At 38.2% G+C, this 72089-nt stretch overlaps 4 protein-coding genes across 5 annotated transcripts; 1 reads left to right on the top strand and 3 right to left on the bottom strand.

Annotated features, from left to right (window-relative positions):
- Positions 1–2952: 2952 nt before the first annotated feature.
- On the bottom strand, positions 2953–3713 carry LOC137713920 (late embryogenesis abundant protein At1g64065-like). The gene has a single exon (XM_068453277.1). It carries the CDS (start codon positions 3654–3656, stop codon positions 3084–3086), a length of 573 nt encoding a protein of 190 aa, XP_068309378.1. The 5' UTR covers positions 3657–3713; the 3' UTR covers positions 2953–3083.
- A 23360-nt stretch (positions 3714–27073) lies between these two features.
- Positions 27074–27541, top strand: LOC137712242 (secreted RxLR effector protein 161-like). Its single transcript, XM_068451353.1, has 2 exons — positions 27074–27162; positions 27244–27541. The coding sequence occupies exons 1-2, from the start codon at positions 27074–27076 to the stop codon at positions 27539–27541; spliced, it is 387 nt and encodes a 128-aa protein (XP_068307454.1).
- Positions 27542–31409: 3868 nt separating this feature from the next.
- Positions 31410–32313, bottom strand: LOC137713299 (late embryogenesis abundant protein At1g64065-like). Its single transcript, XM_068452583.1, has one exon. It carries the CDS (start codon positions 32145–32147, stop codon positions 31599–31601), a length of 549 nt encoding a protein of 182 aa, XP_068308684.1. The 5' UTR covers positions 32148–32313; the 3' UTR covers positions 31410–31598.
- Positions 32314–45242: 12929 nt separating this feature from the next.
- On the bottom strand, positions 45243–55248 carry LOC137712741 (respiratory burst oxidase homolog protein A-like). Of its 2 annotated transcripts, XM_068451891.1 has the most exons (15): positions 54245–55248; positions 53880–54039; positions 53641–53689; positions 52834–52947; positions 51251–51673; positions 48331–48717; positions 48127–48222; positions 47885–48000; positions 47589–47756; positions 47354–47513; positions 47011–47208; positions 46785–46913; positions 46323–46401; positions 46155–46226; positions 45243–45772 (listed from the first exon to the last, which is right to left on the bottom strand). In XM_068451891.1, the coding sequence occupies exons 1-15, from the start codon at positions 54933–54935 to the stop codon at positions 45738–45740; spliced, it is 2877 nt and encodes a 958-aa protein (XP_068307992.1). In that variant the 5' UTR covers positions 54936–55248; the 3' UTR covers positions 45243–45737. The 2 variants fall into 2 exon arrangements, with proteins under 2 accessions (XP_068307992.1, XP_068307991.1); XM_068451890.1 differs by having other exon boundaries at positions 45243–46226.
- Positions 55249–72089: the final 16841 nt, after the last annotated feature.

The following is a 72089-nucleotide window of genomic DNA, read 5'->3' as shown; positions in this document are numbered from 1 at the left end:
CTAATTGCTCTCTAATGCAAGAAGGTAAACTAATTCCTCGACACCCATGGATCTGTTCTCTAGTGCGAGAGGATAAACTAATTGCCCTTTAGTGTGAGAGGGTAAACTGATTCATCTACACCCATCCGAGTATGCTCTCCACTACGAGAGGATACACTAATTGCTTTTTAGTTTAAGTGAGTAAACTAATTCCCCGACACCCATCTGGGTATACTCTCCAATACGAGAGGGTAAACTTATTCGCCGACATCCATTTGGGTCTGTTTTCCAGTGTGAGAGGATAAACTAATTGCTCTCCAGTGCGACAATAGGATAAACTAATTCCTTGACACCTATCTGGGTCTGCTCATGAGTGCGAGATGATAAACTAATTGCTCTTTGGTATAAGAAGGTAAACTAATTCCCCGACACCCATCTAGATCTGCTTTCCAGTGCGAGAGTATAAACTATTTGCTCTCTAGTGCGAGACAGTAAACTAATTCCTCGACACCTATCTAGATTTCTTTAATGCGAAAGGATAAACTAATTGCTCTCCAATACGAGAGGGTAAACTTCCGACACCCATTTGGGTAAGCTCTTCAGTGTGAAAAGATAAACTAATACTCCGACATCCATCTGGGTCTACTCTTCAACGGAAAGGGGCAAACTGCCAAAGAATTTCCACACAACTACTCATTTTGATGTGATTAGTTAATGATTTTCATATTCCATATATCTTTATCATGTTGTGATGCAGGCCATACAGATCAATAGATCAAATACTTGAAGACCAGCTAAGCAGCAAATGGTCAGGGGTAGTAGCAACTCGCACTCAACAATTCGCTTATCCGACACTTCATCTTTAGCAGCTCCGATCTTGGCATCTCCATCCTTGATTGCTCCATCTACGGCATATGAGAAATCAAAACTTAAGCAATTTCCTCATTCTTAGCAAGCAGCCCTGATGTGGCAACCCAAACCGTGGCCCATGCCACACCACTTCCTCGACCCATGCCGAGCCAGCCCTTGGCTCTAGTTAAGCTGAGCAGCACAAACTGTAGCCCCTGCCATACCACCTCATCGGCCCATGCCAAGTCGACTTCTGGCCCTTGCCAGCCGATGTGATGCACTACCTCGATGGCTGCATCATGGCAACATAACCTAGGAAGAGGACAAAGAAAATTAAATTTTTCTTACATTGGTGTGGCGCGGAGAAGATAAAGAAATCAACGAAAGACAGTTCTTTGCACAGGCAAGCTAAGAAGAGTACTAAGGGAGGGAGAACAAATATCCTCTAGCTTTCTCTCTTTCTTCTAGGGATAAATAATTGCCCTCCGAAGTTGATTTAATCCCTTACTTAAGGTAGGCTTAAATAAGCTTTAGAGGCAATTTATATCCCTTTCCTAGAAGAATCTAATTCCAAGTCCAAGTGGGAATCTGCATCAAAGTTGGAGATCTCTACACCTGCTGCCCTTTCCTGTGAGCAGCCCAGCAGGTGTGGGGGCATTTGTGGAGTAAAAAATAATCAAGAAAATTATGGAGGTGACATGAGGACTTTTGGGTTAAAAGGACAAAATTACCCTCGAGGCACACTGGGATTCCCACGTGCATGCAACGGACAATAACGGCTCAATCAAGGAAGAGTCAAAAGTGATCAAAATGGTATTTAGTCAAATCCCTCTCATCACTCCTCATCAAATCCTTGTTCAAAATGTAACTCCCAAAACTTCCTATTTAATTTGGGATTAATTACCATGTTAATTGCAAGATATTATTTCACATAATATCTTGCAATTATTCTCCAAGTACACCATATATAGCCAACCATTATTCTCCAAATAGGGCCGGCCACTCCCCTATAAATAGCCCTATTATCCCACTAAAAAGCTAAGTCATTTGCTACCCACAAACTCCTAAACACATTATTTTTAGAATCATAAATTTGACATCGGAAATTCTTCAGCCAAAGGCCCCCCCCCGCCCCCCATTCATCGTAGGCGCGTGAGGCTTTTGGCCTTCATCTTCAGAGTTATTATTTTGCAAGAGTATTTTCATCAAAGAAGAAGATGGCGAAAATTTGCATTCATACTTTCCTCACGCGTGAATCTCTCCTTTGCTTCTCTTCATTCTCCATCTTCCAGACACCACCATCCACCAAAGAAAGCCTTGGCGGGATATGGAGAAGAATACTTAAAGGCTTAGCCTTGCAAATTGTTTTTTCTTTGTAATAAGTTTTATTTTTTAATTTAAAATTAAGGAAAGAAAAAGAATTCGAAACTATTACAATAATTTAAGGGTGAGCAAAGTTTTTTTTTGTTGTTGTTATAAGTACTCATTGTATACTTAACTTTATGGTTTCAATAGATTATAGTACTTTATCCAAAATCTAGTTTTATATAAATTCGATGTACAATATTTTTGTAGCATCAATAACTTTTCTCATCCCTAAAAAATGATCATCACAAACTCCACATAATTAAAAACAAAATGAAAATTTAATATAACGAATAATGCAGGGTAACATTTTTGAAGGGGTTAATAACAGCACCTAACAAGATTTGTTATTTTATATTTTGGGGAAATTACCTTTATAACCAAAGCCTATAAAAGGAAATAATATTCTAAATTTAGACAAATATTCTCCTTCTACAACTCTCTCTTTATTTTCATCGTGTAATCGAATAATCAAAGGAAAATAACGCATATAATTTAATAGAGATGATGTATGGATCATGTTTATCATTTCCTTAAGAAGTATGTATTTGATGAGGGCATGTTTGTAGGATCAATATTTAGTGACAGGATGTTTGTAGCATTAAGACCATCTCACCTTTTTAGTCTTAGTAACACTTTTCTTCCAAATGTTGGAATAAACGCATATTTCCCAAAACACTGTACTCACATGTTTTCCAAGCATAAATTTTAACTTTGTAGAATCGATTAATTAATGATACTCCGGAACTCAATAACAAATGATAATGTGCCACGTCTCTTATTAAATTTATAACGATCATGGAATAAAAAAATAGGCTACAATGAACTACGTATAACATATTCAAACGCAGCCTGAGAAGAAAAAAGAAAGAACAAAGATAAAATCACGCTCATTTACAAGCCAAATCGTAAACAAGCTGGTTTGGCAAATTAACAATCATCGAGCAATTCATATGTGCTGTTTTGCGCTTCTTCATCATCTTCATCAATGTCACCTTACCTCTAACCGTAGCAAGAGTGCTTAATGTCACATTCCCTGAGCTCACCTCAGTCCCAAGCTTAGCACCATCCGATATCCCATCAGAGTTCACTTCAATCGTCACGTTCATTCTCTTCGTCTTCCTAGCCTTGGCTCTTGCTTTGATTATATCACCTTGCCCCACTATGACGCCCCCAAATGTGACATTAGCTTTTGTGGGATCAAATTTGAAGTGACCAAAATTCTTGTTCCTCACAGAAACTTCAGCAATCAAAGTCATGTTGAAGAATGGAGAATTGCTACCTGAACTGTAATCTAGGCTTTGGACCGTCACTGATCTCAGCCGGACATTCGGAGTTTTAATTTTCATCACGGTTGCTCCGAATATGGCCAGGACTATGATTTGGAACACAACAAAGATAGCGATGTACGCAAAACATTTCCTGTTCTGCTGAATTTTCTTGAACCTCTCAGACTCCAACATGGCTGTAGGTTTGTTTTTTGAGTACCAAAATTTGATATATCTAGGTAAGAGGGGTTCTCTGCAAATTGTTGTTTGGGATATTTGGGGTTGGTGCTAGCAATATATACACAATTAGATGACGGCCCAAGGAGCATGTAATTCTTGAATATTTCATAGGAAGAATTAAGGAAATTATGTGGTGTACTACTTTTCTTGTAGAGTGAACGCGTTGAAAGATACATGGTACTTGTCAATAAAGGCGCTTGAACCTCCCTTTTTTTTTTTTTTTTTTTTTTTTTTTTGAAAAAAAACTTCTTGACTTTGATACGGTAGTCTACTTTTTTTTATTTTTATTTTTTTAAGGATTTGGAAAGGACTCACAAAGACATTTTAGCATCCTGTGGTCACTTTCGTGTGATTCATCAGTGCTAAAAATCGAATCCTAGACGTGCTGTGTAAAATACAAACTTAAAATTCATTATCAACCACTGAGCCACCTCATAATAGTCGAAGCGCTTGAACTTGGAGGATGCCGATCTGGTATAAAAAAAAAAAAAAACAAAGGGCAAAATAAATGTATGAATAACTAATTGAAAAGTGGACTAAATTGAATAGAAGCTTCGAACACAACCTAAGAGGCTAAGACCCAAGAAATCTATGTTACAAGAATTAGCCGTCGGCTGAATATCAAGGTTTACCAATCAAATTGAGGTGGTCTCTGACCGTTGTGTTTGAACGGTGACTCATCAATCTGGTCCGACCTGAGAAAAGGAACCATTTGTTACCGGGCTTGAATTTCTATTTTATGCTGGTATTGTGTGTTTGTGTTTAGACTTAATTTCAGTTTATTACTTTAAAGTTTCTTGTTTTCAACATATTTTATATGAAATTTTTTTCGTCCTAATCTAGTACCTAAAGTTATAATTCTGGAACATTTTCATACATCTGTTAAGTTTCTATCAGAACCTCTATTAACTAATGATGTGGTGCCCACGAGACTGATGACTAGATGCCACATATCAATGTGGGCCACGTGAGTATTAAAAAATTAAAAAATTAAAAATAATAAAATTAAAAAAAACAAGAAATACTTTTCTCTTCCCTTCCTCCTCTTCCCCGATACCTCTCACTCTTTCTTTAGCGCACCCAACCCCAACCATCCATCGCTACCCCAACCCTTACTATTCCGACCTTTGCAAATTTCCAAATTCCCTTGCTGCCACCGTGGACGACGACTTCGCTGGCTTTGATGGAGAATCTCTCTGCGACTTACTCGTGGAACGAGGCTTCCGCGCTCAAAACGCAGAGAAAAAAAGCGAGAGTAGGAGCTGGGGAGCACCATTTATAAATTCAAATCCCTAATTATCAATTCTAAGAAACCCTAGAAAACCCAAATCTGAGAGACAGATGAAGAGAGAGAACTGTAAGCTTGTCTCTTTAGAAGAGAGAAGGGAGGGGAGGTGAAGAGGGTGGAGGAGAGGGAGGAGGTGGGTTGGATGCATTGAAGAAGGAGGACTGGGAAGGATCGGGGGAAGAGAAGACGAAGGGGAATAGAAAAGAATTTTTTTTTTTTTTTTTAAATTTTTTTTTTTTTTTAATACCCACCAGGGCCCATATCGACATGTGGCGCCCAATAATTATCCATGTGGGCGCCACACCATCAGTTATCGAAGTTCTAACGAAAAACTTAACCAAGGTACGAAAGCATCCTAGAATTATGATTTTAGGTATCAGACTGGAACCAAAAAAACTTCACATATGAAATGTTAAAAACCAAGAAATTTCAGGGTAAGAAAATGAGATTAATATGACTTCGAGATTTTACACTAGTGTAAGAAAATAGGTTCTCTTTTTTTTTTTTTTTTTTTTTTTTTTTTTTTTTTTTTTTTTTTTTTTTTTTTTTTCGGTCTTTTATCATAGAGGGTGTGCCACCAACACTACCACCATCACCACCATCTAGCACCACCATATCCGCCTCCATCATCCCTACCTCTCAACCGCCATTTTCGTAACCATTCTTCATAATCATGGGTTATTACACAAACACCCTCTAAGGTTTATCAAGTTTTTACAAACCCCCTCACATTTGAGACATTACACTAACACCCCCTTATGTTTTAATTCACTTTCACATAACTCCTTCAGTCAAAGTTTTGCTAATAAATTGAAAACCCTTATAACTAATTAATTAAATTAATAAAAATATATATTAGAAAAATAAAAATAAATTAATTAAACGTTAAAAAATAAATTAAAAACTTCTCCCTCTCTCTTTCTTTCTTTAACTTCTTTTTTTTTTTTTTTTTTTTTGGTAATGTAACTTTCATTCAAAGAACTAAAATATACACAAATCCCTCCTCTAAAGACCCAAACAAAAGGCATAAGCCCCAGCCCAAACAAACCCTAGCACAACAAGCCAGAAAAAATAAAAAATCCCCAACCGGAATCCATACACAACAGCCACCGGAACCCCATGGAAATCAGTCACCCATCCCCAAGGTTGCCAAAATTGCCCCAATTTGCACATAGTCCGAGTCATCCAGATAAACTCCACACTTCTAGTCGTAGCATCGTCACCCAAGGAGCTTCCAAATCGTAGATCAGTCATCGAGGAGAACAGTCTCATCGAAACAGTTGCGGCGGAAAGTGGCAATACAAAGACCCGAACCAAAGTTCTACACACCTTCCCTTGCAGAATTGAAACTTCCTCAGAGAAAATTTCACATTTGAACGAAGTATCGAGAACATAACTAAGAGCGTGAGTTGAAACCAGAAGATCGGATAGATCTACACAAGGATTCAAGTCAAAAATACAAACTATCGAGAGAAGAAACATAGGAGACAGGCCGAATTTCTTTCTTTCACTTATACCAAACATAAGTCATATATTTATCAAGAAGAAAAAAGCCATCGATTGGTCATTCCACAATGGAGAACTCTGCATCATTGTTGGCACTAGAGAGTTCCGGGGCCCCTATGGCCATGAAAAACAACCCATGTATTCTATGGGTCGTAAAATTTGGAAACACAATCCAAGATGGGTGTGTAAGGTTTCAGTTGGGTATAGTCAGGAGGGATATGGGTTGTACAATCTAGAACCACAATCCAAGATGGGTGTGTAACGTTTCAGTTGGGTATGGTCAGGAGGGAGCGGGACCAATATAGATTGGGTTGGGATGGTTGGGTGGGTGGGAATGCGCTGGGGAATCGGAAGTGGTGAGAGATGAGGTTCAGATGATAAAATTCACAAATGTTTTTTTTTTTTTTTTCGACATTCAGGATTTTGGGTTCTTTCTTTGTTTCTCAAAATTAGCATATAATCTCGTCTTGATTTTTTTTTCAAACTGTTCAAAAAACCCAATTTTGGTGAAAATTTTGGTGTTTGAATTTATGTGTTTCTCTAAAAAATGGTGACTGTAAATCTGGAAATACTACATTATGTTCTAGACCATGTGTATGGTGCATTCATACATAGAACAATGATAACTCCTTTTCGAGAGTGTGGGGTGGGGGAGAGGAAAGGATGAACGTGTTGAAATTGTTAGGATTTCCTAGTTGTTAGGGTTAGGTTTCCTAGTTTGTAGGGTTGTTTTCAATAATCCCTATTCTTTAAGGACAAGTTGTTTGATTTGCTTTTGACTTTAGCCGTGTACCGAGTTATTAGGTTTGTTAAAACGTGGGCTGCTTATTTCTAGTTTTCAGTTTTCAGTTTTCTTCATAAAACAAGCAAGAATTGAAGATTACTCACAAAATAGGTAACAAGGCCACATAATTTCGGCAATGGAGTAAAGTAGCTGAAATTAAGACACAAAACATGCCTAAATTCTCCCATGGACAAATTAAGACATAAATCAAAGCCAAATCCACCCAAAGGCAAGCTTTGTAAAGCCTATAAATACAAGGTTCTCCCACAAGCATAAGGGTCGAAAAATCTCTACACAAAAAAACCTTTGCCAAACGTTTGATGACTAATACATTGCCAAAGCTCTCTTTGAAGAACATTCAACCAAAGTTGAAGCTTTCTCTCGACCAAAGCCAAAGCACTTCCTTGAAGAATCAACAAGTGCTCGTGCTGATTCCTTCAAGACTCTGTTGCAGGCTTATAAACTTGTAGCAATGTTCGTTTCAAGATAAACTTGCCAAGACCCTTGAAGCAACGAAATCCCGCATCAAACACTACCTTTTCCGCACCCTTGAGGTGAAGATCATCCACGCTTTGTTTCAAGCTCAACCCTTGAAGCAATCATTGAATCGTTCGTCCGAGATCAAGTCATCGTGACCCTTGGATCAACAACCTACACATCTATATCAAATTTGAAGACTAAATCAGAGGAAAAGTTGTAAACAGAGATTGTAACCTTCAAATTCAAATCAATACAAATCTACTTTGTACACGTGTTCTCATTTCATTCGATATAGAATTTTCGTGTTTCCAAATTTGGTATAGTAAGACATCTCTACCTCTCATCTTCATCTTCAAATCCACAAAAACAAATGGCACCAAGAAAGGATCAAGCTATTGCTGCTACCAACACGAAGAACAAGGGCATCCTTGCTGCAAGTGGTGGCACTTTGGGTGTCACAATCCGAAGTAAGGCAAGAACTCTCTCTGCTATGCCTTCCACCCCTCCATCAACTCTGCTGAAGGAGTAAGAGCACTCGAGGTACGAACCTTTGATCACCCTGGCCTTGCTAAGGGTGCCAAAGGAAGAAAGTCCGATGAGGTACTCTGGCTTGGGTCCTGTAGCCATACAAGTCATAACTACTGGCGCGAATTCCATCGAGGAGTAACTAGCTCAAATGAGTGATGCAATTACAAGGCTGAGAAGGACCGTAGAAGAGAATGACTTGCAAATTGCCACACTCATCAACCGCTTGAAGGCGCAGCACGACGACAAAGCTGACCCAAAAACTGATCCACCAAAGAAGGAAACCGACAAAAAGGAAGAGCCTCTAGTGGAGAAAGCAGAAGAGAAACTGGACTAAGCAATGACACTCATGGGATCTCTTTCTATCCAGCAGCTATAGAAGATGATCACTAGCACCATCAATGTACACTACCAAGGAAGCTCGCATGACTCTGTGCTGTACTTAAAGCCCTACTCTAAGAAGATTGACACCTTGAGGATGCCAAGGGGTTATCAGCTGCCAAAGTTCATGCAATTTGATGGAAAGGGCAATCTTGAACAACATATTGCCCATTTCATCGAAACTTGCAACAATGCTGGGACAGAGGGAGACTACCTTGTCAAGCAGTTCGTGCGCTCGCTGAAAGGTAATGCCTTTGACCAGAACACCAACCTTAAGCCCGAATCTATCAACAGCTAGGACCAGCTTAAAAAGGAATTCCTTAACCGTTTTTACAACACTCGCCACACCGTAAGCATGTTGGAGTTAACGAGTACGAAGCAACGAAAGTAGAATCGGTTGTCGACTACGTCAATAGATGGCATTCATTAAGTTTGGATTACAAGGATCAACTTTCTGAAACCTCCGTCATTGAGATGTGCGTTCAAGTCATGCATTGAGGGCTACATTACATCCTCCAAGGCATAAAGCCAAGGACATTTAAGGAACTAACGACTTATTCCCACAACATGGAGTTGAGCATTGCCAATCATGGGAAGAATGAGCCAATCATCGACTTCAAGAAGGACAAGGTGTTTGCTCTGAAGGTAGACAAAACTAGGAAAAAGCCAACCAAAGAAGCTTTTACCGTCAATACTACCCCATCAAGACCTCCCTTGCACCCGTCAACATCTCCTCCAAGAGAAAATCGAATGAGATAAAGATAGGTGAGCCTTCACGCTCCCAAGATAGGTAAAAAAACACCTTGAGGGAGCTGGAGCAGAAGACCCACCCTTTTTTACAACTCTAATATAGCCACAATGTTAGACGACCTGTTGGAGAAAAAAATGTTTGAGCTACCTAATTGCAAACGCCCCAAAGAGATGAATCGCGTTAATGATCCAAGGTATTGCAAATACCATCGTATCGTGAGCCATCCTGTTAGCAAATGTTTTGTCCTTAAAAAGCTCATCATGAAGCTGGCATAACAAAGGCAAATTGAGCTCGACCTTGAAGACACCGCTACAACACACACTACTGCGATTGTGTTTAGATCCTTCGATCTCGTGCCTCTCTAAGTGACGTATGCCTACTCCCATCCTTGCTCAAGCTGGGTGGCACCTTCTACACAACCATCGCTTGAGGCAAGTGACCAAAATGCACATATTAACGATGAAGAATGATGAACATTGGTGACCTACAAAAAGACAAGGAAGCCAAGACCCCAAGTCGCAAAGCCAAAGGTGGAACAAAGGAGAAAGCACCACCACCGCAACAATAGAAAGCCTAAAAGAAACATAAGAGCTACTAAGCCAACACATTCTTGTCTCCTTGCACAAGTACATCCCGAAGGACTTCTTCTAACAGTGCACTACCGTTACCCTGTTAAATGGTTGAAGTGGAGAGAAGAGCCATCAAAAGCAAAGCTATTGTTATCGAGGAAGAGAAAACTCCTACATCTTAAGAAAGCTCAAGGTCATACTTTAGTATCAAAGAGGCGCTGCGATTGCCCATGACACACTCCGACCCGAAATGTCCACTTGGACTCTGAATCGAGCTATGCTGGCCGACACTTAGAAGGTGACGAAGCTATAAAGTGTAGTGTGGTGGAATATGTGAATAAATTTAAACCTAAAAGTGCCTAAATATAAGAGTGCACTGTGAGCAAGAATGAACCCATTTCACACATGATTTCAGAACATAAATACAATATAGTAAGATAGGGTGAAAATTATACCATCGAAGCTAATCGTCTACACCAAGATTTGCCAAGAATCCTCGTCCATAAGAAAGCTCAGCTACTAAAACCTGGAGGGGTGAAAAACAAGGGTAAGTAGGCCTGAAAATAAAGTTTTAATAAAAACCTTTGAAAACGTTATAACCCTCACTGTAAAACATGTATAGTTTCCATGATATATACTACATATAGTATGAAAATACTCACCGTAGCCTGCCAAAATGTCAAGATATCAATACAACACAATAATTCATATATAAGTGCATGACGTTAATAATCGTATACTTTCGCATAAGTAGACATATCAAACCAAGTGCTCATCGACACATGCTGACACACGAGTTTATGCAGAGTTATTTTGACATGAACAAGAGTGGGTGTAATAATGATATACGCTCTAGTGCTACAATCATGTCAAGACTGACGCTATTCGCGATCATCAACACTTGCTTAATGAAACCAACGAATAAGTTATTGATATTACGACATGTAGCCTGCAATACTGACAACTCAATGCTGTCTCGATAAACAAGAAACAAATTCCCGAGGGTGCAATATTACCATTTTGCCCCTCATTAGAAAATACGTATATTTGTCTGATTAGCGCCTCGACTGCACTCACGTACTATTCTCTCAGGCAACATAATATGTACCATAAAATTTTTTGAATCGTAATCTCGATCATTCAAATACCTGGTTACAATACTCAACTGTCAATCATGTACTATGCATAGAATCTCTACACCACGGCTCAAACAGTACCATGCCCAAAAACCGACAGTGTAACTGTAGTTACACGCAACTTTAACAAAGATTAGTATATACTACTATCATGCTAAAACTATAGAATGAATAATGTAACATGCCAAAAAGGTCCAAATAATTCGTTCAGAATAGCCATTAGTCTGAAGGTGAAGTTTGGTACTGGACAACAACTTTGTACCCATAGCTTTCAAGAAGACTTCCCAAGGCTTGAAAGTGAACAACGTGTCATGGTGAGATGCAGTAGTGACACACATACCAATATTCAAACAATGCAGTTCACAACACCATAGTGAGCATATTCATATTGAATTTCTTTCGAATTTAGCGGAAAATTTAGTTGAGAAGGCTAAAATAACACTTAAGAATTTGAGGGTCAAGACAAGTCCATCAAATTCAGATTATAGGATAACCAGATCAGATACGTAACATTTTGCTATCACGGTAGCTTCCAAAATAATCAACCATCAACGATAAAGATTCGTTCAACAGTGTATTTGTAGGGTGATTGAAGCATTAAATGTGAAAACTAAAAATTTAAATGTTCGAGCAATTCACCTAAATTGTCTGTCTGCTTCAAAATTAATATGAAGTTCAGCAGGGTAAACATGTATTCAAGGTTGACCAGAAGTGCTTTATGGTGCAAAGAGGTGAATATGAAATCATAGTCATAATAGACGTTGATCGAAATGCCAAAAAATCTGGTAAATTCAAGAATGGGTAATTTTACCAAGTGGTTTAAAATGCGGTCACTCTGAGCCAATGAAAAGTGAGTTGACTTGCCAAATTGGTCGATAATCACCGAAATAATATCATAATCTCCACATGTACAAAATACCTCATACTAGGAGCTTATGGTGATATTTCCCAACTTCATTCATATCATGCTCATTTGTAATTGATGTCAGATCGATACTCGTGAATCCCAACTAGAATGGGATAAGACAAACTAAAGATGTTCAAGGGTAGTTGTGTCTTTTGCTACTGTAACAGTAATTAAGTTTGAAACCGGGGTGATACACAATAGTGCAGTCGTAGACGTTGATAAAGATTTTGGGCATGCTTCTCCACAGAGAAGTGTCATCAAGTTTTCAAGTAAAGAAGGTAAATGTTGACTCTAAGTCATGAATGAGATAGTTGATTACGAACGGTTCTAACCGTTGGAAAATATACGCGATACTCTATCATGCTGCATTTACACAACCAAAACATCTAGAGAAAACATCATAAAGGATTTTGAAATGATTAATGTCATCGCAAGATGTAAAGCAAAGGTAAGGTGAGACAATAGTTCGGTTGTCAGAAACTTTAATCATATCCAACATCCCAAACCAAACTAGCTTTCCTTGGTCAATAAGTGAGGAAAACACTATAACCGAAAAATTGCTAACCAATTATCAATAAAATCGACAAGACTAAGGATATCTCGAATTTCACAACACTTTGTGAGATTTTCAACTTTCTTCCTCTACAACCTTTTGGGAAAAAGAAAAGATTGTCGTCAGTAAGGCCACTACAAATTCAAAGAGCACGGCTCCCAAGAAATGTACATGTTCTAAACAAGTTTAACATTCGAAGAATTTGATACAAAGCTGACTATTGGTGTTTAGAGAATTTAATCTCGTTGTTGGGATAGGTGGGAAAGTCATCAGTAAGACCACTACAAATTCGTTAGGCTATGGAAGAATACTTAGGTTACAAAAGTTGGTTAGGTAGACCATCAATTCGAAGTATGGTTATTAACGGTTTTAATCGTCACCCAATTGGGTCGCTAAAATCTAGGTACAATTCTAAGGTTTGGTCTTTTGCCTTCACAAATAGGTTTGAGGTTCCCTAGATAAGGTGTTTGGTTGGTAAATTTCTAATCAGTAAGCTTTTGTAACTAAGTTCTCTTAATGATGTTGGACTTATTCGAAAGGTTGCAAGGAAAAACTAATGTAGCATGAGAAAATGGACTGATGGTGTACTTCACTCCACCATTCGGTGATATCCTAGGTAAAATTTTGGAATATGATGCCAGAGGTATACATCTTCGAAACGTACCATACTACTTCCTTTCTATATGCCACGTACTAAAAGATATTCACAACTTCCTTGACACTCAATTCATTCTAACAATGAGAAATCGACTCGTACTCCGATTCTACTCTTTACCTGTGGAAGTGATAAAAAAGGTGACTAGTTGAAGAGGTTTTGATTACCTATGTGAAAACATGGTCAAAACAACTGCGAGTTTACGGTCCTCCTACAAAACTTGCTCCTAAGTTTCTGTGATTTAATTTCTTTAGCTCAAGTAGTCACTATTAATCAGTCTATCAGTCGCACCGCTAATTAATGCATATACGATAGTTTTATATTCTTCACTACCCTAAAATTGTAAACCGACATTCTGGTATAAAGGTATCACTCCTAAATACTAGTACCAATGTCCAGTATCAGAAATCATACCGCCTGAATACTGGTTAACAGTTCCTAGATATCGGACAGTATCGTCAATTAGTAGCACCATCATAGGTTGATTATTCTCCCTTCCCTGATTTCTCACAAAGTAATTTTAAAATAATAATATAATAATTATGAGAATTATATAAAATAAAAAATAGTAATCTTTACAAAAGTATTTTTCGAATTTATAGTTCCGTAAAACGCCTATCATAACCTAGGTTTCGATTCGGATTATGCTTACGTGATCGTCCTGTCGAGAACTTTGAGAGTACAATAAAATAATAACTCATACACATCACGAAGGGCGGTCAACTAAAGTCAACAATCTAGCCTTTAGGGCATTTTCATCAATTCACTCATTTAAAAATTAATAAAAGCATAAAATTAGGGATGGGTTGTCATAGCCCAAGGAGATGCGAAGAGCATTAGTAGCGGTCTTGGCGAGCCCCGACGTCCATGAAGCACAAGAAAGCAAGGATCAAGGCTTGAAGCTTTGGCCTCATGAATATGGCACATGCTGTGCCGTCCATGACGCCATCAATTTCACTGACGAAGATTTGCTACTGGGATCAAAGCCTCATAACCGTCCTCTCTTCGTCTCTGGGTACATAAAGGAGCATCAAGTCAATCGCATGCTTGTGGATAGTGGATTGGCCATAAACATCATGCCAAAGTCAACAATGACTACAATTGGCATCAAGGTAAATGAATTATCCCGATGTCGTCTTTTAATCCAAGGTTTTAACCGAGGACAAAGAGCGATCGGCATGGTCCGAGTCGAAATGACCATTGGCGAACTCAAGTCAAGCACATTATTCCACATAATTTACGTGAGAACTTACTACAGCTTGCTCTTGGGAAGGCCTTGGATCCACGAGAATGGAGTAGTGTCGTCCACTCTCCACCAATGCCTAAAGTTCTACCGAAAAGAGGTGAAGGTGGTACAAGACGACGCCAAGCCATTCACCGAAGCCGAATCACACTTTACAAACATTAAGTTGTACATGGATGAAGAAACGATGCCTGAAGCTCTTCCAAAAGAAATCAAGCCCACATGCAAAATCACACCCAAAAAGAAGGAGTGGCAAACCATGCCTAAATATGTATTTGCATAGACTTCCGAGATCTCAACGATGTTTGCCCAAATGATAACTTTCCCTTCCCAATCATCGAAATCATGGTGGACACGACCATTGGCCACGAGGCTCTATCATTCATGCCTAAGCCACCTGTCTTAGGGGCTCCCATGCTTAGAAAGCCGCTCATACTATACAATGCAGCACAAGAAGGCTCTATTGGAGCACTCTTAGCATAAGAAAATGAAGACCAAAAAGAATTAGCACTCTACTACCTAAGTAGAACCCTCACTGGTGCCAACTCAACTACTCACCAATCAAGAAGATGTGCATTGCCTTAGTCTTTACCATCCAAAAGCTTAGACACTACATGCATGCTTATACCATCCACTTGGTTGCTAAAGTTAACCCAGTCAAATACGTTGTGTCTAAACCAGTTTTGACAGGGCGACTAACTAAACGGACATTGCTTCACAATCAGTATGAGATCATCTACGTCTTAGCCAAAGTCGTCAAGGAACAAGCCTTAGCAAACTTCCTTGCCGATCATCCAATCCCAGCCGATTAGAAAATCTCAGATGACTTGCCTAACGAGGAAGTGTTCTACATCAACCATCTTCCTGACATGGACAATGTTCTTCGACAGATCCGCATGAACAAACGGAGTGGAGGCAAGAGTAGTATTCATGTCACTTGTAACATCCCACATTGCCCAAGGGAGTGGATCCTGTAAGCCTTAATGTATATTCCCATCTCTACCTAGCACGAGGCCTTTTGGGAGCTCACTGGCTTAGGAGTTCATCGAAACTTCAAAGTTAAGTAAGTTCACGCGAGAGCAATCCCAGGATGGGTGACCCACTGGGAAGTTCTCGTGTGAGTTCCCATAAACAAAATAGTAAGGGCGTGGTTGAGGCCCAAAGCAGACAATATCATGCTATGGTGGAGTCGAGCTTAGGATATGGTGGGGGGCCAGGCCGGGATGTTACATCACCACAAAGACAAATACTACCCTATTCTTTCCGACTAAGTGAACCATGTTCCAACAACATCACTGAGTACAAAGTGCTAATTATCGGACTCTAAATAACGATCGACATGTAAATCACAACGCTAAAAGTGTATGGCAACTCCAAGCTCATAATCAATCAATTTTTGACTGAATATGAAGTAAGGAAAGATGATCTTGTCCCATACTTCTTGCTAGCAACTCAACTACTACGAAGTTTAAGGTCGTGATGCTAGAACATGTGCCAAGAAAAGAAAATCAAATGACAAACACTCTCGCTAACTTAGCCTCAAGTATAGCGCTAGGAGAAGATGAAGCTGCAGACGTGCCACTTTGCCAAAGATGGGTGATCCCACTTGTCACTAAAATGCTACTAGATAATACAAACGTTATCTTAGTACTTCTAGTCGACACTGAATGGTGGAGATAACCACTAATCGACTACTTGGAGCATATGAAGCTTCCAAACGATCCTCGACACTGCTCTGAAGTATGTCAACGAGCACCTCGCTTTCTCTACTACAAAGAAACACTCTATGACGCTCTTTTGAAGGAGTACTTTTAAGATGCCTAGGTGAGGAAAAAACTAATGAAGCCATGGAAGAACCACATTCAGGCATATGCGGAGTGCATCAGTTTGGGCCAAAGCTACACTTCCAACTCAAAAGAATGGGCTATTACTAGCCAAGCATGGTGAATGATTGCCTGGAGCACGCTAAAAGGTGCCAAGCTTGCTAGCTCCATGCCAACTTCATACATAAACCGCCTAAACCATTACACTGTATGGTTGCTTCATGGCCATTTGATGCATGGGGATTGGACGTTGTGGAACCAATCACACTAAAATCATCTGCCAAAAAGGCCTACATCCTAGCCACAACGATTACTTCTCCAAGTGGGCTAAAGTTGTACCCCTAAGGGAAGTCAAGAAAGAAATTGTCCTCCGCTTCATCAAGGAGCATATCATCTACCGATATGGTGTGCCTCACTATATCATCACTGATAAGGGAAAATAGTTCTCCAACTAACTCGTGGATAAGCTCTGTGAGAAATACAAGTTCAAGCAGCACAAGTCTTCTATGTATCATGCTTCGACCAACGGTCTTACAGAAGCATTCAACAAAATGTTATGCAACCTCTTGAAAAAGGTGGTCGGCCAAACAAAAGAAAACTGGCATGAAAGAATAAGTGAAACACTTTGGGCATATAGGACTACACATAGGATTCCTACCTAAGCTACACCGTATTCTCTCGTATATGGCATAGAAGTTGTTTTGTCGCTTGAAAGTCAAGTCCCCTCACTAAGGATGGCTAGAAGGCTTGACTGAAGAGGAAAACGCAAAGCTACAACTTTAAGAGTTGGAAGCACTCGACGAAAGGAGACTCGAAGCTCAACAACACTTGGAATGCTACCAAGCATAGCTATCCAAGGCATTTAACAAGATGGTCCGCCCAAGGTTTTTTCAAAATGGAGATCTTGTCTTGGCCTTACGAAGGCCCATCATCATAATTCACAAAACAAAAAGCAAGTTCACATCAAAGTAGAATGGACTTTACATAATGCAAGAGGTCTACACCAACGACGCCAACCTAATCATGGCAGAATACGGCATGAAGATCGGCCCCATCAATGGCAGATTCTTGAAGCATTACTACCCTTAAACCAAACACTCAACGCTCCTCGCCTACATGAGCCTAAATTGGACACGCACAATGCTCCTTGTTTGCACTAGCTTAAAAGGCAACATTGAACGCTTCTTGTTCGGACAAGTTTAAAAGTCGACACTCAACGCTCCGGGCCCGCAAAAGCATAAACTGTGTACGGCAAAACAAAACAAAACAAAAACAAAAAAATCACCATTAAAATCACCACAATCCATCATTCCTTGAACTACGTCATGACTTGATCCCTCCTCAACCGAGGGTATGTGATAGGAGCATATTCATGCAACTTAAATGGTTTGTTCTCGTGCATTTACGTTATGTTTCTTTAGTTATTTTAGTCCTTTATGCTTCTTTTGTGTGTTTTCAGGTTTTAAGGGCAAAGTATGCAAAAGGATGCCTTTTGGTGCCTTTTGGAGCAAATTAGAGATTGGAATAGATATCATATGCTTGGAGCCAAGAGGATGGACGAAATTGAAGACTTGAAGTAGGAAAGTTAAATCCTAAAAGACCTCATGTTTGAGCATCATTGAAGACTCCTACGCATTTTAGAACACAAAAACAACATTCCTTGCAACCTTAGGACAATGCCGTGTGTTTCCTTGTGTCTCCCTTCCTTGCCATGCAAGGAAGGGCTTTGTTTCCTATTTCTAACTACTTAAAACCACATTCCTCACTCCCATTCCCCATCCACTCATTCTTTAATCCATTCAGCCACAAGACATTATCATTGCACCACATTCAGCCATTCCACACACTTTTCCAACCTAATCCACATGTATTCATCATCATAACCTAGCTGCCATTTCTCCCCCCTTTGCCGTGCATAACCATTGACCATTCCAGCTACATGCATTTCCAACCTAGCATTCCCCCTTTAAGCCACATGCACTCATAATCATTCACTCTTTAATCCACATGCATTTATCATCATTCAATCTAGCTATCATTGCACATGCAAACACATTCATTCCAGCCATGCACATTCAATCACACATCACCCATTCACCCTTTGCCGTGCACTCCCATCCCATTTCAGATTGCATTCCATTCATTCCAGCCAAGCCACATGCACTCCCTTTAATTAATTCAACCTAGCTGTCAAAGCACATGCACATTCACCCTAATCATTCACATACACAACCTGCCATCATTCCAGAAATTCCTCCCATTGCCGTGCGCATTCCCCTTGCATTTCAGCCATTTCACATGCATTTCCAACCCACATGCACTCTTTAATTCATTTTCAGCACAATCACTTCAAAGCCGTGCATTACCCCTTCATTTCCAGTCATTGCACATGCATTCATCATCATCACCCTAGCTTTAATTCACATGCACATTCAACATTCCAGAAATGAAGCCAACCCGTGCATTACTCATTCAATCCAGCCATTCCACATACTATTACAGCCACATGCATTCCCCTTTTGCATTTGCAGCTTTCCACCAAGTTCCTAGCTGTCATATTCCCTCTTCTTCACCTATAAATAAGCATCCATTGCAGCCACAATTCATTCACTCTTCCATATTCAGAAATTCTCCAAAAACTGCCATTGGTGCCGTGCCTTGAGGCACCATTCCCTACTAATCCAAACACTATCACTTCCTTCACCATTCCACAAAACCTATCATTCTACATCATCCATAATCCCCAAAACTCACCTTAGACCTTGTGCTACAACAAAGAGGAAGAGAAGCGGGCCTAAACGTTCATACAATTCAAGTTTGAGTTGTTGGAATGTTTAGGTGTTTCTTTTCCTTTGAATTCAATGTTTAATTTCAATTCTCTTTGTTTTGTACGTATGAGGAACTAAACCCCCCTTGGCTAGGGAGGGATTCGAAATATATGTTTATGCTTGCATTTTGATTTGATTACTTCTAATTGCGTTTCATAAGTTGTGGATTCAATTTGTTTAACTGTTTGATTGATAACTTATTTATGTATGTTTATTGAGAGTGCACGCTTAATTTTCATGCATGAATATGACGCTAGAATGTAAGTGAGTTTCACCTAATAGTTACGAACTTATATTCACAAGTAGTGGAGGTTGCTTATAAACAATCGCGTTAAACGAATTCTTAGCATAAGTTTCATGCGTATTCCATAGTAACGAATGCCTCGTCAACACTTATAATTTTCATAGAGCGTAATGATTCTTGCTTGTATCTCTATTATGCAATCATGTAGGGGACTTGTGGGGAATGTTTTGGGTTGTCGTATGCAATCATCCAGTTCAATAACGTTAGGAAGATTTGAAGGTTAATTAGTGCATCACGGTTAACTTGGGGTGTTGAGAATTAATGGTTTATTGAAATGCAATTGGAAATCGTTTATTATGCAAGTATAACATGTATGGAGATGAACCCCTTAGCTAGTATCCATCCATTCCATTCTATCACAAATTCATATTTACATTCTGCCTAGTTTATTAACTTGTTTCGTTATTTCAATTCTCGTCAAATCAAAACCCCCCTTTACTTTCTTGTTCTTTAGTGCTTAGAATCTGTTTAGTTTATGTTTTAAAGTGTTTTGAGTCAAGTTACAACTTAATTTCGTCCAAAATTGGGTTTAAGGTCAGAAACTGCCTAGTTAGTGTTTTTAGGCAGTTTTGAGTCTTTTGAACTTGTTTTGAGTCTTTTGGTTTGTCTTAGTGTTTTAAAGTTTAGTTTTGCATTCTTTGAGTCTAGTATAGTGTTTTATATTGTGTTTTTACATTTTTTGAGTCAAATCCAAGTGATTAATAATCCCTCCTAATCCCCGGTCCAGAACGATCCCTACTTACATACTTACTACAATTTGACAAAAAGAGGGTTTAATTTGTGTGCGTATAAAATCTCGCATCAGTATGTAGGCAACTTGAAACTTCAAAACTTCAAGTACAGTCACATCATTAAAAAAAACACAAATACTTTGAAGAATAAAGAAAATGTGAATACTTCATTTCTTTAAAGGAAGAATTTGGCTACAAAACCGTATTACAAAATGAGCAAAAACAAAAACGGCTTCTCCAATAGTCAAAAAAATGTTATTCCAAGTAATAGCTCAACTACGGAAGTGATCGCCAAGAAGCTCAAGCGAAGCTAGTGAATTGTCACAAATATGGTGCGAAGGATTCAAAATAAGAATCCTTGATGTACATGCCTTCTTCTTCGGAGTTGGTTAACCAAAATCTGTCACCACTCAAGACACTTCAGAAGACCACGACTTGATGTGCATCGAGTTGTCTTTCGCAGGAAGAACAAGTGCCTTATCTTGCAAATCGCCTTCATTTGCTAGAATAGTAATGGTATTATTCTTAAAGCACTTGAAAAATACCACAGCTGCAACAAAATAAACAAAGAAACATAGGCATAAAAGTGGGCTAGCAAAGAAAGAAAAAAAATCGTTTCACTAAAGCAAAACACATGCGAGACAATCCTCGTGAACATTGAAGAAAAAAAAGGACAACATTACAACAACAACAACAAGAAATCAGCCACGAAGCTTGATCTAACATAGCAAAGAGAGCATCTACATAATGGTCCTTCAAAGCGTGCTACAGTAGCAAAGAAAACCAAAACGCCACGTAATCGCACTACACAACCCCGCAGCAATTACGCAAGCAGTTTCTTCCACTGCACGACAATGTCACCACCTTGGAAAGCTGTGACCAAAAGGTAATACGCAACATAAACTCACTACAGTCTTTTGAACAGCCCCACATGGTAAAAGTGACGCACTGCAACAAGCTTTAAGTAGCTACAACTCGCACCAAATAGCAATAAGGGGCACAGCAAGGAGCAGCAACAATGCACACGGCAGCAGCACCAACAAATGCACATGGCAACGTCACTACAAAAGGAATACTATGACCAAAAGGCACTACACAGCATAAACACGCTGTAGTTTTTTGTACAGCACCACGTGGTACACAATGGTGCACTGCAACAAGCTCCAAGCAGCAACAACAAGCAGAACCCACAACAAAAGCTTCAAGCAAGCCTGTGACAAGGAATTGTGTGTGTGAAAAAATACACACCCAATGGTCCTATAAATAAGGGTCAATTGCTTCCTAATGCTAGAAGGAAAATACATACCCCAATAACAAAAGAAAAATCAAAACAAGGAAGCACATTCCCACCAAAAGAATATAACAAATTCTAAGCAAAAAAGGGCAAGTTTTAGCCAACTGGAGTTTTGATGCAAGATCAATTGGAGAAGGAAGCTAAATGGCTAAGTTTTGATGCAAGACCAAACGTTCTAGCTATAGGAAAATGCAAAGTTGAAGGCTTTCCCAATTTTTCCTAATACATGTGATATATGCCTGAAAAGATAAGGGATAAAGCTATGTTTCCCATATTTTTACAGAATTTTTCAGAAGAGAAATCAACCTGAAACTGGGCATGCAAATTAGATGACATGTTTCCCAAAACAAAAAAAGGGAAACGAAAAATACCTCCTTGCCGTGGGGAATAAAAAAAAAACACAAAAAAAAAAAAAAAAAAAAAAAAAAAAAAAACACTCATTTCTGTAAGAAATCAAAAAGGGAAAGAAAAACTTCTTTCTTGCCTTGGGAAATAGAAAAAGAAGGAAAGAAAGTTGTACTTCTTGACATGGAAATCAAAACAAGAAACAAAACATCTCCTTCCTTGCCATAGGAAAAAGAAAAGAGGAAACAAAAAAACTCCTCCTTGCCGTGGGGAAGAAAGAAGGAAAGAAAAAGGCACATCCTGCTTACCTAAGGATAAGCATTAAATCTTTCCAAAACCTTGAAGGAAATCACCAAAGCTTTCCAACACTTTGAAGGAAGTCACTCTAGTTACCAAAATTGAAGGGGATTCCTACCGAAGGAAGGAAAACATTTTCTCTACAACCACAAGGAAAAATTCAAAATGCGCCACATGAATTTTGTCAAAGATTATGGGAAATCAAATACGCACAATATGTGCCGATTTATCCATTTTCAAAATTTCTTTCAAGATTAAGCCTATGCGGCCCTTGAAGAAACAAATTTCATTTCTGTCAAGATCAAGCCTCTACATCCCTTGAAGAAAAGTTTCATTTCATTCAAGACCAAGCCTTAATGGCCCTTGAAGAAAAGTTTCATTTCATTCAAGGCCAAGCCTCAACGGCCCTTGAAGAAAAGCTTCGTTCAAGAAATATGCCTCAACATCCCTTGATGAAATTCATCACCTCTATTCAAGACCAAGCCTCAACGGCCCTTGAAGAAATGTTTCATTCAAGAAATATGCCTCAATGGCCCTTGATGAAATTCATCATTGCAATTCAAGAAATACGCCTCTATAGCCCTTGAAGAAGCAAACTGATTCAAGAACAAGTTTTGACGACCCTTGAGTTAGAAAATCCACATTGCAGGACTTCAAAACACATTTCCTACATGTGACAAGCACATGCCTATAACGTTCCTTGAAGTCGGGGCATTTGTAGACATCTAAATTTCGTTGCATACAAATGATGCATCACAAAGCTCCACATGGCATATAACTCATCATAAATGAACAAGTCATCAATGACATGCGGCCCAAATTAAGCAAAGGAAGTAAAAAACTTCCCCAAAAACTTGGCAAACTAGGGAGAATCCCTTTTAAATTTGGCAAGGGCTTAAAATACTCTCAAAACCGGGAAGAAAGTTAAGGCATCTTCATAAAACAAGCAAGAATTGAAGATTGCTCACAAAATAGGCAACAAGACCTCATAATTTTGGCCAAAGGAGTAAAGTGGCTGAAATTAAGGCACAAAACATGGCTAAATCCTCCCATGGACAAATTCGGACATAAAACAAAGCCAAATCCACCCAAAGGCAAGCTTTGAAAAGCCTATAAATACAAGGCCCTCCCACAAGCTTAAGGGTCAAAAAATCTCTACACAGAAGAACCTTTGCCAAACCTTTGAAGACTAATATGCTGCCAAAGCTCTCTTTGAAGAACATTCAACCAAAGTCGAAGCTTTCTCTCAACCAAAGCCGAAGCACTTCCTTGAAGAATCAACAAGTGCTCGTGCCGATTCCTTCAAGACTTTGTTGCAAGCTTATAAACTTGTAGTAACGTTCGTTTCAAGATCAAGTTGCCAAGACCCTTGAAGCAATGAAAATCACGCATCAAACACTACCTTTGCCACACCCTTGAGGTTAAGATCATCCACGCGTTGTTTGAAGCTCAAAACTTGAAACAATCGTTCAATCGTTCATCCAAGATCAAGTCATCGCGACCCTTGGATCAACAACCTACGCATCTACATCAAATTTGAAGACTGAATCAGAGGAAAAGTTGTAAATAGAGATTGTAACCTATAAATTCAAATCAATACAAATCTACTTTGTATACGTGTTCTTGCTTCATTCAATACAAAAATTTTCGTGTGTACATGAATAATAGATATTTTCCCAACTATTGAGTGCACAAACAAACATTTATTTACAAGTTTTCTTTAGTGTTCATTCTCTAGTTCCAACATCTGGTATCAAAGCACCATCATGGGGCCTAATCAAAGCTAGTTTCATCCTTCAACAACAACAGCATGACCACTGAAAGTAGCTTTGTGCAACGTACAATTCCAAGATTTGTTGGACACTATGATCATTGGAGCATGCTCATGGAGAATTTCTTGTGCTCCAAAGAATATTGGAACTTGGTGGAGACTAGGATTCCTACAGTAGCAGACAAGATGAATCTCATTAATGCACAAAAGAAAACCATTAATGATCAAAGGTAGAAAGATTTGAAGGCTAAGAACTATTTGTTCTAGGCTATTGATCGATCAATTATGGAGATGATATTGAAGAAAGATACTACGAAAGACATTTGAGACTCCTTGAGGCAGAAGTACCAAGGCACAACACGAGTCAAACGTGCATAATTACAAGTTATTTGCAAATAGTTTGACATTCTGCACATGAAGAAAGGGAATCAATGAATGAGTACTTCACACAAACTCTCACTATAGCCAACATTATGATGATTCATGGGGAAAATATGAGAGATATGGTGGTCATTGAAAAGATTATGAGATCAATGACTCCTAAATATGACTATGTGGTGTGCTCAATTAAAGAGTCTAATGATCTCAACATCTTGTCCATCGATGAGCTCCAAAGTAGCTTGTTAGTGCACGAGCAAAGAATGGGCAAACACATGATGGATGAACAAACTCTGAAAGTGACTCATGAAATCCAGCTAGGTGGGATACGTGGTCGCAGCAGTTTCAGAGAAAAAGGACGAATGAGGGGTAGGAATAGACCTGACAAGTCTACCCTTAAATGTTATAATTGCTATGAACTTGGGCATTTTCAGTGGGAATGCTTTAAGAAAATGAATGATTCAAAAGGTCTCTACTCAGAGACAAGTGAAGAAATGTTGTTGATGGCTTATGTTGATATCGAGGAAGCTGACATAGATGAAGTATGGCTCCTGGATTCTGGATGGAGCAAACATATATGTGGCAAGCAGGATATATTCATAGATTTTGATGAAACCTTCAAGAAATATGTGAACTTGAGGAACAATTCAAGCTGAGCTATGCTAGGGAAGGGAAATATTCGTATGGAAGTCAATGGGATCATACAGGTCATCACTGGGGTATTTTGTGTGCCGAATTTAAAGAACAACTTACTGAGCATTGGGCAGTTGCAAGAGAAGGGTTTTGCCATTTTTATAAAAGGTGCCAGTGCAACATTTATCATCTTAAGAGATGACTGATCTGGGAAACATCAATGGTAGCGAATAGAATATTCATCTTGCTTGCTCGCACACAACCACAAGAACAGAAGTGTTTCAACACTGTTGCAGAAGATTAACTCCAATTGTGGCATCGTATATATGGACATCTAAGTTTAAGTGGCTTAAAAATTCTTCAACAAAAGAATATGGTGAAGGGTTTACCAAAGTTCAAGGCTCAAGCGAAGGTTTGTGAAGAGTGTTTAGTAGGAAAGCAGCAGAGAGATACATTCCTGAAGGATAGTACATAGAGGGCATCTCAAACTCTTCAACTTATGCATGCTAACATATATGGGCCTATTAATCTGATCTCCAACAATAAGAAAAGGTATCTCATTACCTTTATCGATGATTGCAGTAAAAAGACATGGGTATATTTCTTGGTTGACAAATCAGAAGCCTTGAATACTTTCAAAATCCATAAGGCTGGGGTTGAAAAACAAATTGGTTCAAGCATAAGGAGTATGCGTACAGATCATAGGGGCGAATTCACATCACTCAAGTTCACAAATTTTTGCAACATGCATGGAATTCAAAGGCAATTGACCGTTGCTTATACTCCCTAACAGAATGGGTCGCGGAGAGGAAAAATTGAACCATTATGAATATGGTTCGAAGCATTCTTCCCGAGAAAAAAAAATCCAAAAGCTTTCTGGCCAAAAGCATTCAATTGAACCATCCATGTAATCAACAGAAGTCCAACACTAGTAGTGAGAAACCTGACTCTAGAAGAAGCTTGAAGTGGCTCGAAACCATCAAGGGAACATTTCAAGTTTTTTAGGTGTCTATCACACATACATGTCCCTAACAGTAAGAGGATTAAACTTGATAACAAGAGTATGAAATGCATCCTACTTGGAGTCGGTGAAGAATCCAAGGCTTATTGACTATTTGATCTAGTTTCTAAGAAAATAGTGATAAGCCGATATGTGATTTTTGAAGAAGATAAAGCTTGGGACTGGAGCAACAATCACAGAGAAGTAATCATGGCTAATCTTGAGTGGGAAATGGATGAAGAAGGTCCAAAAGATGATAACAGCATAGAGGAATCCAAGACTGATGAAGCAATAATAAAGAGTGTGGAATCTGATCAAGATGACCAGCCAGAAGACACTATCATTGAAGGATGAGTCAAAAGACGACCAGCTTGGATGAGAGATCATGTAAGTGGAGATGGTCTCTCCAAGGAGGAAGACATGGCTCACTTAGCCTTGTTTGCTAATATTGATCCAATCTTTTATGAGGAAGCTATGAAAAGTGACAAGTGGAAGAAGACTATGGATTCATAAATTGAGGCCATAGAGATAAATAATGCGTGGGAGTTGATAGAGATGCCATTAGAAGGAAAAGTGATTGGGGGTAAAATGGATCTACAAAACAAAGCTTAATGAGAAGGTGAAGTGGACAAATACAAGGCTCGCTTGGTTGCAAAAGGGTACAGTCAACAATATGGAGTGGATTATTCTGAAATGTTTACACCTGTAGCTTGCTTGGATACAGTTCGAGTCATATTATCAATTGCAGCTTAGAATAATTGGATAGTTTACCAGTTAAATATCAAGTCAGCATTCCTCCATGGAGATTTGAATGAAGAAATGTTTGTTGCACAACCTCCTGGTTATGAACAAAAGAAGCAGGGGCACAAGGTATATAAGCTTAAAAAGGCTTTATACGGTCTTATTTCATGAAGGAAGGTTTCGAGAAGTGACCACATGAATAAACCTTGTTTGTCAAAAGAATGAATAAAGGTAAAATGTTAATTGTTTGCCTTTATGTTGATGATCTCATATTTACTGGGAATGACAAGTCTATGTTCAAAGAGTTCAAGAATTCTATGATGATTGAGTCTGACATGACTGATCTTGGAAGAGTGAGCTATTTTCTTGGCTTAGAAGTGCTACAAAGGCCATAAAGTATCTATGTTAGCCAACGGAAATATGCTCAAGAAGTGTTGGAGAGGTTTAACATGGACCAGTGTAATGCAATTCATAATCCTCTTGTTCCTGGCTTCACAATGATGAAAGATGAAGGAGACATAAAAGTTGATAGCACTCTGTACAAACAAATAGTGAGAAGTCTCATGTACCTGACTGCCACATAACCTGATATGATGTATGTTATCAGTTTAATTAGCAGGTTTATGGAACGAGCTACTAAGCTGCATCTTAAAGCAGCGAAGATAGTGTTGAGGTACTTGAAGAACACGGTGAGTTTTGGGCTGTTCTATAAGAATGGAGGAAACGAAGAACTCGTTGGGTACACATATAGTGATTATACTGGAGATCAGGATGATATGAAAAGTACTTCAGGGTATGTTTTTATGTTGAGTTCAAGGGCAATCTCATGGTCTTCGAAGAAACAACTCGTGGTTACTTCATCTACCACTAAAGCTGAGTTTATAGCTGCATCATTGAGTACATGTCAAGCAGTTTAGTTAAGAAGGATTTTGCAGTGCCTCAGTCATGAACAATGCAAATCCACAATGATTTATTGTGATAATAGTTCTACTGTTAAGCTTTAAAAGAATCCAATGATGCATGGTCATAGCAAACACATAGATGTTCGTTTCCATTTTCTTCAAGAGCTCACCAAGGATAAAGTTGTGGAACTGGTTCAATGTTCTACGCCGGAGTAGGTAGCAGATATAATGACCCAACCATTGAAGCTAGATGTGTTTCTGAAACTACAGAAGTTGATAGGTATTTGCTCACTCTTAGATGTAAACTGATTGCTGATAGCATTCAGTTTAAAGGAGGATGTTGAAGTTGTTAGGATTTCCTAACCGTTAGGGTTAGGTTTCCTAGTTTGTAGGGTTGTTTACAGTAGTTGTTAATAATCCCTATTCTTTAGGGACAAGTTGTTTGATTTACTTCTGACTTTAGTCGTGTACCACGTTATTAGGTTTGTTAAAACATGGGCTGCTTATTTCTAGTTTTCTTGTAAGGCTATTTAACGTCATTGTTGCTCTTTCAATTAAATAATAGATATTCTCCCAGCTATTGAGTGCACAAACATTCATTTATCTAGAAGTTTTCTTGAGTGTTCATCCTTGGGTTCCAACAGAACGTGGCGATGGTAAGATGGCGAGGAGGAAGAACGGTGAGGCGTAGAATTGGGAGGGTTTAGGGGTTTCTCTCTTTTTTCCCTTTCGATCTTTCAAGTTTTTAATTTATTTTTTAATGGTTAATTAATTTATTTTAAATCTTTTCTTTTCAAATATATTTTTTATCATTTAATTAATTAGTTATAAGAGTAAACTTGTCAATTTATTAGCAGAATTTTGACTGAGGAGGTTATGTGAAAGTGAATTAAAAAGTGAGGGGGTGTTAGTGTAATCTCAAATGTGAGCGGGTTTTATGAAACCTCGATAAATCTCAGGAGGTGTTTGTGTAATTAACCCTCATAATCACTAATAACACAACCATCCTCTAACAATATCCAAACAACCCCCTTCACCACCTTCATTACTCCCTGTACCATTGTTCTTTACCCCCAATTGCCACCACCAATATCACACCGCTATTAATACATTTATTCTCTCCATTACTACCACTACTCCAACCACCATTTATATTAGCATCACTCTCGTCTCAATCAAACCATCCTTACGACCACCGCCATCATTACTTCAAAATATGAATTTATATACACACACACGTATATATATGTATGTATGTATGTATGTATATGTATGTAGTTGACATTTGGTACTAGATGCGTTTTTAATGTTTTTGTTCTCTAAAATGATTCTCAAACTAAACTACTATACGCATTCTCAAATCTCAAAATGCAAAATCATATTTGTTTTTTTGGTATTACAACCACCCATCCCCTTCCCCAACTCCTTAGGCGAGTGGCTTTGGTCTTTGATCAAATGATTTTATCGAGATTGAAGATAGCGGATTTTTCCTACCATAAATTGATGCTTTCATTGAGAGCTTAATTTAATTCTCATAGAAGGCTCTCGTAATCCCTTTTGTCAAATTTCCCCCTCCTCGATTTTCTTGCACTCCCCTAGTCGCTGAATTTTTTTAGTCATTTGAGAAAAGAGAACACGGCTGAAAGTTCTGAAACCATAACAAATAGTACGCCTTACGTACCTGGATGTAGACTAGAGAATGGAGGCCATGACCTGGCCCAACTCTGCCACTCCTCGCGACCGAACACGGTGGTTGGACACCCTTTGCCGCCACTGCATGCTGCCATGACAACCTAATAGATGGCAACAAACACTGCAACATCCATTGTTTTGAAAATTCTAGCCAAGCCCAACCTAGGCCCCGCCGAGGCATCAGGTGACTGGTCACTGGCTCGATTAATCCCTAGGCATTTGAAATTAAAAAAAGGTGCCTAGACCTTCCTAGGCACCCGTTTAGATCACAACTGTCACTTAGGCATAAAATAAATAACTTTCGTTTTGTATTTTATTTTTTCAATAAATTGTAAAAGACTTGTTGAATACTATGCCCCTACTCGCCTTCCGACTAGCGCTTAGCGCTTTTAGAACCTTGGCAGCAAGAGCCCAAACCTTCCAGGCATAGCAACTACAACAGGCCTTGCAGCCCATGCCCACGTATAGATAGCAGAAGCACAGGTCCAGCCAGCAGAAGGAGCCCAAGCCCACTACACATGAGCCTGGCGCCCGGCCCAAGCCAGACAGGCCTAACTAACCCGAATGTTCACCCTAGCGCTTAACCTCTGCGTCTGCGCACCTAAATTGGCTCCATCTTCCCAGACCAGTCTCTAGACCGGTTCAACCGAATCGGCTCATAGTCCGCGAAACAGGTAGTGCTAAGTATCAACCAACTAGATCGCGCTCACGTTCCACCACTCAGAATGGGCATGTTGCCCAAGCTGACCATGATAGGCGATGGAAACGAGCCGACTCTGACACACTCATTAGGCAAAACCGCATTCGAGCTCCGTGCGTTGCCTCAGTAATGGCATCACCCACTCAAAGTGACGACTTCCACTCTGTGCCAAGTACTTGGTGTTAGAATAAAAATTCTACAATTACTGGCTGGTCATCTAAGATTTCATCCCTTAGACTTCCACTCAATCATGCATTATGACTTGAATCTCACTTTGGGCGAGGTGATGTAGTCTTGTTCAACTATACCCCCAAGGCCCTTCAAAGACATAAGTAGGGGCAATTGCGAGACCATGTTTTCCACCCCTTCAGAATAGTGAATATATGAACTCACTCAGTCGGTCCAACCCGGAGTGAGTAAGGCGCATTCACGTCTTTATCGTAAGATATCATAACTTGGTGGTTCTCAACAAATACCCTAGAACCACTCCATCATCAGAGTCCTAACAAGATTGTACAATCCATCTCCACTTGAGCACTCCAGCCGGAATGGGCATCATAGGCACCCACGTCATGCTCAACAACCACCACTCATATCCCAATCATACCAGTCCCTTCCCAACTGCCCAAATGGGCATCATAGGCACCCCACTCCGACCTGTTCTATGTACGTTCTTAGTGGAATCTTAATAAATTCTTGCTACTATAAAAAAAAGTCCTCCATTTTTTTTTTAAATTTCTTTATAAAATGTTACCTGCTTTGGTGGCCTTCCAATTAAATTATGCTTGGCAGCAGCCAGCAGTGCCAAATTGCCAATTGCCAATTGCCAGTTTCGTATTTGGCGGCCTCAATATCTTAAGGAGATTAAAATGGGTATAAAGAAACCCGTAATATGCACATTTAAAAGAAGACCGATACGACACATCCTTGTTTTTTCTAATGCTACAAATAAGGTCCTACCTTAATTAAATTATCTTAGGAAGCAAAGTTACATATATTTCTGGACATTAATTACAATAGATGTTTATTTCCAATTCAACGTCCATTTACATTTGGGTTATATTTTTGTTACATTTTGCTTAGGAATATGTATGATATTCATTAAGATAAAAAGAACACGTACAAGATAGATACTACATAAAGAATGGGATTAATTGAATCATGATGAGACTTTTAACCGGAGTTCAAAGAAATAGACCAACATTACATCAACTAACCCTTAACGATTCATGATCTTTACATTTTTTTCACACCAATTTCCCTTTGGCTTACCACAGAAACAGAAGGGCTTTCATTTACTCACTTAAGCATGCTTGAATTCATTTTTCTACAAAAAGACTTTAATTAATCTTTAAAAAGTACTAGTTTTCTATTGTTAAAATAAAGTACTTGATTATTGTGCTTGCTATTGTTGCCTTCCATTACCCACAAAAAAAAAAAATCACAAATTAATCTCAACACCAAATGAATACGAATATAAAAGAATGTATATATAATCAATAGAACTCAACAATCCGAAAGGCATTACAAAGTACAGGATCCAAAAGCTTAAAAAAAAAAATTAACTATATAAAAAAAAACACTGAAACAAAAGAGAGAGACTCAATAAAGTCCTCCCAGGAAAAATAAATATATCACAATGAACGAAACTAACCAAACCAAAACCAAATAAAATTTTGATCACTTGCACTTCAAATCCTGGATAGCACGGGTGGTCAAATTAACTGACATGCTGCAGCTCATTTTGCCAGACTTGTTCTTCTTGATAATCTTCATCAATTCAACCTTTCCCTTCAAGGTAGCCTCACTAGTCAGAGGCACAACACCTGAGTTGATGTCATTGCCAAGGTTTGTGGATCCTGAAAGCTTGTCGGTGTTAATGCTAATGTTAACACCGGTTCTCCGAGTCGATCGAGCTTTGGCTTTTCCCTGAGGAATATCAGCAGTACCAATTGCCTGTTCACCGTAGTAGATTGTGACAGTGCTGTTTTGATATTTGAAATGACCGAAGTTTGTGTTCTTCACTGCAAATTCGGTTACCAAATTCAAACTCAAAGATGAGTTGGAGCCTGTGGAGCTGAAATTATCTGCAGTAATTGTGCCAAATCTGACTTTTGGACCCTTGACTTTCATCACGGTAAGTGCAAAGGCTGTGATAACTATGATCTGAAACACAATGAAAATAGCAACATATGCTAGGCACTTCTTGTTCTTCCCGTCTCCTTTCATTGTGTATGAAAAAAATGGATGATGATTGTTTTTTTGTGTTTGTAATAAAGGAAACCCTAGTTTTTCTTTGCTCTTGGTTTGGTACGTATCAAAGAATTGTAAAAGGCTCTAAGGAGTTGAATGAGTAGAATGACTTGAAATCACAGAGCTGCAGTATTTATAAATTCTTGTGGTGTCAGATACGATAAAATGTTTATGAAATTCAAGTGGAGACGTAGGATTTTTATTGTATTTATTTCTTGCTATCTTTGATTTTTTCTTTGTTGATATTTCAAAACGTGTTTGGAAGACTTTCGAGTATCTGACCAACATTGTACAAGCCTACAATTTCACTGAAGCTTCTGTGAAATATCTCAACCGTTAAACCTATCAATTTTTCTTTTTCTTCTTCTAGATGAAAGAATTTGAGGATACCTAAAGTCTATTCCTCATTTGCAACGAATTTCTAAAACAAACATGTGGACAACATAAATAGGGTAACATGGCGAGCGTGTGATCATTGGATTTCACACGTTGGACAACCTAATTTGATAGGACGAAGAAAGCTAGAGTTTCATCATAAAATTAATTGACAACATGTAAAGTATCCAAACTATATATAAGCACATATAAAGCCCTTTATCTCATCAATATGAAATTCATTCTCAACATTCTAGGACTATCATGTTCTTTTCAATAGAGTAGTGTCGTGAGAATCCAAGAATTTTGTGGTGTCAAACATTGCCTTACTATCCCCTTAGTTTTAACTATTTATCCTATCAATGAAAGGTAATTTCTCGATTTATAGGATTGCTTATTGTACATTAAAATGGACCAATTATTAGTAAATTTCTTTTTAATTTAGTCGTGTTGAGTGAAATCATAATTACCAACATAACTTTAGTCTTATAATGTAAATTGATAAGGGCGATGCTAGGGATAAAAAATTTGCAAACTAAATGATGTGTTACTAATAGGAACAAGTATGTTCATTAACGTTTAAGTAATAAACTAAGGGAATTGTTATTAGCACTCCAAAAATATCATTCTACACTCCAAACTATCTATATTAGGAAAGAAAAATACACTTTTAAGGAGTGTAGAATGAGATTTTTGGAGTGCCAATAACAATTCCCTAAACTAATCATCAACTTTCATATCTTTTAATTTTCAAAATTGTGTCTACAAATCTAATCTATTTAACATTACCTAATCGATAATTAACAACATGAAGTTAACATGAAATCATTTCGAATTATTTTTAGGCCTATAACTTTTTAACCAGATTGGTTGGAGATGGCCTTACGTGCCCTTTCTTATCCTAAGTTTCAGTGTTTGAGAGAGTGACTAGTCGTGGATTTAAAAATGATAGAGTTTAATATTTGTCAAGTGGGGGCATTTCTCACGTAAAGATTAGATACTACCTATTCTTGTCTTCTGGAAGAGAAAGACACCTTCCGAGTAATACAGTTAACGACTTTAACGTGTGGCGTGCCTAATTACAAGATACATAATCTTCTTTTATAAATAAAGGCGACTGACTCATCAACTCAAGGCTGTCATGTTGGAAATGTCCGTGTGAGACCCACTTCATGAGACCCACTTAATGGACAAAAAACCGGGGGTTGCGCTTATCAACACACACACTTTTATATATATATATATATATATCATATGAAGCAGCAGCCTTTATAGACTCAACACAAAGTTAATTTAGAGACTATAGTACGGATTGTAGGGTCCACTTGTTGAGTTGAATTGCATTTGTGCTGCTTGCTAACTATACAAACAACAAAGGAACCTCTCATGATCCTGACCGTATAAACCCTAAATTAGAGCATCATTACTAACGACGCACATCAAAAGTAACCTTTCGTACTCCTTATAGTATAAACCTTAAATTAGAGGGATTTCCATAATTACGAAATTTGAGGACTCATTTCGGTCATCTTCAACTGAAAGAGGATTAGAGGGCTCGTTTTAGTCCTATAGCCCTCCAAGAAATTACTATTTTAATGAACAGTATCAGATCATATTTCTTACCATCTCCAATCGAGAGGCCAGAGAGTCATATGCTAAACATAGTCCTGTGACAAAAAATCATCTCCAACCGAGAGGACCAAAGGGCCGTAGGCCAAACATAATTAATTATTTTAATTTAAAAACTACAACTTAAATTTAAAGTCCATAATCATCATCATCATCATCCGCCATTGTAGAATTATAGTTGGAGGTAAACAACTCCCGGGCCATAATATCCCTCTTTTTTCTATCAAAATAGGCCTTACTCATTGGAGTGTAGTCCGAAGTGTTCCTTTGCATATTGTTGTCATCCATCTCTTCTTGTATTTGTTTGGCCCGTTCTTCGTACCTACGGTTCTTTTCTTCCACGACAATGGCATTTTGCTCCGCCATTAATCGCAAAGAGGCCACCATTTCCTGTTGAAAGGTGTAATCATCCTTTGCCTTGCCCTTTTCCTTCAATTTTCGGGCCTTGTTTCGTCCCATAGCCCCTTTCCTTCAATTTGCTACCCTTGTTTCTTGAATCGTAGGAGATCCATCTTCATCCCCATCTACAGTTGAGGATGCATTTCCGAACACCAGTGTAGGACCAACTCTTTGTTGAGGTGGCTCTTCAAATAACACCCACCCTTTACAAATTTCCCAACAACCATGATGATTAAAGGGTTTTAAGTTGTCATTCATATACAATTCCTTCACTTGGCATACCTAGAAAATATAATTACAAAAAGTAAAGGAAATTAATTTATGAAATTAAATGTAATATAATTAAATATTTAAAATAAATTGTGAAAACACTTACTTCGTCGTATTAATTGACGACACTTTCATGTCTGCTTACGGCCTGTAACAGTGCTTGATGCCATTTATTCAAACTTGGATGAAGATGTTTCTTCCATCTTGAAGAACAATTCTCGTTGTTTCAAGCTAGTATTCGGTGGAGTGGTGCTTTTGTAGAACTCATAGTATTTTTTGGACGTACAAGTCCCAACACCTTCATTTGTTTGAGAACTCCCCCTCACACTATCTTCCGGGACCTATCTATAAGCCCTGCAAAGAGCTTCATCTTCTTTTCGAGTCTAAGCCCTACCTTTCATTGCAGATGTGGCCATTTGAAAATTATTGAAAAAATTGAAGGAAAGATTATCGGAAGAGGTAAGAGAATAGAATGCGAAGAATTGAAATAAAATGAAGTAAGATAGTATGGAATGGTGAAAATTATATGAAAAATGATGTAGGAATGACTTAGGTACTTATAGGAAAAAGGAAAATGGGAATTTTTTAAAAAATTTTAAAAAAAAAAAATTTCAAGAAAAAAACAAAAATTCAAATCTAACGGTCACAGCTAGTTGGCGTCATGTTGACACCAAGTAGCTGTTGGATTCAAATGCTTGGGCTAGCCCTGGGCTTGTTGGCTGGCTCATTTGGGCCAGTTGGTGGGCCAGTTTTCCCTTTTTTGGCCCGATGGGGCCCATGAGCCATTTGGCCTAACCCATGGTTAGAGACGGTTTTCGTGTCATTTCAAGCTATTTTCGGCCCTCTGGCCGAATCGGTTAGAGATGGCCTTAGAAAGGCTTATTAACACACCCTGACTGAAATCTAGGCATGCTGGCCATCACGTGAGGGTGACGTAACCATGTGCACAGTGCGGAAGCTAAGAATAATAATAATAGTACGAACAAATAAAAATCAAACTACACACAGAGTAGTTAACATATAAGTGCAAGTGTAAGTGTGAAAAATAACATTCAGAGCACAGAAAACTAGTCCAGTCTAGAGGAACAAATACTAACTAAACACACCTAAAGGGGGTCCTACACTGGTGATAATTTGTCAGATATGCCGTGAATTCCTCGAGAGCCACCAAAAGAGCAAACCAAACTAGAACCTGGAGGGGCGCAAAACAGAAAGTGTGAGTGGACAAAACAAAGCTTTTCAAAATCATTTCATTATCAAAAGTTTTAACCCCTCGCCGTAAAACCTGTATAGTTTCCTAGAAAATAGAATATATACATATAAAGAAAACATGCTCAGAAATATGCCATGTCGAATGCCTCCACAAAAATGTAAGTAACCCAGGTAATGCCAAACAATGCAAATAATATATCAGCCAGAGTCACCTAACGTGACCTGTACGGCTGAATCTAAAGCTAAAATATCCAACTCACTAACTATACCTACACACGAGTCGGAACCACCTAAAGTGGTCTGTACCACAAGACTAGGTGTAAATAAATACGCTCAAGTGCTACGATCACGTGAAGACTGGGCAAATAATCGCGGGTCACCTACGAGTCGGAACCACCTAAAGTCATCTGTACGACAAGACTGTGCACCTAACTTGGATCCAAGATGAGTATGTGGTGTAGAAGGTGAACATCACGTGAAGGAATGTGCCATACTCTGGGCAGGAGCACTAACACCAGGGGTGCAGGTTATGAGCTCTCTACGTATCTCACATAACTACAAATCATCATCATAAACCATAACTTACCTGGCACTTACCTGTGCGTCCGCAGCACCAAACATACATATATGCAACTACTAATGCATAAATAAATAGGCAAACGCAATGCACGGCATTTAAAACATATAAACATTCCATATCATTTTCTGGGAAAAACCACAGTATATAGGTATATACGAAAAACCAAAAGCCCACTCACTGGCATGTGGAAGGGTCGTAACCCCCTTGTCTCGAGTGACTACGCTCGTTCTCGGGATAATTTCACCTATATGTGAAACAACACTTTCAAGCCCTGAAATTCACGAAATCTCGCCGGAGAAACTTCACAAAATCCGGCCAAACCTGCAACTCATGATCCCGACATCCAAATCCTTCCAACGAACCAACCCGAGCTTCCTAAGGATCTCACTAAGCTTCCTACAAGCTTCAAATTCCCTGAAATGGGTATGGTTGAACTTGTATAATCCTCACGAACACAAAGATATAGTTTTCCACCTCGATCTACAACGTTTTCACAGGTTTTGGTACTTGTTCGTGCGAAGAAGAAGAAGAAGAAGAAGAAGAAGAAGAAGAAGAAGAAGAAGAAGAGGGAGAGAGAGAAAGAGACACGAGACAGGGAAAGTATACGGGAAGGTGATAAGGATGAGAGTGTGTGTGTGGTCTAGATGCAACCAACAAGCCCACAAAACAAACACCCCAAAACGAAACATAACCACTAGGTGCAAAATCATCATTTCACACTTACGGTACGAATAATTGGGGACGAGCTGTCACACTTACAGTATAAACTCTAAATTCGAGATTTATATAATTTTATGTGATAATTTCATAGAAGGTTTTTTTTTTTTTTTTTTTTTTAACATTTTAAGTTAATTTAACTTCATGTTATTGTAATTTTTTTTTTTTTTTTTTTGTAAAAATTTCTACAAAAAATAAAGGAAAACTAATGAAAAATGGCTTCAAATTTTAACATTTTAATAAAAAAAAAACCATCCACTAACTTTATTTAATGATAAGGACAAAAGAATAAAAAAAATAAATAAATAAATAAAGAACGCAACTTGCGCTGGGCGTGTCCCCTATATAAACTGATACAACAAATCCTTCATGTTTTTGCTTGTTGCACGCACTATGGAAACTTAGATACCAATTATTTTGGAGTTGGTCAAAGCCCATGCCTTGCATAAACACACCCTCACCCACCCCCCTCCCCTTTCAATCTCCATTTTTTTCTCCCATTGTCAGTTACATTAATAGATTTTGATTTTGATTTTTTATTTTTGCTTAGAATAAGAAAATGACTTCAAATTGAATTGCATTCTCCAGTTTTATTTTTGTGGGGTTGTTTCCCAATAGTAGTCAAGAGGACAAGAGATTTTTCAATGTGCCCGAAACATGGTATGGTACACCACGTGTCTCTATACAAGTGGTGAGATTCTTGTGTTAAAAAATTAATAACATAAAAACTAAAATTTCCCACCACTTACATAATGACACTTGGTGTACCGCTTGTGTTACAAGCATAAGGAAAAAATTTCCCACAACTTAAATGGTATCCAGTATTTTAATTTGGTAATTGAAAAATAGCTCTTTAAATATAATTACTGAGAACATAATCTTCTCGAGGTTTTGATTTAAAGGATCACTTATGGGTTCATCATTTTTGGTGCAATGGTTGCTTTTACAGGACCAAACAGGGTCTAAGTTTCAAACCTTATGAAACTGAATCAAGAATTAGACTATATTTATAAAACTTGACCAATAAGTAGACACTATTTACGAAATTGGACCAATAAATTAAATGGATACTATTTATGAAACTGGACCAATAAGTAGACACTATTTATGAAACGAAACCAAGAATTAGGCACTATTTCTAAAACTAAACCAATAGGTGGAAACTATTTATGAAACTGGACAAAGAACTAGACATTATTTATGAAACATGACCAAGAACTAGGCACTAGTTATGAAAGTAAACCAATAACTATACACTATTTATGAAACCGGACCAAGAAAGGGACACTATTTATGAAAATACCATACACTATTTATGAAAGTAAACCAATAACTATACACTATTTATGAAACCGGACCAAGAAAGGGACACTATTTATGAAAATACCATACACTATTTAAGAAACTAGACCCAATAACTATGCACTATTTATGAAACATGACCAAGAATTAGGCATTATTTATGAAAGTAGACCAAGAACTATGAACATTTATGAAACTAGACCAATAAATAGTGTAGCGTCGTTTTCATAAATAGTGTTCAGTTTCATAAACAGTGACTGTGATGGATGCGCAGGGTCCTACGCATTAGGTATTTTTTTTTAAATTTTGTTTTTATCTTAAAATTGTGTCATTTTCATTAAAATTTAAGTTCTTTTGTCTTTTTTTATTTATTAAAATTTAAGGGTTTTTCATTAATTTTAATTCTTTTTCATTAAATAAAGTTATAGCATGGTTTTTGGTTAAAATAAACTTAGCCCAAACCCTTTTCACGAAAGTTTCCAAAAAATAATTCAAATTCCGACACCAACATTTTTTCCTTACTAAAGTTGGTGGGATGAAGCTCCACCATTGAATTCTAATGGTAGCTTTCAAAGTTTAATTCAAATAGTTGATCTTCAACGTTAAAAATGTGAAAAAACACCACAACACGTCTATATCGTTGAATGAAGCACATCAGCATAAATATTTAATAAAGCAGCATGTGCTGCGAGACACATGACTACAGTTACGTCAACATTTGTCTGGCCAGTAATGCAGCATTCTGCATGTGGATGGAGTAATGTACCAACTGCAAAGCAGCAAACACGTAGGTGGGACGAGTTTTCCACTCCCAATGCCTATTAAGCTCCACCAAATCCATCTAGGTGTTGTCCCTTATGTAAGGACTTGCCTCTGGTGAGTCTTTATACTTTAAGAGCTTAATTTCAGGTGCATTTGAAGGCCTTATTCCTCATTTTTAAAGTCTGTAAGGTGGTGATGATAGCTTTGAGGATAAGCATTGGAGATGCTTTTAGTCTTTCCATTTACAATTAATCATCATCATATCACTTCAACTTAATCAGTTAGTTATATGAATCACTATTTTAGTGAAAGCATATGTATTGATGAAGGATTTTTAAAATCTTTTTAGGGCCGAGTGTGGGACCATGATTTTCCAGGGTCGGAGTAAGAAGGATCGTTACCTTAGAATTTCGGTCACTGACTCAACAATTCCAATCGGATTGAGTTGCTTAAGTAGACCACGATGCCACAACATCTTACTGTGCTACGGAAAGGTAGGCAAAGTCCACCGACTTTACTAAGCTTGACCATTCTTATTACAAGATACGGAAACATGATCCGGCTAAGGTTAAATGAATTTCCTATATTCTTGAAGATTCCTACAATCTAGGGATTGGCATGCAACGTAAGAGGAAACAATATATATTCCTAGATATCCTATTGGATTATCCAGTTTAATACATATTCCATATTTTAAAAGGTCTTTCTCCGGACTAGTATAAATACCCTTGTTTAGGGCTTAACACTGGTAACAATCCTGTAACGCATAGTTATTCTTGCTCACTACTTGAGTATCAATATTGCTGACCAACTTAACCTTCGGAGAATGTTTGATTGGTATCCCACCAGTGCGCAAATTTGGCTCCAACAATTGGTGTTTTTCATTGAGATGTGAACTCATAGTCCTTTTACCAAATCAGTCTATTACACCATATCTACTGAAGATAACTCTGTGAACGTTGACACCAACACATAGGGTGGAAGCAATCAACTCCCAAATGCCTTTGTCGCTCCGGGTAACAGTGACGCTCCTACTGGTAAAGTTCCCCGCACCATAGACCAGATATGGGAAACCTTGTTAAGGATCACTACTTATGTCAACGATCTACAACTTCTCAGGCTTCTCAGGCTAAGAATCGTTCAAACTTTGTCGACTTCGAAAGGCACATGAAAGCCACAAAGTTTCTCCAAAAATAAGAGCTTGCCAACTCTATGGTTATTCCCAATCCCTTGGCTAGTCCTCCAATTTTACTTTCTTTAAATAAGGTGAGGGTCTAAGGCATAACTTAAGATGTTTATGATAATCCGCTCATGCCCTGCCCTCTCTAAAGAATACTCACGGAACTACTATGCAAACTTAAGTCCCTATCTTCGGTTTTGGAAGCTTGAATTCCATCACCCTTGATGGATAGCCGATTGTACCAATGCCTGTTTTTACCCCGGCAACACTGCTAAGTTGAACTCGCAAGCGGAACAACATGATGGCCGGAGTGTCAGTCAGACCATTTCATACAGGATCAGAGTTTAGCGTAACTTCGACCCCTTGGACACTACGATAGCCTTTTACTTGGAACTTCGGCACCTCGAATTTGACGATCGGATTCATCTGAAGAGTAAGGATGGCGCATGCCACTAAACCATGGTAACCTTAGGAATGCTCAAAGGGACGCTCGGAATCAACTCTCTAGCAAAGTTGTCAACAAGGCTAGAGATCCTATTTCTTTAACCATGGAATATGCACCTTATCCGAAAAAGTTTACTGAGCCCAGGTTAAAATACTTTTATGGAGAATTAGATCGAAACTACCACATTATGGATTACCGGAATGCTAAGAGTTGTATAACAACAATGACGTATGTTTTGGCAGAATGGTTTGACATAGTCGATGACATTACTGGCTAGGGTGACAGAGCTCAAAGGATGAACTTTGACTTGGATCAAGACATGAGGTTCGATCGGAAGAGGGATGGACATGATACTTCGCCTTATTCTCCCTGTTAGAATGACCAAAGAGGGCGCAAGGACAAGCCAGCTTCATCTACCAAAGCATTATGCTACCTTGAATACTACAATCAACAAAGTCTTCCACAACATTAAGGACAAACCTTTCCTTAAAAAGCCTAAACCTCTTCCTGATCATCTAGCTAAGAAGACACTAAATGAATACTGCTCTTTCCACCTATGCCACGACCACACTTTTCAAAATTACAGTACGTTCCATGATCATATCTATGATCTACTTGATCAGGAATATTGCTAGGTTGCTGGGAATTTGTGAATGACAAAGCCAACAAAGGGAAACCTAATGAAAAGAAAGGTCAAGGTAAGTCCAAGCAGTATGAACTCATGGACAAGGAGGAAGACCGACGACCAGCTAAAAAGTCAATCCTCAGCATCAATTTTATATGGGGAGCAAGAGCATTTGGCCAATGCCAAAGCACGTGAAAGCAAAGGAACCTACAACTTCGCACACACGGGTAGAGCTTCGATCACCAAAAGGTAGAATATCCCCAAGTCCAGATGTATTTCTAAAAATATGCAGTGGACTAGACGTGGTTTGATTCTTTGTTGACATGAGAAGTTATGTAGGTCATCAACCATAGATTCAGCCACAAAGAGCATCAACACCCGTCTATGCGTAGCCATGGAGAAGTATCTCCAAAGCTTGCCTATGTCCAGGCACTTTCGTCAAGATGAACCCTAATGTAAACGCACATTGCATCATATTTTCTTAGAACTATGTTTGAGATTTGATTCTCCAAGTTTGGAGATATGTAGGCAGTCTAAGATAGAAGCAATCACACCCCTCTCCCCCATCAAACCCCTATTCTTTTATAATAAGAATGTAGCTTGAATATCGCATGACTATTGTTTGTTATTTCCTTTCCATTTTTATTTTTTATAGTACAAGGAATACCCAACATCCCATATATCACATTGCTTTGAAAACTATACAAAGGTGCAAGTCTAAAAAATTTAAAAGTGTTTGTGTTAGAGGAGTCTCCTATAGCCCATTTCGTGGTGTTCCTGTTAGCAACTTATGAGGCTCAAGTCGTATTAAGCGCTATTACGCTTAGGAGGACAACAGACATTAGGACATGACCCTGTTGTTCGGCAACTTCCAGTGCACCATCCAACTTCTGGAAAATTTATGCAATCTAAGGGTTGTGGGTTACACACTCAAACCTGGGCTCTGCACCTTACTGGGAATAATCGAAAGAGCGATCCGAAAATCACCCGAGTAGTGGCTCTGAACTTTGACCCCGGAATACGATTACTTCTAAATGCATGATTTCTGATAAAAGTAGTATTTTTTTTCATGACAATAGTTCCCGATTAATGTATGACATGAACATATCTATGTTCGATAATTATAGTTCAATATGTGACCAGTTAGACAGGTACCATGTAAATCACCTTAATATGGTAAGGTGAGCTTATAAGTACACAATTCTTGCGTATGTCGTGATCATAGAAAAATCAATTATCAATTTCCAGAATCATGCAACTTTTAGCTATGAGTTACAAGAGCTGTCTCAAAACCTCCCGAAGTCAATCGGAGTGTTGAAAGTCCATAGCCCATTTAAAACAGGTTGAGCTAGAATTAAGCCTGTAAACCCGAAGCCCATTAAAGATTTTTTGTTTTCTTCTTTTTTCCTGTTTTTTGAGTTGGTGTGGAGTGGGGGTAGGTTATATCACATCTCATGTCGTTACAAAATTTTGCTAGTAAACTCCAATCTGCATATTGATTGTGTTATATTTGAAATGACTCTCATATTTTGTGAACTATATAAGTTTAGATTTGGAATCCTTAATTCTGATTTAAACTTTCCGCTCATAAATTTCATAGAGATTCCAAGGTTTAATATGTGAATATTATTATATGGAGCGTAGTTTCATAAAGAAAAGATATCCCAACCTTTACATTATAAGTTATTGTGTTGTCCCAAAGCTAAAGACTATGGCATCCAAAAAAGAATGAAGACTTCAATGGTTTAGCAAATAATCATATAAAATTAATTATAACGACCAAAGTGAATGAGATTGATAGAGATTAAAATTAATTATAATTTGGTACTTTACACTGGATGCCAAAATCTTCTAAAAGACATTTTCATATTATGTTTTTTTTTTTTTTTTTTCTATTCATGCATTCCAAGTTCGAAACTCCCCTCTACTATAATAGTTTCGAACCATCTCCTCTCTCCTTAGTAATAATAAAAAATTTAAATAAAAAAAATGTTTCTTTCATATGGATTGACCACAATGAAAAAAAAAAAAACCCATGAAATATGATCCCTATTTACAGGCAAAATTCCATTACTGCAAAGTAACCTTAAAAATAACTACACTGCATTTGCATGAGGTACAGATTGCTACAGAACCTCACTCCACCCCACAAAATAGATCGGCCCAAAGTCCACCCCAGTCTCTAGGCCGTCTTAGAATGGGCTGAGTGAGGAACCGGACTATCTGACGTCAGCCATGGCTGATTTCTTTTGTTAGAATCTCACCGTGGGCCACATGTCCACTTTTTGGGCTATTGAATTTCAACATTTTTGAAATCCAACGGTCCAGATTAATTAACTTAATAAAAAATATTTAAAAAAAAATTAAACGATTTTTTATTTATATAAATACCTAACCATCTTCTACAAAAATTGTACTTTCGGAAAATGACATGTGGCGTGACAAGATTGGTTAAAAATTCTATCCAAAATTAAAATTAAAAATAAAATTATTTTTTATTATTTCATAAAAAATTAGTAATATTTTAATACGAGTTGACTAGACTTTAGGCCAACTTATTTTTTAGTGGTGAAGATGCATTTGACCAATTACTGTTCAATCAAGTTAATTGCTATTCATTTAGGTGGATTTAATGAACTTTGAGCCAGCTCATTTTTTAAGAGTGGACTTACTCTGATTCGTGCCTGTATATTAACAGCCCAAAGTCGACACCGGAGTTATGTCGATCTTCATAGGTGCGTGGTGACATTCAACGTTGGATAGCATGTTTGTCACGTCCTGGACTTGGAATTAGTGACAAAACTCGAATTCGGAATGTGAGCTAAAATTAAATACGTATTATACAAAGAATACGAAAATAAAAACTATTATTTTTTTTACAACAATTTAATATATATATATATATATATTCATTTAAGTATTGTTACTTGTCAAGCTTGAACTACCGAGCTTTGATGAGCCAAATCCGGTGCGATCTTAAACTGTTTTGAGCCAATTTATAGCTCTAGTAATCAGTTACCATGAAATCCCCTGAATATGTTGAGTTAAAAATGATTTTCGTCGATTAAAGTTTGTATTCGTTCTATTTTACAAATTCTTTAGGTTTTTTTTTTTTTTTTTTCCCTTCTCTTATAATCATACAATTCTTGTGTTTGTTGTGATCATAGAAAAATCAATATCCACACTCATGCAACTTTTAGCCAACGTTTTTTTTTATTAGCACCTCACATATTATTTAGGCCACGTAAGATTTTAAAAAGAAAGCTATTTTCTGAATACATGCTAAATTAGTTTTAATGTGTATTTCAAAATTGTTTTACTTCAAGCTCTCAAAATCACTCTCACAACCATGCCATATGAAAATCTCCAAATTAATAAGATCAATATACAATGTAAACGTGATTGCATAATGAACTATCAAAGATGTCCAGAACAAACGAAAAATTTCTTATTATATCTCATGTCATTGCAAAATTTTGCTAGTAAACTCCAATTTGCATATTGATTGTGTTATATTTTGAATGACTCATATCTTGTGAACTATAAAAAGTTTAGATTTGGAATCTCAATTTCTGAATTAAAACTTTTACTCATGAATTTCTTAGAAAATACACTTATGTTGGTAACATAATTTCATAGAGAAAAGAGATTCCATATTATGTTTCTTTCATATGGATTGACCACAATGAAAAAAAAAGTATGATCCCCATTTACAGGCAAAATTTTATTACTGCAAAGTAACCTGAAAAGTAACTACAATGCATCTGCAAGTGGTCTTTCAGCCTGCATGGCAACTGCATCATCCACATATTCTAAAAGGATATTATCTGTGCCCACTTCACAAATGGAGGAGATCAATCACTCCAACAGACAAAGCCATCTCACTCCTCCACCTCCATAGTCCACGGAAAGAACCTTCTTCTGTTAACTTTTCCTTTTTCCAATCTGTCTTCATATGAATGCTTTCTTCCATTAACCCCCCATCCAAGTCAAATCATTACCAATTTGGTAAACTTCTCCATTGAAGCTGTATCGCACTCTAGCTTTACTAGGTCCCCAACAATGGCATTTTAGATCACCTTGTACATCTTACCACCTATCATATCTTTCCATGTGTACAAAAGCAGGATGAAAGCAGCAATCAAAATTTTCATAGTCCTCTCACTAACGAGAATATTTTTTTCTGGTTGTGGTTCTTTACATTATTTTATATGGCTAAATACTAGATAGAGAATATTTCTATAAGTATATATGTATGCACTTCAAATTTCTTTTTATTTCTTTTTTCTAGCCAAGACTGTACAAAATTCATTTTCTTATTTATATTGAATTAAGATTATTGCAAAATTTCTTACTCAGCAAGGAAGGAAGGTATTAGGAAGGGATATGGATTTGAATGGAGAAGCTAAAAGGCATGGTAGTTATATATAAGTATTTCCCCAGAGTGTTCTAAAAGTGTTCCTTGTGGAATTCGAACTTGGTTGAACCTTTTTGATTGAAGTCATAGCAAAGCTGGCTGAGTTCTTTTGCCAAAACTGGTGCTCCACAATAGAATACCCCTAATCCAATATTTGAACACGGTTAATTAGTAAAAGAATTAGGAGAAAGCAAGCAAATTCTGCTTATGTTTCATAGGGTTAAGAATATTGACTTACCTATCCTTGCATTAGAGTGTTTGGAGGAAGTTTTTGAGAAAACTTTCTTCCAATTAGGCCTTGCAAAATGGGTCCGCACCTAATTATATAAGAATGAAGAATAATAAGTACGGTTATTGTCACGACGATGATCCAGGGAAGTGCTCGCCACCTCGACGCTATACCCAAAAGGGACTAATGATGGGGTGCCACGGATACAACTAGCTAGTATCTTATTTATGAAATGAAAACAGAACCACAATGGACCATTTATCCACTCGGTTTTGGTGACTTAACAACATCCCAAGTGAATCATATGTAACGCAAAAGTTCCCAAGTTTATGTCATGGGAAGAAAAAGAAAATGACAAATTAAGGCATTGGTTGCAGCTTCGATGCCACAAAAATCTGTGGTGGAAAGAGCAATGCTTGAAAGGCCAGCATGCATGAGATGCTATAGAATAAAAGAGATCAAATATCTTACCCTTGTGCCAGACACAATGTCCACCCCATTCTTAGCATGGTTGAGAGCTTGAACCATGGTGATGAGTGTTGATCGAGCATCACCTTCCTCGTACACACTAGTCAAGTAGTTGTGCATCTCAATGACACCCTAAAAGTAAATAACAAATCATGACAATGTTATAAGTAACTTAATTATGGTCATCGATCTATATACCTAAGCAATTTCACGGAACATGTCTAATTACCCTTTGATCAAGCTCTGCAACTTCATTCATCACTCCCTTGAACCAATCAAATGAGCCTTGCTCCCTTGTTACCCAATAAAAGTAGGCATTAGTGGTCTTCAGTGGCTTTTTTCGTTTTGGATAAACCTTGTTGGGATTGGGAGAATCTATACTCCCAGAACCTAGTTCTGATGTTCTAATGAAATCTGAAACAGAATCCTGAAGAGAAGAAAGCAAATTTGTGAGTTCTCATTGATGCAAAGGACTTGGTGATCAAGAGACACAGATTTAGATGATAACATTGGGATAGTGAAATAGCAGTAACAATAAGCAGAATGGGTGCACAAGTTATACATATACTTACTGCCTGCTCTTCCATCTTGACAATATTGTTGAGCAGATCTTTTAAAATACTGATGAATGGCGTTGCACCGATTCCAAGTCCAACAAGCAGCAGGACATCATAATTCCGGTAGTCTTGGGCTGAGGCACCATAAGGCCCATCTATTAAAAGCTTGGGCAAACTGGTGCCCAGAAAATTGTGTTTAGATATCATACTAAAATTGAGAGCAAAATACTAATAATATCATGATATACACCTTGTCTTGGTTGTCTCATCAGCCCTTAGAAGACCACTCTTCCCAGCTAAGGAAGGCTCACAAGCTTCTGAGAAAACCCTCTTAAGCTCTTGCGTCCAGTCACCAAGCTGACGAATGTGAACACTAAGGTAGTCATCACCGGGAGCAGATGTAATCGAAAATGGGTGCCTGACATACATATTTTAACAAATTCACACTCAGAATGAGCAAATCAGAAACAACATCCATACAATAATTATAGGCAGGGGACTAAAATTGAGTATTTTTCATAAATGGGAATCACCATGGTGACTTACCACTCAAACGGAGAAACTGCTGGGCACTGTACAAACATGTACTGTCCACTCTTGTACTTAAACTGTTGTGGCTTCGACATTTGCAATGTGAGAACGTTTCCAGGATAAATAGCAACCTACAAGTTCAGGATTAATGTCTAATCAAATAAGTCATTAGGTTGCAATTTACTATCAAATAAGAATATATAAATTCTAGTTTTCTAACAACAGAAGTTGCGTATTAATGCCCTTTATATGATCACCTTCAGAAGACGGACGGTATAGAAGCCAGACCGGAAGATTCTCAAGATTCTTTCTCCAGCATATAGTAAAACAGGAACAGAAAGATACATCCAAGTCTGAAAAACATGAATATAACATTCTTTATTAAGCAACTTAGACATTATTAGCAACCCTACTTAATTGAAGATATATTTCTAATCAATTGAAGGATATCAAATGATTACCGTCTTTAGGTACCACGTGTGCACGAGATAGAGGAAAACGCCATGGATAATGAGCAAGACGTAGACAATAACAAAAAAGTGATGTGAATACCAGAAGGCATTGAAGCCAGTGAGCCTATTGAAGGGCTTGGGAAGCTTAACGAGGTTACGCCTGAACCACCGTGTAGCGAGTGTGAAAGCAATAATCATGCATATCAACATAATAATTCCAGTCAGCCCCTCTGGCCCTTTAATCAAATCTAGATAGCTGGGTTTATGCTTTCCAAAGTCGTGAAGCAAATACTTCTTGTAGACTGATTCGGAAACCTTTATAAGCCTCGGAAAATCACAAGCGAGATGGTTCCCAGCATGGAGAATGACACCAACTACAATGGCCGCAGCAATTGTCTGCAAAGGTTATCAAAGGAATGCACATTTCAGACGGATGTCACATATTATCACCCATCTCATATCACGAATTGAGTTTAATTAGTCAGGGATTTAGGTAACAAGATTAATCAAAAAATTCGGGACCTCCACAAACCAAGGACACTTTCATTCTCGCTGTTAAACAGTCTCACTTTGATGCGTCATGTTTTTATACATGAAAAAAATATCTATCACAATAAGGCACATTGCATTTACGATTATACTGTAGAGAACCAAACTGCAGAGGAAATCATCCGCAATTACCTAAACCAGAATATATTCCAGTGAGTTTCCCTCACCTAAACCCTACACTTGAACTATATTGACATAAAAAAAATTAAAAAAAAATAATTTATTACTTCTAAAAATTAATTTAATACTTCTACTATAATAGTTTTGGCACCTCATAGGACGGTTACAATATCACCAATAGATAGATTTAGGTGACCATTTCGGATCCTGAACAAGTGATGATATTTGCACAACCGGCCGTATTAATAATACTTATAGCACGTGATATTTCGCCAACATTTGCTGCCTAGTCTCTGGATTTGGATCATCTCCAGATCCCCTCACTAGGGATCTTGGTGATCAATGCATAAGGATCGTTTATCAAAGATCGTGCGGCCACAATTAAATGCTTTTTATATTTCTAAAAAGTAAAACAACCTTGTTTTATGTGAAAAACATTTAATTGTGACTGCACGATCTTTGATGAACGATCCTTATGCATTGATCCTCGGGATCGCCAATGAGGGGATCCAGTGAGGATCCAAATCCATAGTTTCTGGATGAAGCTAGTGTTTTCCAATGGCTAATTTGAGATTGAGGTGCTTTAAAAAAAAAAACACAGCTTATTAAAAAAAAATCTAGAAAACCAAATATGTTTGGTAAAACAAAAAAAAAAGTGTTTTTTTTAAAAGAATTACGGTCAATGACGATACAAAGCATAGAAAAACAGAAGTAGGGTCTACCATGCTTTTAAAAAGGATTTTTTTCTCTTTTTTCAAAGCATAGTCAATAACATCCATTCAATGAAATTTTCAAATTGCAAGTAAACCCCTGCATATTTTACAAAATTACAATTTTTGCCCCTGCATTATTCTCTTTAACAATTATTATATCACATTAAATACCATATTATTTTTTAGTCACTTAACATATACACAACAATTTTATATAAAAGTTTTCAAAAACCTAGATGTTGTTTATTTTTTATTTTGTTGAAATCATTTTTACAAAAAATGTTTATCAATCACTTAACAACTTTATTTTACAACTATTTATTCTCATAATACAACAGAAGTATTTTTTTTTTTTTTTAAAGCGCAACAATTCCAAACTAGCCCTAAAACTTACATTGGCCTAAATTTTATCAAGTTTACCTTTAGTTGCAGGTGTGAAGTTATATAGAGACGTTCATGTGAAATCGATCAAGTAATTGCCTTACAAAAATTCTTTTGTTATAAAAAAGGGGAACAGCTAGTGGCTTCGTCACAACAGTCATTCTTTTTAGGATTGTGAAGACTTACAAAAACATTTTAACTTCTTCTAACTAGGGATGGCAATTCTAACCGTTAAACTCGATAACCGTCCGAACGGATTGAATTTGGGTATGAGGAAAAACCATGAATATTATTCGGTTATGGTTTTGGATATGGTTATAGGAATCCCCAATCCGTATCCGTATCCGTCTTCGAATCTGAACCAAATAATATATAATATAATTATTCATAATACTAAAGTATTAAAGTACACACACACACATGTGTATATTCATTATTCACCAAATCCCTGTAAATACAAAAATTACATTATGTGAGTTGTATTTTATGGGAAAGTTCATAAGTTTTGATATGAATCAAAATCTATGAGAATTCAATGGTACTTATGGGAGATATCAAAGATTAGCCAACATTATCAATGTTTAACTTTAGTTTTTATGCTCCACAAGATTCATTCATTAAATCATTTTATACATCAAATATTTAATGACGAAATTAATATTTACTAAATTATCATGCGTCAATTGAATGAATATATTTTTTTGTATCGACAAAGATGGATATAACCGTTAACCGATGGGGAATCCGTTATCCAGTGGGTATGGTTATGGATAATACCCAATGATTAATTTGTGGTTATGGATATGATTAATTTTCATGGTTATAGGGATGAATATAGTATTTTCATCTCCAAACCGAACTGTTACCATCCCTACTTCTAACTATCATCGTGTGAGTCACGGCTTACAAAAACTCTAAACTTCTGTACAATCATACTAAAAAATATTTAACAAATATGCTATATTTTCTAGGGAATTGTTATTGGTACTTAAAAAATCTCTTTTACACTCCAAACTTTTTATATTTGGAAAGAAAAATATACTTGTAAGGAGTGTATAATTAGATTTTTGGAGTGTCAATAACATTTCTTATTTTCTAAATGGGTCCGAAGATAAGTGGGACCAAGGTATGAAATAAGGAAAGATGATTGTCATGCACGTGTGTACCTTGTGGAAGTTGATGTTGTCGTCAAAAGGCACAAAGAAGCCAAGCCTGGTGGACCTGAGCCGAGTGATGGTGTTTCTACAAACAGGCAACAGCACAAGAGCCATGTTGAATTTCAAGGTCTCGCCAGCACCTTTGGCCGTGAGAAGGCAATAACCCATTATCTGAAAAGCACTTTTTTGCTTGTACTGTATGAATTTCCATGTGAAGAGCCCAATCATAATGCAAAACCACAATGTCAAAACCCAGACTCTCCTCCAATTTTCCTGCAAATAATAGATTAAGTTGGTGCTCATTTTGCGTATTGGACTTCTCCTTCTCAGCCCTTGGAGGCTCTGGCTTAGGGCTTGGCTCGTGAAGCTTAGTGCTTGGCTGTAGTTTAAGTACGTATCTTTTTGTAGTAGAAGCGTCTCCAATTGCCATAACTGCATCAACATTTTCACTGTCGTCATCATCATCCACGTTATAAACAACAAAATCATCAGAGATAAATTTTTTTTCCCAGACAAAGTTAGAACTCGAACCCAGTCCGATAGCAAAACCATACCACTTTGGACAAACTCTTAAGATATTGAAGATGATGGAAAAGGATCCTCGCTGGATCATTTTCTTAGGGATCTTATGAATTCCTTGATCTTATCCGTTAATTGTATATCGTGCGGTTAGAAATTATTTTAAAATTTAAAATTTAAAATTAAATACGAATAATACCTAACGAAAACTGATCGCACGATATTAGATGAATAGATGAGATTATGAAATCCCTGAAAGAATCCAGCGAGGATCCTTTTCCAAAGATGACTACCATGCAATGCAAGAAAGATTTCAGAAATGTGCACGATGTCAACTGATAACCCCACACGCGTGCCTACGTGTTTGAGTGAGAATTAAGCATAGAAGTAGAAGGTCCACGCGCGAACATAACTACGTGTGAATGTAAGAATGGCACTCGCGCCAAGTGTAGTAGGTGAGGATTATTTCAACGTGTATTATTAAATTACGTTAACATCATCACAAGATTATGACGTTTAATAGTCACATCTTTTTCAATCATTCGAATATCTCCTCTAAGTTTGGTTTAGTTAAATATTTTTCTGTATTTAGATGTAAATAAAAGAGTAGTGTTTTTTTTAAGATAAAAGAAAGGTGTTTGAAGCAGTCATGAAATGCTTTATAGAATGGAAAAGATGCATGGTTGGATGACGTATTTAATTACCAGCTTAGGAAAAAATTTCACTACCTTTTCCTTTGGAATTATTCATCAACTATTTTTCGACCTTATTGATGCAAATTTTCATAGGAAAACAAAATCATGTCTGAATCAGCAATTAATAGCAGCTACATAATTGACGTCCTATTTATAATTCAAGTAATTTTCTTTTGATTATTCATATATCATTTTCCATTACAAAGTACAGTAAAAGTCGTACTACAAACAAAGACAGACTCCAAGATTTGGAATTTAATAATCTCTACGCTTATGGCTATCTAGAAATACATATATACAAGAGAAAAAAAAGTCCAACTAGAAGTTGTGCCGCACAAAGAAATTATATTTAGATATAACTAGGCAATTGGGGCCTACCTCAATGTAGCCAAGTCTTTCAGGATCCAACTCTTCCATGATCAAAGCTGCATATTCCTCTGCTTGTTCCTTCAATCTTGATAGCTTGTTTGCAGAAGCACTCAACATGATGATCTAACCATTAGAAATAAAATAAATACCAAATAAAATAAGAATTCTTTTTGGTAAAAAATAAAATAAGAATTTAAATCTTAATTTTCCAATCATCTCTTAATGTAGATAATACATTTGTTAAAAAAGAAATCTAAATTTTCCAGCCAACACTGACTTGATAGTTCACATTAATTAAAATTTTCCAAACGACGACCAAATTACTTACCGCCAGAAATTGACTTAAAAACCCTCACCAACCCCATTGAAAACGATTAGACCATACCCAGAAATTTGGTAAGATCAGAGAATTTGAGATGCCATGCGTCCAATCTCAAACTCACAAAAATGTAAAGTCGTTTGTGCACTAGTTATCCCAACTAATAATGGAAAAAGATGCGTATGAACCAAGAAAAATGAGACATTTTAATCAATTCCTTTATTAAGTATTTGTTTAATTTAATTGTGGTAGTTAGTTTTGGAATTTTCATGGATTTATGGTCACCCAATCTTGCCTACCATGAATTATAATAAAGCAAATGACACCGTGTAGGCCATAAAAATATGAAACCACCAGAAGCTTATGCATGACTTGTCTGTTAGAGAGCTCAAATTTCTTGATGATTTAGGTCGGTGCGTAGTTAGGCTAATTCATGAACATCATGTATGTTATTATTTTAACATATATAAAATAAAAATATAATAAAATAAAAATACCTCTTTTACTTCTTCTTCTGTAATTCGACCGTCGTCATTCTTGTCCACCCTGTTGGAATATATAAAAATGAATTAAAATATTTACATATAAGTTTGAACATATCAGAAAAGTGAAATATGACATCGGCGATTTGGCCGTATTTGTCCAAGTGTCTGCTTTAAATGAATATACAATTCAGGTTAAGGAAACAATTGACGAGCAATAATTGTAATTAGTTAATTAATTAATTAATGCCTACATGTCGAAGAAGATCTGGAGCCTCGAATCGAAACTTTGATCGGAAATTTGGGACCAAAACTCATAGAGCTCGTCCTTGCTGATTTTCTCAACCTTCAGTCTGCGTCTTCGACCCAACGCATCGAACAACTCCAACGCAAACTCCTTCGAATCTCTCATTCCTAAAAAAGAACAATCAAACGAAAACAACGCACATACAAAAATCAATAATGTACCAAAATTAACATAGTAATATTACAGAAGGCAGCAAACTGCCCGATCATTTTTTTTATCGCTTATTTTTTGAAACACGAATCTTTTTAACAAAATTCTTAGTTGAATATATAATGTGCATATGAGTTGAAGTAGTTTTAGTAGTAGAAGTACCGATGCATTGAGGGAAATCTGCGCGGAAGAGATGGCCGTCTTTGGTGAGCTTGTTGAAATTGGTCTCCACTTCGTTCCAAGCATCGACGCCATTGGTCTTCGTACTATTATAGTTACCAATGAACCTTAATCCCCGAAGCGCTTTCTCAGCGCCGGAGCGAGTGCGATCGAGCTGTGCTCGCTGCCGCCTCAGAGCGCGAGCGGCCAGCGCCAAGTCAAACGCACCGCCTCCGCCGCCACCGGCTGATGCATTCGGAGAAGTTGAAGCGGAGAGAACTCTCGAGCTGTGGCTTTGGCTCCACGAAAACCTCCTCAGCTCGGCCTTGAGCTCTTGTGAAAATTGCTTCGCTTTGGCCAAGGCCTCTGCTTTGAGCTCCTGAGAGAATTGCCGTATCCGATTGTTGGACGAGCTTCTCCGTATCGGGGATGGCGACCAAGAAGCTGAAGCCAACGTCGGAGTTTCATTTCCGGCTCCTGTGAGGTCATCGATGTGAATGACGGTGGTGGGCTCGACGCTGCGGAGGACAATCGTGTTGTCATCTTGTAAGTCGAGAGTTACCTCGACGAACTCCTGATCCCTGGAGTTGGAGTCGTCGGTCATTGCCGGAGATGATGATCCGTCGCTGACCATGGACCTCTCTGGGACGGAGTCCGAAGCCCATCGGCGCTCGTGCCTCGGATGAGCCCTCATTGATAAAGAAAACAGAAAGATTTGTATATAATTTAAAGATGAGTAGGTGGTGGTAGTGGTGGTGTTTATAAGATTTGTGAAAATGAAGAGGTGAGGAGGGTGATGAGTGAGTTTTGTTTTGTTTTATTTTATTTATTTTTTTTAAAAAAAAAAAAAGAAAAAAAAGAACAAAAGAGTGAAGTCGTCGTCGAACGCGGTTTGCTCGGAATCTCAGGGAAAAGACGTACGCGGAGCGCAGCAATTAGACAGAGGAAAAAGAGAGAAGCAGACAGCTTTGGAGCAGAGAGGGTAAGAGAGGCAAAAGGACCTAATACTCCCCGCGAGGGACAATACAATACAAAAACACAACCACAGATATATGGAATACACGTACACGTTTATGTCTACTTTTATTTGTTTATCTTATTTAAATTGAATTTGGATGTGGTTGCGGTTTGTTTCAACGTGTTACACGTATCGTCTGTAATGGTGATTTGTTACACTACCAAAAAAAAAAAAAAAAGGTTTAAGAAAACAATTGATTGGTTCCCTTTTCAATTTCATTGAGCACATATATGTATTTGTGTTTTTAAGTTCCATTGAGCATAAAATTATCTCAAATGTGCATTCTGAACAAAAAGACACATTAAATTGTGTCTACAAAATGGTGTATTGTGCCTATCAAAATTTGAATACAAAAATTTGTTTTACTTTTTATGGATATTAGTAAGTATAATTTTTTATTAATTTATGAACGCACAAAAAACAGTTTTGTGCCCTTTAATTTGGAAAGGGATCCTCTCCAGATCCCTTCCACCTAATTTTCATGACCCACAAATCTGGGCTCTTGAAATTTGATCGAACGGCTAAAGTTATTATAATTTTTAATAAGACCCTCTATTTGTAGCCATTGATTTAGTATATTTAAATCATTTGGTTTTATTAGCAAAATAGTTCGTGTATTCCTTCACAAGTTTGGACACAATTATAATTTATACTTTAATATTAATTTTATTGGTCAACACCGTACAATCCCACTCAGTATTAGAAGCAGCCTCACACACACACTACTCAACCTTACTCTCTTTCATCTTTCTTTCCCTTTACTTTCCTTTTCCACTCTGCCTCTCTCAGATTCTTTCTCTCACCTTTCTCTCTCTCTCTCTCTCTCTCTCTCTCTCTCTCTCTCTCTCTCTCTCTCTCTCTCTCTCTCTCTCTCTCTCTCTCTCTCTCTCTTTCTTTCTCTCTCTCTCTGTCTCTCTTTATCTTTCCAACCCTTCTTTCTCTCTCTACCTTCTCCAGACAAATCGTGGAGGCTCTTGAGCTTTATCATTGCCAGAATCCCGGAGCAGAAACCACTTGCACGTGATGGAGGAAGGTTTGGGAAGATCAGGTCTAGTATGGAGAGATCAGGGGAGGGGGTGGGTCGGGTTTGGGAAGATCAGTGGATGTAGAGCCTAAATCGGAAATCACGTTGGGATCCGAGTCTGATAGGGATAGTTCATGGGAAGGAGGTGCATCGAGTTAGAGGTGTTGATGAGGGAAGGGCAGGTGCGAGTCAGAGAGGGAGTGAGGAGTTGTGGTCCTCATGAATATTTCATCGCCATCATGGAAGCCTTCGAATTCGGAGTCAGCAGCACATTTGATGTTGTATTTGTGTCCCTGGAACAATTGCATATCTTTTTGCTGAATTGTGATGTTTGCTATAATTTTCCACTTAAGACATTGTAAACACAAATTTTTTTTAACGAATGAAACAAGAACACGTGTACAAGTAGTAGACTTGTATTAATGAATTTGTAGGGTTACAATCTATGTTTACAATTTTCCTCTGATTTAGTCTTCAAATTTGATGTAGATGCGTAGGTTGTTGATCCAAGGGTCGCGATGACTTGATCTTGGACAAACAATTGAGTGATTGCTTCAATTTTGAGCTTGAAACGATGCGTGGATAGTCTTCACCTCAGGTTTAGGGCTGCGACAATAGGAGTGTTGATCTAGAATTTGTTGATTTAAGGGTCTTGGAGACTTGATCTTGAACTGAACGTCGTTACAAGTTTTAAGCTTCCAACAAAGTCTTGAAGGAATCGGCACAAGTGCTTGTTGATTCTTCAAGGGAATGCTTCGGCTTTGGTCGAATGAAAGCTTCGGCTTTAGTTGTGCATTCTTTGAAGAGAGCTTTGACAATTTATTAGTCTTCAAAGATTTGGTAGATGTTCTTCTGGATGTGAGAATTTCGACCCTTCAATGTAAAAATTGTCGACCCTTATGTGTGTCTTGGGACCTTGTATTTATAGACCTCTAAAGCCATGCCTTTGGATGGATTTGGCTTTGATTTGTGTCTTGATTTGTCCATGGGAGAATTTAGGCATGTTTTGTATCTTAATTTCAGCCACTTTTCCTCATATTGGGCAAAATTTATAGGCATTGTTGCCTATTTTGTGATCAATCTTCAATTCTTGCTTGTTTTGTGAAGATGCATTAGCTTTATTTCTAGTTTTGAGAGCACTTTGGGCCCCTTGCTGATTTTAAGGGATATTTTCTCCCTTTTGCCGAATTTTGGGAAGGTTTTGTACTTCCTTTGCTTGATTTGTGCCACATGTCATTGATGACTTGTCCATTTGTGATGAGTCATATGCCATGTTGAGCTTTGTGATGCATCATTTGCATTTTTATATGTCTACAAATGCCCCCACTTCAAGGCGCGTTGTAGGCATGTGCTTGTCACATGTAGGAAACGTGTTTTGAAGTCCTGCAATGTGAATGTTCTAACTCAAGGGTCGTTGAGACTTGATCTTGAATTAGTTCGCTTCTTCAAGGACCGTAAAGGCATATTTCTTGAACGAAACATTTCTTCAAGGGCCGTTGAGGCTTGATCTTGATTTGAAATGATAATTGTCTTCAAGGGCCGTAGAGGCTTGATCTTGAAAGAAATGAAAAAATTTCTTTAAGGACTGTAGAGGCTTGATCTTGAAAGAAATTTTGGAAATGGATAAATCGGCACATACTTATTGTGCGTATTGATTTTCCATAATTTTTGGCAAAATACATTTGGTGTATTTTGAGGCTTGATTTTTTTTTCCTTGTGGTGGTGGGAAAAATGTTTTTTCTTTTCTTACGTAGGAACCTCCTTCAATTTTGGTAATGAGGGTGATTTCCTTCAAAGTGTTGGAAAGTTTTGGTGATTTCCTTCAAGGTTTTGGAAACATTGAATGCTTGTCCTTGGGTAAGTAGTATTTGCATTTTTTTCCTTTCCCCTTTATCTTTTTCACGGCAAGGAGGGTATTTTTCTCCTCGTTTTGGGAAACTTGAAGACTTGTCCTTGGTTTGCGAAACACGTCATCTGACATGCATGCCAAGTTTGAGGTCGATTTCTCTTCTGGAAAATTCTGTAAAAAATATGGAAAATGTAGCTTTATCTTTTATCTTTTCAGGTATATATCGCACACCACTAGGAAAAATCGGGAAAGCCTTCAACTCGTCATTTTCCCACAATTGCGCAGTTCTGAAGGGAAAACAACTTCTGCGGGATTAACTTTGAGAACTGGAACGTTTGGCTTTAGGGAAAATTATGAAATTTGGACACAATGATCAGAAGCCTCTTAGCTTCCTTCTCCAATTGGTCTTGCATCAAAACGCGTCCGGAAAGTCGAATTATCATAAAAAATGTCCTGCTTGCGCAGATTGGCTGAAACTTGCCATTTTTTGCTTGGAATTTGCTTCCTTATTTTGGTTGGAATGTACTTCCTTGTTCTGATTTTCCTTTTGCTATTTGGTATGTATTCTCCCTATAGCATTAGGAAGCAATTGGCTCCTATTTATAAGACAATTGGATGTTTGTTTTTGCCACAACACACCCTTGCTGTAAACTGCCATTATGCTTGCTGCTGTGCCGTGCCCTATTTCTGCTTGCTACCATGTGTAATTGCTGCTTGGAGCTTGTTGCAGTGCATCACTTTTTACCGCGTGGTGCTATGCAAAAGATTGTAGTGGGGTTTCACTATGTAGTGCCTTTTGGTCATAGTTTTCCCTCGATGGTGACATTACTGTGCAGTGCAAGAAACTGTTTGCGTAATCCTTGCGGGGTTGCGTAGTGCAATTGCATACCATTTTGGTTTTCTTTGATACTGTAACATGCTTTGAAGGACCGTCTTGTAGTTGCCTCTTTGATGTGCTGCTTAAGCTGTGGCTGATTTCTTTTAATTGTTGTGACTTTGTCATCGTCATCCTTCAATGCTCACGAGGTTTGTCTCACATGTCTTTTGCTTTGGTGAAGCAATTTTTTTTTTCTTTTCTTGTCATCCCACTCTTATGCTTATGTTGCCTTGTTTGTTTTGTTGTAGGCATGATATTTTTCAAGTGCTTTAAGAGCAATACCATCACCATTCTTACGAAGGAAAGTGATTCGCAAGATAGGGGAACGACGTTGAAGCTTTGCACACCTTGACTGGCCTAAGGCGGTTGTTCTTCTTGGAAAATACAACTCGATGCATATCAAGTCGTGGTCTTCTGAAATATCTTAGAAGATGACAGATTTTGGTTCACCAAATACAAAGAAAAAGGAGTGTACATCAAGGATTCTTATCTTGAATCCTTCGCACCATGTTTGTGACAATCCATCGGCTTCGTTTGAGCTTCTTGGTGATCGCATCCATAGCGGAGCTATAACTTGGAATAACACCTTGTCAATTATTGGAGAAGCCGTCTTTGTTTTTTTTGCTCATTTTGTAATACGGCTTTGTAGCTAAATTCTTCTTCTAAAGAAATAAAGTATTCACATTCTTGAATTTGCTCTTTATTCTTCAAAGTATTTGTGTTTTTGTTGATGATGTGATTGTACTTGAAGTTTTGAAGTTTCAAGTTGCCTAGGTACCCTCAATTGAGGAGGGATCAAGTCATGACGTAGTTTAAAGGAATGATGAATTTTTATTTTATTTTTTTATGGTTTTGACAGTTTTGATGGTGATTTTGATGATGCTTTTGATTTTTGATTTTGCCGTACACAGTTTATGCACTTACGGGCCAGGAGTGTTGGGTGTCGCCTTTTAAGCTCGTGCGAACAAGGAGCATTGTGTCGTATGCAGTTTAGGCTCGTGTAGGCGAGGAGCTTTATGCTGTTTGTAGTTTAGGTTCGTGGAGGCGAGGAGCTTTGTGCCATGTACAGTTTAGGCTCGTGCAGGCGAGGAGCATTGTGCCGTATGGAGCATTGTACCGTATGCAGTTTAGGCTCGTGCACGCAGGGAGCATTGTGATGTGTGCAGTTTAGGCTCCTGTAGGCGAGGAGTATTTTGGTGTGGATTGGGTTTAGGGGTAGTAACGCTTCAAGAACCTACAATTGATGGGGCCAATCTTTAAGTCGTTTTCCGCCATGATTAAGTAGGCGTTGTAGGTATAGACCTCTTGTATTCCGTAAGGTCCATCCCATTGTGATGTGAACTTGCTTTTTGTTTTGTGAGTTGTGATGTTGGGCCTTTGTAATGGCAAGATGAGATCTCCTGTTTGGAAAGACCTTGGGCGGACCTTTTTGTTAAATGCCTTGGATAGCTGTGCTTGGTAGCATTCCAAGTGTTGTTGAGCTTCGAGCCTTCATTCGTTGAGTGTTTCCAAGTCTTGAAGTTGTAACTTTGCATTTTCCTCTTCTGTCAAGCCTTTTTGTATAACCATCCTTAGTGAGGTTATTTGACTTTTGAGTGGCAGAACAACTTCCACGCCATATGCGAAAGAATAAGGCGTAGCTTAGGTAAGAGTTCTATGTGTTGTCTTATATGCCCAAAATGCTTCGCTTATTCTTTCGTGCTGGTCTCTCTTTGTTCGACTAATTACATTTTTCAGGAGGTTGCATAGCGTATTGTTGAATGCTTCTGCGAGACCGTTAGTCAGAGCATAATACATGGCAAACTTGTGCTGCTTGAATTTGTATTTCTTGTAGAGCTCATCTATGAATTAGTTGGAGAACTGTTTTTCATTATCAATTATGATGTAGCAAGGCATACCATATCGATGGATGATATGCTTTTTGAGGAAACAGGATGATAGTTTCTTTCTTGACTTCTATTAGGGGTACGACATCAACCCACCTGGAAAAGTAGTCCGTAGCGACTAGGATGTAGGTTTCTTTGGCAGATTATTTTGGTGTGATTGGTCCCACGACGTCCAATCCTCATACATTTAAGTATGTTTCTTCCACAATTTGATTAGCTTCTTCCTTACCTAGGCATCTTAGAAGTACTTATTCAAAAGAGCGTCGATAGAGTGTTTCTTTGTAGTAGAGGAAGCGAGGTGCTTGTCGGCGTATTTCAGAGCGGTGTCTAAGATCATCTAGAAGCTTTCCATGCTCCAAGTAGTTGATCAGCAGTTATCTCCACTATTAGTGTCGACTGGATGGACTGAGATGACGTTTGTATCATCCTATAGCATTTTAGTGATGAGCGGGATCACCCATCTTTGGCAAACTGGCACGTCCACAACTTTGTCTTCTTCTAGGGCCATACTTGAGGCTAAGTTAGCGAAAGCGTCCACCATTTGATTTTCTTTTCTTGGCACATGTTCTAGCGTCACAACCTCAAACTTTTGTAGCAGTTAAGTTGCTAGCTGGAAGTATAGGATGAGATCATCTTTCCTCACTTCATATTCAATCAAGAGTTGATTGATTATGACTTGGAGTCTCCATACACTTCTAGCTTTGTGATTTCCATGTCGATCACCATTCGGAGTCCAATGATTAGTGTTTGGTACTTAGCGACATTGTTGGAGTATAGCTCGCTTAGTCGGAAGGAATAGGGTAGTATTTGTCATTATAGCGACATGAATACTACTCCTAACCCCCGCTCTGTCCATTCGTACGGATCCGTCAAAGAACATTGTCCATGTCGGGAAGATGTTGATGTAGAACACCTTATCGTCAAGTAACTCATTTGAGATTTTCCAATTGGCTGGGATTGGATGCTCGGCAAGGAAGTCTGCTAAGGCTTGTCCCTTAATGACCTAGTTGGGATGTAGGTGATCTTATATTGATTGAGAAACAACGCCCATTAAGCTAGTCGCCCTGTCAAAATGGGTTTGGACATAACGTACTTGACTGGGTCAGGTTTAGCAACCAAGTGGATGGTGTAAGGATGCATGTAGTGTCTTAGCCTTTGGACAGCGAAGACTAGGGCACGGCACATCTTCTCAATTGATGACTAGTTGAGCTCGGCACCAGTGAGAGTTTTACTTAGGTAGTAGAATGCTCTTTCCTTTTGGTCTTCATTTTCTTATGCCAATAGTGTTGTAATGGAACCCTTTTATGTGGCAATGTATAGGATGAGCAGCTTTCCAAGCATGGGAGCTCCTAAGATAGGTGGGCTTGCCAGGTACATTTTTATGCTTTCAAAAGCATTGCGATAGGCATTATCCCATATGAATAAAACGTTCTTCTTCATGAGTTGACTGAAGGTTTAACAGCGTCCAGCAAGGTTAGAGATGAAGCACCTAATGAAGGCTACCTGTCCTTGTAGACTTTTCAGCTCGTGTAAATTCCTTAGCTGGGGCATGCTTTGAATGGCCTTAATCTTCGATTGGTCCACTTCAATGGCACAATGCTTGACAATGAAGTCGAGGAACTTCAATGCCACGGTGCTTGACAAGCGGGTTCATTTTGAGGTTGTAGTGTCGCAGTTTGTCAAACACCATTCATAAATTCTTCAAGTGATCAGATATGTTCTTGGTCTTGACAACTACGTCATTTACGTAACATTATACATTTTTGTGTGGCATGTCGTTGAAGATCTTCTGCATTGCATGTTGATATGTAGCCCCAGAATACTTCAAGCCAAAGGGCATTACCTTGTAGCAGTAGATAACTTTTAGAGTGTAGAAGGCTGTTAGTTCCTCATCTTCGGGAGCTATGTGGATTTTATTGTATCCAAACGAGTCGTCTATGAATGATAGTGCCTCGTGGCTAGTGGCTACGTCCACCATGATTTCAATGATTGGTAAGGGAAAGTCATCATTCGGGCAAGCATCATTGAGGTCATGAAAATCTACGCAAATATGTATTTGTCCAGATTTCTTAAGGACAATAACGATGTTGGGGATCCATTTAGGGTATTGCACCCCTCGAATGAAGCCTTCTTCGATTAGCTTGTCAAACTCAACCTCAATTTGTGGAATGAGCTCTGATTGATATCATCTTTGAGTTTGCTTTAATGCTAGCGTTCCAGGCTTGACTGTAAGATGATGTATAGCGATGGTAGGGTCAAGGTCGGGCATTTATTTTTAGGCCCAAGCAAAAGGCGTCTTTGTACTCCATTAGAAGTTGGTAGTACTCTTCGATCTCGTCCGCACTTAATAATGCACTTACGAAGATAGGCTTCAGTTCCTCACTAGTGTCGAAGTTGAGCTCATTGAGATCATCAACCATGGCTTACCCTCAATCCTTGAGTTGTGGTGATGCAACAGTAATTTTTTTCTCAGGGATTTCATCTTCTTCGTCTTATTGGATTGTGATGTGGAAGACGTCTTGGACCTCCTGTTCAATCTTGTTTTCTTGGGCTTGTTGGCTTAAAGATTGGCCAGTATGGACAATGGTGTGTCTCCTTACCTTTAGTGGTCCTTTTGTGTCAACCTCCAAGGTTGCTTAGCGCTTCATCCTTAAAGGAATCAAGTTTCAAACGTCGTCTTTTTCTATTAGATCGTCAAGCTTTTCTTCCTTTTGTGTTGTCTTCCTTTTTTTAGAAGGCTGCTTAGTTTTTTCAAGTCTTTCCAAGGGCAATTGTCGTGGAGGAGAGCCAGCCGTGTTGCTTTGTTTCTTAGGTTTTGACAACCTTTCAAAAATAGAGCTTTGAGGTGTTAGCGTGTTAAGCTGTGTGAAGACAAAAGTTCAGTCTTGACTACCAATACAATCAAGTGCTGAAATTCTAGGTTTTAAACGATTCAGCCTATCGAAGACTGATGTTCGAGATCCCGATTTAGGCTTCTCTTGATCTTGTTCAACGTTTACGTTGATGTGTTGAGCGCTAGCATCTTTCACTTTTTTTTTAAATCTTCACGGGTGTATTTGGTGTGAAGCCAAGTCTAGCTTTGTTGTTGTGAACTCCATAATCATGCTTCTTCAACTTCTTTTGAGTTTTGGTAAGGTTACGTTCTTTGTTATTGCTGGTGTTTGCATTCTTCTTTCCAAGATTTGAAGAGGAGGTTCAATCGTACCCAGCCTTTGACATGAGTTTGTAGGTGTTTGGGTCGAAAGCTTCTTCAGTCTTCTTGGTTGGAAGAAAGCTTGGTTCCGCCCCCTTTGGCAGAGGTTTTACGAAACCTTGTGGTTGTTTTGAAACTTTAGCATCGCCTAGCTGTGTTAGAGGTAAAACAACATTTGTCTTGAGCAGTTTCACATTGTCCTTGTGTAGCTGTGTGTCGACTTTGCTTGTTCCGGTTTCGAATGGGGATTGCCCATTCTTTCTTCTTGATATGGGGACGTACCAGAAGATAGGTGTTTTTGGTCCTTTTGAGGGCATCACACTCTCTTTGGTTGTTGTGGGTTAGCAGGCTTATCATCATTTTTGCTTGAAAATGACATGGCTTCCCCTTCTTGTTTCTTGGGCATGGCTTGCCACTTTTGTTTCTTGGGCATGGCTTCTCCTTCGTCTTTGTAGTGTGGACTGGTGAAAAAAGGTGGTATTTGCATCCCCCTCCCTGCCACTTAACCCTAAAGCGTTGTTGCCAATAGCTCTCTTCCAACTCCAACAACCTTTCAAGTCTCATTGACATCAATTTGATTTCCTCCCAATTTGTACTCCAATTATATTGAAGCTCCCCAAGCTGATGGATAAGGATTTCAATTTCTTTCCCTCTTTCCTTCAATTTATTTCAACTCCAACATATTAGCTGTGATCGGCAATCATTCATCATTTTCTGCTACCGAGTGATCCCGTCACCACCGCATCGACACCCACAGCAGCTTTCCACAATCTCTCTACACCAATCATCCTTGGACCAAAAAGCTTCGAACCTGAAAAGCTTATTCACTCGTTAACTTCTTGGCTGGCATTGGATAATTAAGGGATAGTAATTGAACCCAATAACCGTGCCGTGGGTCACCGATGTATTGGGCCAATTCTCCTACTAAAGCTTGTTAGATAGACCCTTGTCTAGTCGTTCCTCCACTAACTGTCCATTCTTAGTGCCACGCCAAGTGAAGCTACGCCCATTGAAATCTAAATCCATCAGCTTCGCATTATTCATAAATTCGTCCAAAAACCTTGGTTTGTTGTATTACACTTCTGATCCCCTTGTTTTCTCATGATCCCAAAGAAACTCATTAAAATCACATCCAAAAAGCCATGGAAGATTGGACGACCTAAACCAAGTCTTCATCCAACCCGAGAATAGAGCCTTCTCGGCCTGATATGCAGTTTTGTAAACCCAAGTAACCCAGGCCCAAAACTCCACACCCACCACTCTAATCCGACAATCAATAATGTGCTTGGAGGAAAACCCAACTACCACCTCTAAAAAGTCATCCCATCACATGCTCAAACCCCCAACATGCCTAGTTGGAGCAACATTAAAACCATTTGGATGCCCCATACATCATCTAACATCTTCAATTCTATGATCCTTCATTTTTGTTTCAGAGAGAAAGATCATAGAGGGTCTGTAATTCCGAATTAGCCCATAAAGGGCTTGAACTATCGTATCCAACCTAAGACCACGATAGTTCCATAGTAGGTGTATCATGGTTCCCTTGCAGCTGTTAAGGGCCAACCGCCACCACCCTGTGAAAAGTCACCCTTCCCTATTTCCACCATAGCTTTTTTTCTTCATTTTTGAGATATCTTCCAAATTTTCCCACAATTCCTGATATTCCATGGGAAACTCCAGCAACTCATCTTCAGCATATAAATCTGTTTTAATATTTAGACATCTTTCCTTCACAGCCATATTTCGGAGTCTAATTACTGCATGTTGTCTCCTCTCAGAACTACATTCTTCCACATTCTTCTTCTTATGAGAAGTTTGATCCACTTCTCCGTTGTAAGGAGGGTTCACAAAGTTGCATTGACTGTGGGTTGTGAAGTGCTCCACATTATGGGTAATTAATTGCCTTAGGTTAATCTCAATTCTCGTGCCCGTAGGTATTAACTCACCCTCCTCTTGTATCTCATGGATCCGCACAACCTGATTAATAGCTTTTGGCCTTTGAAGGTAAAAAAGATAAGTGGGCTGAGGGCCTAGTGGCCCATATCTCCTGACCACGTAAGGGGTCACATAGGAAACATTTTCCTCCAATAGCCATTGATCTGTTTCCTTCTCCTGACCATCCAATCTGTTTCGCACCTTATGCCATTTCCTCAGCCCATTTCTTGATATGTGTGCCTCTTCCTGTTGTGGAGGGAGGGGTCCCTCAAATAGCCTATTGAACTTTCACTTTCTGCTCCCTCCGTGACCCTTAGGCGCCTCTAAGAGGTCATCTCTGCTCCGCCTCTAATGGCTCTAGCAACTCTCTTCTCCCCAACATTGACTGCTAAAGGTCTTAGTACATCAACTTCCTCACGGATTGGTCGAGTTCTTGTCTAATCTTCATACGCCACAGCATCCCCCCTCTCGGGTTTTAAAGAACATTCACTGTTGACGTGGCCAATCCTCCCACAATGATAACAAAAATCCTGTAACCTTTCATATCAAAATTCGATCCATATATCTCTATTTTTTTCCCTTGGGATCTAACATCCTATAACCAGTGGCTTCCTTGTGTCGACTATAACCTTTACACGAAGAAAGCCCTAGGCTTTTGCAAGGTCCTCCAATTCCAAGAAATCCCCAATTGCCCTTGCTAGGAGCCTCACATTTGTTTCTGTGCTAAGAGAGAGTGGAACCCCTCTAATTTAGACTCAGAATGGGACAAACTGAGTGGAACCCCTCTAATTTGGACCCAAAATGGGACCAACTCCATTTGAATCTCCTTAAGAGCTAACTCTAGTGGCCACCTCTTAACAGAAAAATTATGTTTCATGACAACCCAAGGCACCTGGTTCAGGATCCTAAACGCAATGTTTCCATCCTATATTGTAATGATGAAGGTGTTGTCACAAACCCATTTGACTTTAACTTCCCCTATTTCCTTCTATGCCAACCGCAGGATATTCCTGACCCCCTATTTATTTAAAGTCTTGTTGGTAAGAGCTGCCCCCACTAGCTTAACCCAATGTTCCATTGTCATAAGATCCATTGACTTCTCCAAATGCACCACCAACTCCACCACCAATTACTTCATGTGTCCTCTGATGCTACATGTTTCATGATCTCTTCGAACAAGGGTGAAAGTGATGGATCTACTAGGACTGAAGTTAATTGTTGGGTAGTATATGGTGTCCACCCACAGACCTCATTTTTGCAAGTTTTCTATGTGGTAAGTAAAGAAAACGACGACAAACTGGAGGTTCAGTGCCAAGTACCTGTTTTCTGCTGCAAGTTGGTTAATTTTGTTGTACAGTTAAGATCAAAGAGTAGTTGTATTGCTATGATCTTCATTAATTGTAGGGAATAATTGTAAGTAATAAATTCCCCCATCCACATCCATTGTGGGTGGTTGGGTGTAATTAATCACCAGAGAACTGCACCACACTTGGTTAGATGAAGCTACCAACATAAAATCAATAGAAAAAAAAACGAAATTTAATATGTTTGGAATAAAAAATGTTTGCAACTAATCAGTTGATTAATGGCATTCGCTTGTAAGTTTGTGAGGTGAATTATTGGGGTAAGAATTTTATGTTAAACTCCAATTGATGAGCTATGTATTTAGAGAGCTTGGAGTGCATGGAAGGTTGGGTGCCTATAGGGTTCTTTGGCTCTCTTCTTGTTCTTTTCAAATTAACATTAACACTGTAGTGCGCCTTGTGGTTTACCTCGGGCGTGGCTGGTTTTGGTGGTATTGTCTAGGATTTATCTCAAGTAACGCTTTTTTCCATGCCTTGGTTTATTACCCTTATATCTGATTCATTATCATAGTCCGCTCATATAATCAACATTAAGATGAAGAGACTTTAATACTAGTGTGGCTTCTATTCCCCGTAGCATTTAGTGCTACAAGATTTTTAGCCATTGAATTTAATTTTCACAACCATTTGATCTTCTATTTTCAATCTCAGTCGTTCATTTTTTGTGCAACTCAATGATACCATTGAAGAAAAATCACTTACTGTATCTTGCAATTCATTGAAAATTCATAATCTAGATGTCTCTTCTACATTATACGCTCCTCAATTTTCAATGGAGGACATGACACATCTCCATATCTTAAAATTGAAGTCATTTGATCACTGAAAAATTACGTACTTTGTCTCTTTGAGGTTATTTTAATGATCACACTTATCACTTTTGATGCTAAAGTAGTCATCAATTTGGTTTAAGTGTTAGGCTAAGTTACCATAAGCACCGGGAAAAACCTTTCTTGTTCTATATGATGTCAAATTATTTAAAGAACTACCCAAAAATATGATTTTTTTTTTTTAATCTTGGGCAGAAATAGGTTTTTTTTTTTAATATGCACATGACATGCACACCAATTGAGCACTAATCGAACAGAAATACGATTTTTCTATACCTTGAAATGACCAAATTGCCCTCGTATATAAATGGGTTTTTTCCTCTAATTTTTTTATTTCTCTCTCTATCTCTCTCTCTCTCTCTCTCTCTCTCTCTCTCTCTCTCTCTCTCTCTCTCTCTCTATATATATATATATATATATATAATTGATATTTATTGGATGTTCTTAGATTAGTGAAAGATAATGAAAAACCCAGTTGGAAGATTTGATTTATTTGGAGATTGTTTGTGTTTGCTGATTGGCCCTTTTGGGAAATGAACACATTTATGTGCTTGTAGTTACAGATTGCAAATTTCTTCCTCAAATCATCATCTTCTTCCCTAAATTCGAAAACCCAGTTGGAATATTTGATTTATTTGGAGATTCTTTGTGTTTGTTGATTGGCCGTTTTGGGAAGGGAACTGATGTGAAAATTAACTTGACACACAAATTAAACCTTATTTGTGACAATTGTAGTAGATATGTAAGTAGGGATCGTTCTAGACCGGGGATTAACTAGGGATGCTAATCAACACAATTAAGACTCAAAAACACTAAACTAGACTCTATAGACTCTAAACTAACTTTAGAAACTTAAAACAGCAACCAATAATAAAAAAGACTCAATTTTAGACTCAACAAGTGTTTTGGACGAAAATAGGACTTTACTTAACTCAAAAGACTCAAGGAAAATAGGGTTTGACTCAAATATGAAGACTAAATGAAAGGGGGATTGTTTCTAACGAATTTACAACTTAAAACAAAAGCTTTGTAGACAACACTTTTAAAAACGAATTTAGGTGAATTAAATGGGTGAAAGGCTAGTTAGAGGGTCCTTCTACACACATGATATATGCATATGAACTAATTTCCAGTTATTATTCCTTTAGATTATGAATGACAACGCCCCAAATTAGTTGCATTGCACAACTAACCCTCAGGTTTTCCTTATTTCATTGAATTGAATGAAAACGCATTACAACCAATTTATCTTTCTCAAGTTCTTTATATGAAACGCATAACAAAGATACATATCAAAAGTCATTAAGTTTTGTGAAAACCATAAGCATTGGCAAGGCATTCATCGCTATGAAACGCATGAGACTCATACCAAGGATTTACTTAACGCGATTGTGACTAGCAACCTCCAATACTCGTGAATATAAGTGAATAACTATTACGTGAAACCCTCTTATATTCTAGCATCAAATTTACGCATGCAAATTAAGTGTCAACCCCCAACCCACATACATAAACCAGTTTTAATAACTTAGATAAGCAAATCGCATTCATGCCTTAAGAAATAATAACTGGACATAATCAATTCATATGAAACATATAATCATGGCTTCGAATTCACCTCCAACTAAAAAGAAATTAGTTCCTCATGTTCATCATAATTGAAAACCAAATTAACATAAACATTAAACTAAGACTAAGGATAGAAAGAACCAAGAAAACGCTCCACACTCCAATGGCATGCACGGCACTCCCTTGGATGTCAGATTGCACAAGTCCTCCTCTCCTTCCTTCCTTGCTTGCGGCACTATGGTGGTATAGGGTGAATTGTGGTGTTTGATGGTTGAAAGTATGAATGAATGAATGAGTGAGTGGATGAATTGAATGGTGCGGCATAGGGCTGTATTTATAGGCTAATTGTGCACAATTAGTGAAGGAAAAGGATTGCACAATCCCATAGAAAAAAGATTAAGTCTAGGCAGAAACCAAAGGGGAATGGGATAGCTAATGCACGGCATGGATTTAGGGCCTTCTAGAAGGATAGGTGTGGCACACACGTAGGGAGAAGATATGGTGTTCTAGAAAGAATGTTTTAGAACAGATTTTTGGTCCTAAAGGGATAAGGACATATGATATAGGTGTAGGAAGGATTGCAACTCCTAATCCTACAAGGAATGGTGTCTGTGTCACATCCTGGCCCGGGGCGGATCACTTCCCGAGCCCGACTCCACCACCGTAGCACGATATTGTCCGCTTTGGGCTTACCATTCCCTCACGGTTTTGTTTTTGAGAACTCACACGAGAACTTCCCAGTGGGTCACCCATCATGGGATTGCTCTAGCCCCCTTCTCACTTAACTTCGGAGTTCCCAGGGAACCCGAAGCCAGTGAGCTCCCAAAAGGCCTCGTGCTAGGTAGGGATGAGAATATACATATAAGGATCACTCCCCTGGACGATGTGGGATGTCACAGTCTGTGCGGCATACAAAGGAATGAGGTTTCTAGAATCTGTTCTAAGTGTTTAAATATACATCTAATCCCTTCTAATTAGCTAGATTTATGGCACAACCTGATTTGGATAGGATAAGATAGGATAATTTTAGAGTTAGGAAATGATAAGGTTGGTTAGGATAGGATAAGATAAGGTTGGATAAGGTTCCTTATTTCTTGCTATTTCCTTATCTTCTTTGCATTTGGACTCCTTTTCTCTAGATTTTTAGCCTTTCCTAGCCCTTCTTGACTTCAATTTCGTCCATCCTCTTTGTTCCATGGTTAAGCTATTCAATCCATGCCCAAAACTGCTCCATTTAGCTTCAAAATGCCCTTTCTTGCTCCTTTTGCCATTAGGACCTAAAAACATACGAAAATAGCTTAAAAGACTAAAATAAATAGTAATTAACTCACTAAATGCAAGGAAACAACATAACTAAGTGGCATAAATATGCTCATATCAGAACACATTTATGTGCTTGTAGTTGCAGATTGGATATTTCTTCCTCAAATCACCATCTTCTTCCCCAAAATCAAAATTTCATTCAAAACCCATATGGGTCAAAACCAATTTGCAGTCCAAAAAAATTTCAGATGTCGAAGAAAATCCATTATGAAAAAAGGACACCATTTTTTTCTATTGCAATCTCTCTCTCCTCTGCCGATGAACGCCTTCTCCTTCTAAATTCGAAGAAAATCCCAAATTTGTTATCTATATCAATACGTGCAAAGATGTCAGTTTTGTTGTGGACGGGCATCGTGCAATTAACGATGTTGAGGGATATGTGGGGGCCTAGATTGTAGAAATCCCTTAGAGATCTGTAGTTTACAAATCTTTGACCTAAACCTAGATCTTGGAAATCCCATTAAAAGATTTGAGCTAACCCAAAAAACCCAGAGCTCACAGCTCTCTTCGAAATTAGAAAAATGATGTCATCACCTGTGATGTCACCACCATATACACTATATGCACACCACATGCACATCATCTGTATAGAACTAAAGATCGAACAACGAGTTGCTTTTCGCATTAATAACAAATTTTAACGGCAATCTATTAGTATAGTGGATACAATTAAAACATAATTGTTACGTATATAAGGTTACAGTGGCAGTTTGAAAAGTTTTGTTACGTATATTAATCACCGCTTAACCGAGCATGTGGAAAACATGATACTTGTTGTCATTATTTCATGGACATGCATGACCCTTAACTTCATCTAAGCTGTCTCTTAATTTTATTTTATTTTATTTTATTTTATTTTTTTGCCAAGGCCAACCAAGTTGTGGTCATACTTGTTCAAGTTCATTCAGACATTTTAACTTCCCACTCTGATCCCCTTCAAGATAATTTTGGACATTTCAAAGTTATTTCAGACATTT

The sequence above is a fragment of the Pyrus communis genome, chromosome 13 (genome assembly GCF_963583255.1).
Source record: "Pyrus communis chromosome 13, drPyrComm1.1, whole genome shotgun sequence".
Lineage (NCBI taxonomy): Eukaryota > Viridiplantae > Streptophyta > Magnoliopsida > Rosales > Rosaceae > Pyrus > Pyrus communis.
The sequence above is the reverse complement of the archived record's forward strand: the minus strand, read 5'-3'. Positions and strand labels throughout refer to the sequence as shown.

What these genes read in the sequence shown, in the direction of transcription:
- LOC137713920 (XM_068453277.1), bottom strand. Translation starts at nt 3,656, where the DNA reads ATGTTGGAGTCTGAGAGGTTCAAGAAAATTCAGCAGAACAGGAAATGT.
- LOC137712242 (XM_068451353.1), top strand. Translation starts at nt 27,074, where the DNA reads ATGGACCAGTGTAATGCAATTCATAATCCTCTTGTTCCTGGCTTCACA. An exon ending in ATAAAAGTTGATAGCACTCT is followed by an intron (nt 27,163 to 27,243) that starts GTACAAACAAAT and finishes TTTAATTAGCAG; the next exon opens with GTTTATGGAACGAGCTACTA.
- LOC137713299 (XM_068452583.1), bottom strand. Translation starts at nt 32,147, where the DNA reads ATGAAAGGAGACGGGAAGAACAAGAAGTGCCTAGCATATGTTGCTATT.
- LOC137712741 (XM_068451890.1), bottom strand. Translation starts at nt 54,935, where the DNA reads ATGAGGGCTCATCCGAGGCACGAGCGCCGATGGGCTTCGGACTCCGTC. An exon ending in CAGAAGAAGAAGTAAAAGAG is followed by an intron (nt 52,948 to 53,640) that starts GTATTTTTATTT and finishes TCTAATGGTTAG; the next exon opens with ATCATCATGTTGAGTGCTTC. An exon ending in ACAACATCAACTTCCACAAG is followed by an intron (nt 48,718 to 51,250) that starts GTACACACGTGC and finishes TAACCTTTGCAG; the next exon opens with ACAATTGCTGCGGCCATTGT.